This window comes from Trachemys scripta, chromosome 19 (assembly GCF_013100865.1).
Source record: "Trachemys scripta elegans isolate TJP31775 chromosome 19, CAS_Tse_1.0, whole genome shotgun sequence".
In the NCBI taxonomy this organism is placed as follows: Eukaryota; Metazoa; Chordata; order Testudines; family Emydidae; genus Trachemys; species Trachemys scripta.
This window is the reverse complement of record NC_048316.1, coordinates 4,680,299-4,752,193: the sequence shown is the minus strand read 5'-3', so window position 1 is coordinate 4,752,193 and position 71,895 is coordinate 4,680,299. Positions and strand designations below refer to the sequence as shown.

The 71,895-nt window shown below is 44.8% G+C and overlaps 2 protein-coding genes across 3 annotated transcripts in view; both read right to left on the bottom strand.

Moving 5' to 3' along the window:
• MMEL1 (membrane metalloendopeptidase like 1) overlaps positions 1-15,461 on the bottom strand; it is a 62,120-nt gene extending 46,659 nt beyond the window's left edge. The window contains exons 1-2 of one of the 2 annotated variants that reach the window (XM_034753166.1): positions 15,344-15,461; positions 4,586-4,749 (exon numbers count right to left, since the gene is read on the bottom strand). In XM_034753166.1, coding sequence (XP_034609057.1) covers positions 4,586-4,739 — 154 coding nt within the window. In that variant the 5' untranslated portion in view covers positions 4,740-4,749; positions 15,344-15,461. Of the gene's footprint in view, positions 1-4,585; positions 4,750-4,883; positions 5,550-15,343 lie in introns of those variants that run through there. The other variant, XM_034753165.1, reaches the window with a different exon arrangement.
• Positions 15,462-26,726: 11,265 nt separating this feature from the next.
• TTC34 (tetratricopeptide repeat domain 34) lies at positions 26,727-68,581 on the bottom strand. The gene is made up of 7 exons (XM_034753033.1): positions 66,939-68,581; positions 65,183-65,408; positions 60,133-60,325; positions 51,476-51,642; positions 39,388-39,658; positions 38,161-38,375; positions 26,727-27,763 (listed from the first exon to the last, which is right to left on the bottom strand). Exons 1-7 carry the CDS (start codon positions 68,540-68,542, stop codon positions 27,242-27,244), a joined length of 3,198 nt encoding a protein of 1,065 aa, XP_034608924.1. The 5' UTR covers positions 68,543-68,581; the 3' UTR covers positions 26,727-27,241.
• Between the last annotated feature and the right edge of the window lie 3,314 nt (positions 68,582-71,895).

The following is a 71,895-nucleotide window of genomic DNA, read 5'->3' as shown; positions in this document are numbered from 1 at the left end:
CGAGTGCATAAGTAAATGTTTGGTTTGGTGGCTGCAGTGGAGTTTTTTTTGCTTTTTCTCATAGAGACAGAAAACAAAAACATTTCATTTGGGTTGAACGAAACGTCATTTTGAAAAGACGCTTCAAAGCGAAATGTCGTTTCCAATCAACGTTTCTGAAACAGTTCAACACTTCCGAATTTTTTTTTTCAGCTGAAACTATTTGACCCGAATTTGTGAATAGTTTCAGTGCCTCGAAAAATGCATTTTTTAGTCAAATTTACTGAACAAAGGCCACCCAGCTCTAGCTGTGACTCCCTTAGCCCCACTGGTGAGCAGTAAGTCCGTGCCTGAGTAGCTCTGGGTAGTTCCATCAAAAAGCCAACTCAAGTGACCAAATTTCAACAGAGCAACACTGGTTTATACCGACTGAGGATCTGGCCCAAAGGGAGAGAGGGAAGTTCAGTGTCACTGGGGTAAAAGCTATTATAGATTCAAAGGTCTGTTGTTTACTGGAGACATGTCAAAGTTCAGTAGGAACCTGACCCAAAGCCCAGTGGAGTCAATGAAAAGAATCCCATTGTCTTAGGTGAGCTTTCGAGCAGGCCCTGGACTGGGCTTCACGCTTAACATAGTCAGTAACGAACCATAGGAACTTATAAATGGGTCTTTAGACTTGTTTAGCACAAGCGTGTCAGCACAGCATGATGATTGTGCTGAGCAGTGGGTCGTTGGAAATTTTCGGAATGCAGGCATGCTTTGCGCTTCATTCCCTCTTTGAGCTTTCTTTTCAGAAGATGAGAACCCAGCAAATGACACAGTCATATGTTCAAAGCCTACTTGGGCTTTGTGCTGTGGCTTTTTTGGTTTTGATTTTTTTCTTTGGCCTGAGTGTTCTCCCTCCCCCCTTTCTTCAGGGACTACAGATGGCTGAGGATAGAAATTTACGGAGATATCCCATCTCCTAGAACTGGAAGGGACCTTGAAAGGTCATAGAGTCCAACCCCCTGCCTTCACTAGCAGGACCAAGTACTGATTTTGCCCCAGATCCCCAAGTGGCCCCCTCAAGGATTAAACTGACAACCCTGGATTTAGCAGGCCAATGCTCAAACCACTGACCTATCCCTACCCCAAGAGGATGGCACCTCTTAAAGCAATTAGATCCACAGTTGTTGTTTGGCAGGCACCAGTGACACTCACCTATCAGCATCTTAACTGGATTTGTTTCCCACACAGTTCTCATCCGCAGAAGTGTTGTCAACACTGCAGATTGGCGGTGCAGCTCTTAAAGCTGAGCACTTTACTTGCAACACATAATTTATCCACTGAAGTTAGCTTCTTTTCTGCTGAGAATATCTGTCCCAGATGTCCATTTCCTCTCTTTGTACACGCCACTCAATTTATTATTATTATTATTTGCAAGTTTTGCTTTGCTATTTGCAAATATTTAAAAATCGATAGTTTGATTGTAGGCTGCTCTAAGCAACGGTTGGCTATTCTATATACATGGTGCGTTGGTCAGTTGTGATTGGTCAAACAAGTCCCATTGGGATTATTTCTGGAACCTTATTGGATGACTTTGCAAGCACTTATGACACAAATACCTGTGCGTACAAATCTAAAATTCGTTTTCCATGGATATGTGTGCCTATGTTTTTGAAATTATTTCTCCATGGCAAATTCAGGTGGATAAAACTTGGGCCCTTTGCAATTCACCTGTCTGCAGACAGTGCTGGATCACTCTGTTTTAAATGGGAGTTAAGTGATGCAACTTACCAGGCTTTGACAAGAGAATATCACTTAAGAAGCAAACACAAGCTATCTTTGGGCCTGGCTGATGGAAATGAATTTATAAATTTCAAGCAAGAATTAGCAGATGCTGAATATTCATCCACCTTCTGTCATTCTAGACCTGACCCTCCTCTCATTTGGATTGGTTTTACATCCATGTAACTCCGCTTCCTCCACATTCACTCCAGTATGAAAGGTGAAGAACATGGCTCGCTCTCATGATTTCATTGTGGAGCTTGTGATAGTGTTTTTGTTAAAGCCCCAGCACCTGGAGGCACATGATTGGCTGAGAATCTCAGCTTTCATTAAAAACAAAAAAACAAAATTAAGTTTCTAAGCTTTATGGGGAAGGGACTGTCCTTTAGTTCTGTTTGTACAGCACCTAGCACAATAGGGTGCTCGTCTGTGGCTAGGGCTCCTAGGTGCTACTACACTACAATGAATAAATAAAACAATAATAATAATAATGTTAACCCTTAGGGTTGTGGAGAAAATCTTGCAAATATTACCTGCGAGAACCCTAAAGGCTCTGAAACCAGCACGCAAATTTTTCCAAACGGTTGGCAATAGTGGGAGAATTTCATTTAAATAGCATTCATCAGTGTTTTTATAAAGGTTGACTATGGCTTGACATACTCTATTATGGTAGGATCAGTGCTAAGGTGCTTTTGGGACCAAAGCCTGTGTGATGCAGGGCTGGAATTTTTGGGGTTGTGCTAATAACTCTCAGGCTATTTGGGAAATGTCCCTGAGGCTGATCCTTTGGGAAGGTAATGAATGGGGGAAATCATGTAAAGGACTCTGGCATATTCAGATCAAAAGTACATCCCTTCACCTTTGTCTTCCTCCCTGTCTACCCTCCTCCCAAGATCATTCAGCAGTTGTCTCTTTCCTTTGCTTTTGGACTTATTTAGACCTGACATTGGGGATATAAAAGGCTTCTTTAGAGGTCAAAAATCCCTCAGATCTCTTAGGAAAAGATTCGTCAGCACTGGTCCAAAACAGTGTTGTCACACGGCTGTGTAAGCTGCAATGTTTTGCAACATGACTATGGAACAATGAGAGGAAAAAGGACGTACGAGCCTATTAATGTTCAGCTGGCTAAATAGCATTTTCTGTAAGAAGCATTTCCAGGGAAGTGTCATTTTGATGAAGACTGTATTTGGCTGTAGCTGCGAATCTGTGTACCCACCCAGCTTTTAATTAGAAATCCAGGACCCCGTTCCCATTTCCAACCTTAACACTCATGTGTAATTAAAATAAAATAAATAAACACAACGCAAAAGTTCTTGCTCCCATCCTGAACATTCCGTCCAAATGGCATTTCCCCGTTGCTGTGTTACTGGGAGTTACAACGCTGGAGCCCAGATCTGAGCAACGCCTGCTGCCCTCTTGTTAACGTATATTCTAGGAGAGATTTACCAACCCAGACTGCTCTGCATTTGGTGAAAGCCTTTCCAGTGACCCTTGTGAGGGGGCCAAAGATTTCTCCAGCTGCAAGCTGTCCAGGTTGTCCCTCTCCGCTGAGTTTTTACTTCATTTGAACCTGGAACAGAGGAGCCCCACAGGCAAAGCAAACTGCCAAACAGATCTGGCAAACCCTTTATGGAGCCAAGCATCCGAATCCTGCTCCAACTCAGTATTTAAAGACACTAGAGCCTCCACTTGAAATGGAATTTCAGTTCTCAAGAGCACACGAAGCCTGTGTTATTTTTTCTCACATCTCCAGGGGTAACAGATTAAATATGAGAAACTTTCTGCTGAGCGTGATGAGTGTCAAACGCTCAGGGGTTTTGTCCGGAATTGTAACAAATGCTGATAACATTCATTTGCTAGTGGCAGAAGAGTACAAGCAACAACAAAAGGAGCCTTTTACATGAATTGCTATTTGGAAACAGGCAGTGTTGGAGTACTTATGAGTGCCTTAGAAAGCAATTCGCTGCAGGTAGGCAATGCAGATACAATATATAGAGAAGAAACCCTGCCTTGCTTTAGTGTTGACATTAGAATTCATTTATTTCATTCTCAAGTATCTCAACAAAGCTTTGAAATCAAGAGGTATTCAGGGAAGTGACAAACAGGATGCAGGTGCTGCTACAAATCCTGCCTGCATTGCTTAAAGGAACACTTAAGAAAAATTGTTTTACAATTGAGGTGCCAGTGAAAAACATGTTATTATGGGGACACTTTCCATTTAATACATGTAGGCAACATGCACCCTGGCAAAATGTTCACATGGAAGTCACTGAACTGCATCTCACCTACATTTCAAATGGCCCTGTGTGCCCTTATTTATGTTACTTCTCTTTGCTAGCGTTTTTCAAAGCAGCTTTTACACTGAAATAAACAACGCCCCAGGTGGCTCTGGTAGGCAGCTGTTGCTTTCAAACTTCTGCCTAAAAGGAATTTAGACTCTCAGGCTTCTACAAATACACAAAAATACCAAGTGTTAGAATTTACGCACACGCTTCCTCCAGAAACACACACACAGAGCGTGTCGCATACACGTTTTGCCCAGTGAAGACTGTGACATATTTTGTTTTGATCTTTGTCAAATCAAATTTGCTAGATTTTGGATTCAATCCGAATGATCGAAGCCACTTGCATCGCATAGTCATACAGAAAAGCAGGTGTCTGAAGATAAACATCTCTGTTAATGAGCCCACAGCAAGGCAGAGAGAATGAAAACAGTCTCCCAGACAGAGGTGCTTGCACCTTCTCGCCCATTTTTTGATTTAGTGCTGCAGAAAAGACTCTTATGGGTGTATTAATGAAGAAGGGGCTGGGAGAAGGGAGAGAGCGGCAGGTTTCTTACCTCTACTGTTGGCATACAGGATCACCAGGGCGACCACCGCACAGGTCATGAGCAGCAGCAGGACAGACAGACCGATGATCACAAAGCTCCAGGATTTCTTCCCAGATTTTGTCGATTTTTCCACAATATCCATTTGACTTTCTGATTTCCCCATTATTGTAACTCTGAAACAGGAGGGGTGAAGGAGGATCAGAAATTAATAGCACCAGGCAACTTACCAGGTTGGCAAAATCCATGACTGCTCAGCCAAGAGGGGACAGGGAAGGGCAGGGAGGGAAATCAAACACTTAATGATTACATGTACTTATCCATTTGATTGTCCACAGATTTCCCAACTTCATTCTCCATCTCCAGCGCCTACAGAACTGACTGCGCTCAGTGTGTGTGGGTGGGGGCTTCCCTCCACAGCCCCAGTTCTCCTGGTGGGGCAGTGTCCTAAGAAGCCCTCCCTGGGAGGTGTAAGAAGAGTCTCATGATCAATTTGGTCAACTCCCTTGCCCCCAAAGGGGAAGGCGAGTGAGTGACTCGCCCCTCCACGCCTTCGACCAGTGTCTTGCTGCTCTCAGGACCTTCTCAAAGAACTTTCCCCCCGGGGGGAGTCAGGTAGCACTGCTAGGCTCTGCTAAAAGAAGCTGAATCCAAAAGAGATGCCTCCAGGTGCCAGTGCCTCTGCTGGGCTGGCTTTTTCCCTCGCAGAGCAGAGAGCTTTGGAATTCAAAACCACCCCAGAATATGTGCCAGCCTGCTGGTTTGTGAGGGCTTCCGACCTCCAGCTCCTCAGTCTTCCCAGATCCATTCCCAAACTTCTGAGCTCAGCCGTGTGCTGCTCCGAGCTTCCAGCAAATGACCCTGAGCAGCAGGGGGAGGAGGGTTTGCGTTGCAGAGAAAAATTGAAGGCTGTGCACTGAACAGTGCATGCAAGCAGCCAGAGATACAGTGTCTGCTGCAGACTCTGCTAAGTTTCTTCTTGCTGTCTAGGGATCGGCTTGCCTTTTCCTCCGCAGCTGGGTTTATTTATAAGCATAGGTGCTGGAACTAGGGGTGCTGTGGGGGCTGCCGCACCCCCGGGCTTAAAGGGGTTTCCATTATACACAGGGTTTACAGTTTGGTTCAACGGCTCTCAGCACCCCCACTATACACATTGTGCCAGCACCCCTGTACTGAAGTGCAGAGAATTCCTCACTCGTGCTGCCTTTGGAAGGATGGAGGGGTGGCAGAGGGAAGAAGGAGGGCTAAGAAGAGAGCAGGTTGGGCATGTGGTTTCCCCTCCGTTTTTTAAATTGGCAACTATAATGTCTAGAGCTGACATTGGGACGGTGTAAAGGGGGGGCGGGGGGCGTTGGTGTTTTCTGTAGGCTGATTTGCTTGTGCAGGCAAGGATGCGCTGCGGATCATTGCCACGGTTAATACTATGCTAATCTTGGGATTGTTGCCCCTTTTGACCCTAGGGGCTAGCCAATATTGGGCTCTTGCCAATTGTTTCCGTTAGAAGGAGAAATTGAGGATGGAGTCAGATATTGCTTTGCTGCAATCCTCTTCATTTACAAAGGATGCACAAAGTCCCGTTTCCCTCAACACAGCAGGAATGAAACCGGAGGCAGTGTCCTTGTTCAATATTTCAAGCCCCTTTTTCCAGCACTCTGCCCCCAAAAGCATTCTCTTTGCCTTCTCTCAGGCCAGGGTCATGCTACAAGTGCTTCTGTGGCTGTCCTTGGCTTCCTGCTGTCTTCTCTGATTGCTTCAGTGGTGTTTCTTAGCTGCTTCCCCGTCTCTCTTTTTCAGACAGACAGACAGATACGCACACACACAGGGCTGTTTGGAAACCCAACCCACTTCCGGATCCTGGATGTCTATGTGTGTGAGGACAACTTATGGAGGGAAACCAAGCTGAAGCAATGAGTTTTGGAGGTAGTTCTCAAGAAGTGGTCTTGTATTTCTTGTGGCAGCAGTTCCATAGTCTAGCTCTAGTGAAACGCTTGTCTCCCTCACACGCAAGCTTTCCCTGCATGGTCAACGGTTTCATTGTTCCAGCAGAACATAACTGGCAGGGCAGGTCTCTCTACTAAGGCACCATTACCATAGACTTAAAGAAATCATTACACGGATGGAAGTTAGGTGCTTAAATATCTTTAAAAATCTGTCTTTAAGTGACTTGTCCAAAGTCATACAGGAAGTCTCTGGCAGAGCAGGGAATTGAACCTAGCTCTCTCGTGTCTCGCTGACGGCGTCTTTCTTCAGGGTCCCAGATGGCAACAGGCTTTGAATATTGGGGCAAAAACCCAGACTGGACCCTGCATCAAGGGCAAGCCAGTGCAGAGACTGGAGTCCAGGTGACCTGAGTTGGGACATTTTCAGGGGTGTCTGCTGTCACCCCTGGAGGCGATGAGTTGCAATCCCATCAACATCATCCCCTTTGGAATTGTGTTTTTAATTGGAAACAAACCCACAGTCATCAGTTTAAAACCCTCCCCGCGTCAATAGCTTTTGTTAATTCTAAATCCACTTTCAAGTGTGTTGCTGCTGCTGCCAGTGAGTGCGTCTTGAACCTGGGCAAAAGATTCAGGGTCAAGGAGCTGATTTACAATACAATTTCATAGCTTTATGGTGATTTTTTCCTTACCATTTTACAGTGCAGACAGCATGCTAACGAGGCTGCAGGCACCCGTAGTAAGATCATATGCTCAGCAGAGTGTAAGCCCATGAATAGTCCCATTGAAGTCACTGGGCTGATCTAGTTTAGGGCCAGATTGCGATCTCTTTGCTCGTTCTGAACGGTCCCTTATCAATGGTATCACCTAGGTAGTACAGTACTAGTCAACTTAAGGGGCAGAATCTGACCCTTCCCATCCTCTAGTGCCACCCCTTCCTGTAGTTTCTGGGTGTCTTCCACGCTAAATAGATTGGCACTGCCAAAACCACCCACTTGTTTCAAATTAATCACGTGCTCAAGTCCTTTGCTGGATCAGGGCCCAGGGAGTAGCTCTGCAGAAGGCAGGTAGTCAGGCTGGTCCGGCCACAATGGCCACACTTACAAAGTTTTTGCCATGGTGACAGTTGTTCACGGTCCCGTCCCCCTCCCCTCCCTCCGTTACAGCTTTCAAATGGCTAAATGTGCTCAGCGTATCCACAATTCTCTGACTGAGTGACAAGTGTCAAGTTACCACCAAAGCAGCTAGTGAAACGTGGGGGCCGAGAAGAAGAGCTATTGAAGATGAAAGAAAATTATCCTGGAGGCCTTCGGGATATTTTTAATTGATCCTTAAGAGAAGGGGTCAATGGACATTTTGCTGGAGAGAGTCTTGGATCAGAATGATAGGATGTGACCCATAGGCCCCAATCCTATAAGGTGCTGAGTGTCTTTAACTCTTATTGGCTTCATTGGGAGTCAAGGCCCTGATCAAGTATGGTGCCGTGTAGTCATGCACAGAGCAGCTCTCACTTGAATGCGGGACATTCTCCCACCATTCTACAGATGGAAGTTTTTTGGTCCAAGCTGTACATAGAAACATAGGGGTTACTTTGTGGGTCTATAAATATGACCCCTTTTTTAGAATTATCTTGTAGAAACTTGTAGACCTAGCCCCATAGTGTGACTATCTAGTCAGATCTTAGTAGCTAAAGAGGCCATTCTTGGTCAGTCCCTGGATAGGGAACATCTACAGTACAAGCTTGCAAGTGTCTTAGTGAACTATATAACGTTACCTGCCTGTCTGCAGTATCTCCTATAAAGAAATGTAGGCAATATCAAACTACCCTTACTTCTTTTCTCAAACCAATCTGGCTGTTGACTTAATGGCAACCACTGTGTGTGCTGATTCTGTCCTAAGGGTACTTTTCAAGAAAAACTTAGTTTTCATACTTATTTTTCATTTCTGCATGTGCATTTATATTAGTTAACCTTGTTTAAGGTTCATTGTATGACAAAACAAATGTTGAGGGTTATTTAAATTAGGGCTGTAATAAAAAAAAATAAATGCATGAAGAGTATGTGTATAAAATTTGTGGATGACACCGAGCTGGGAGGGGTTGAAAGCACTTTGGAGGACAGGATTAGAATTAAAAATGACTTTGACAAATTAGAGAATTGGTCTGAGATCAACAAAATCAAATTTAATAAGACAAGTGCAAAGTACTTCACTTAGGAAGGAAAAATCAAACGCACAACTACAAAATGGGCGGTACCTGGCTAGATGGTCCTACTGCTGAAAAAGATCCAGGGGTCAAAGTGGATCACAAATTAAATATGAGTGAACAATGTGATAAGATTGCAAAAAAAAAAAAAAAGAAGGTAATATTCTGGGGTGAATTAACAGGTGTCTTGTATGTAGGTCCCGGGAAGTAGTTGTCCCCCTCTAGTTGCTTTACTGAAGCCTCAGCTGCAACCCCGCGTCCAATTCTGGGCACCGGGTTAGGAAAAATGTGGATAAATTGGAGAGCGTCCAGAGGAGAGCACCACGAACGATGAAGGGGTTAGAAAACCTGACCTATGAGGACAGGTTAAAGAAACTGGACATGTTTAGTCTTGAGAGAAGACGATTGGAGGATGAGAGGCCGGATAACAGTCTTCAAATCTGTTAAGCGCTGTTATAAAGAGGATGGGGATCAATTGTTCTCCATGGCCCATGACAGTAGGATAAGAAATAATGGGTTTAATTTGCAGCAAGGGAGATTTAGGAAAAACTTTCTAACTCTAAGGATAGTTAGGCTCTGGAACAGGCTTCCCAGCGAGGTCATGGAATGCCTATCATTAGAGAACAGGCTGGACAAACCCCTGTCAGGGGTGGTCTGGGTTTACTTAGTCCCGTCTCAGTACAGGGGGCTGGACCTGATGACCTCTCGAGGTCCCTTCCAGCCTGACATTTCTCAGAGTCTGACAGATCTATGGCAAATGAGTGAACAACCCACCAAAGACCCTTTCTGCGGACACAGCCATTTGAACAGAACAGTGTATGCAGAGAACAGGTAAGAACCACAGAAGGGATAGAGCTAAAATATATCTTACCCAATAAAATGAGTCATCATTCTTAATTCATCAGCGAAAGAACCTGTAATTTGACTGAAGCAATTACAGATAATACAGGCAGCAAATGGCTAAACTAATACTGATGATCCTTAAGAAGACTCTGTACCTTTAGATTCAAGCTGGTTTATGAGAAGAAATTCAGTAGGAATGAAAACAAAAATATGATTTCCCCCCACTGCTTTACACATCTATGGACAAATTCTCCCCTATACACGGGCACACAGAACTATGGTTAATCAATGGCAGTTGGAGCATATATCCGAGAGCAGAATTAGGCTCTTAATAAACATATATTATGTGTGAGAGAGAACTTAAATATATGTATCTTCAATAGCTCTACACACACACACACATATATTTAAGACTTGCACTAGTAAGAACGGACCTTATTATGGTTATTTGCACCTTTTGATTAGGACAGAATACAGCTCAGTTTGCCTTAGGAGTTTGACTTGATGTTAGTGATGAGATGAATCAAGGAAGACTTAATTAACAGGTACAGAGGTGTCAATATGGTGTGCCTATGGTGCGCCCTGATTTTGATTTAAGACAGCCTGTCTCTTGATTTTTATTAGTTGTTTCTATTCACGATGGGGAATCTGATAACCAAGATATTCAATTGTTTTCTTTAAAAAAAAAAAAAAAGAGAGAGAGATAGAGCAAGCATCCTTTTTCTTCTATATCAGGAGAGGACTCAGAAACTGTAAAGGACACTTTTGCAGAATCATTAATTCTGTTGATCTTGAGCAACATCTGTGTGGTTATTAGCACAGGGTAATCAGTCATTCTGACAGTTCTCCAACAGGGCCACGATGTCCCTGTTCTGTTCATTGCTTCTGAAGGAAAGGACTTATTTTGGTCTCTGACAATGCATCAATATCACCAGGTGGCCTTTATGGCAAAGAGGATATGATGATGCCACCTGTGAGCATTTTAAAAGTCACCAGGAATAGCAAGCCAAGAGTAGCACTTAGCTTTTATACAGCATCCATAGATCTCAAAGCACTTGATGAAAGAAGGCAAGTATCCTTCTCCCATTTTTACAGATGGGGAAATTGAGGCACGGAGACCTGATGCAACTTGTCCAAGGTTACAGAGAAGGTCATTGGTGGAGCCTATACTAGAACTCTGGTCATCTGACTCCTAGTCTAGTTCACTATCTGCAATTGAACCTGTAAAATCAAATAACTGTTTAAAAGTTGTTACGGAAAAATTCTGTCAGATTTTTCTTTTCTAGAAATTGTCATGCCGGTTAAAGTTTTCACCGACTGGAAATGGTATTTTTTGTCCTATTCTATAAATTATTTCCAGGGCTATTTCAGTGGAAAGGCATGTGAAATGACCAGGGGTTTGTAGCCTGCATGGTGCTGCTTTGAAAGAATGCGTTTCTCTTTGCTTTCTTCATGACTACAAGGAGCTTTGTAATCATGTGTTAGATGAAGAAATCTGGAGCTCTACAGAGCACACAATGAAAAGATTACAGTTCACAATACAGCCACCTACTATGGTAGGTTTTAAATGACTGTACCCGGAGAAGGTGGGGTAGGCATATCTAGTCTCATCTCTGGACTACTGCCTCCTCTGGAGTCATTTTCACCAAGACACCAGACAACTGGTCTCCTTGGTCCCAGAAGACCCCGAATGCAGCAGACCCATGGAAATCTAAATGCAGAGGATGGGTCACACTGTGGCATGCGGGGCATTCTTGTGGAGCACCATGGAACATTGTTCCACCGAGGCGCCTGTAGCAGGCTCACAGCGGGTTACTGAGTGTGGGGAAGGGGCATTGCCTTTTGTCTGTTCAGCAAGCAACAGGCATGTCTAGAGGGCTGTATAAAGTAAATAGTGGTGATGAGCACCACAGAAATGCTATGTGTGCATAATAGCTAGCTTTACACCCCACTGCCAAGCACTAGCAGATGTCGGGAGTGCTAGTGTAACACCGACAGACGCCAGTGGGCAGGATCGAACCTGGAACCTCTAGAGCTAAATGCATGAGCCTCTAAAAGCCACCTGCCCCTTAGCAAAGGCTGTAGCAGACTCATTAATCTCTATGTGGTCTGGGTGCCACTACATGGGACAGAGCACCACACCCAGGAGGGTTACACTAGCACAAGGCAAGGGTTAGGTCTCATCTGGACTGCACACAAATCCTAGGTTTTACCAGAGATGCCGACTTTGATTTCCCGTGGGGTGTTCGACCCCTGCTCTGCCCCAGAACCCGCCCCCACTATACCCCTTCCCCCAAGGCCCCACACCTGCCCCACCTCTTCCTGCCCCCGCTCCATTCTGCCCCTCCCCCAGCGTGGCCCACCCTCACTCCACTTCTTCCTGCTCCACTCTTCCCCCTTCCCCCAGCACCTCCTGCCCACCGCTGAACAGCTGATCCTCGGTGGGTGGGAGGTGCTGGGGAGAGGGGGAGGAGCCAATTGGCGGGGCCCATAGGCAGATGGGGAGGTGCTGGGGGGAGGAACTGATTGGCGGGGCCTGCCGGTGGGTGCTGAACACCCACTATTTTTTTCTGTGGGTGCTCCAGCTCCGGAGCACCCATGGAGTCGGTGCCTATGGGTTTTCCACTGGCTCTTGGCACAGGGTTAGCATGGATAGCAGCCGTGTAAGCGTGTCCCTCACTGTGCTGTACCAAATGCACCTCAGCCCTGTTGCTCCCTATGGAATGCTAAGGGGCAAACAGCTACTACTTGTAAAGTTTAAAACCCAGCTTCCTAAACCTAGCAGATGGGGCATAGCATTGACACATTTCAAAGACAGCATCTGTCTGGTGTGGAGCAGGTGTTGTCCCTTGTCTTCGGAAACAGCGGCTCTGTCCCTCTAAGCCAGACCGCGTCTGCAAAGTAACAGATCCACATTCAGAGAAACCATGAGACAGAGAAAACTGAATACCTCTGATTTCCAGTGTCTTGCGCCCCGGCTGTCCTCCGTGAGCTCGAGGCGCTGGTGAAAGGGTGATGTTAGAACTCTGAACTCTTCATCGACAGCCTTTAGAGTGATGTGTGAATAGATCAGCGCTTGGATGGGCTGCTGGTTTGGTCAGCACTGGAGCAGGATGGGAGTGGTGAGACCCTTTGCAGAGCTCTAGGGCTATTTTTCTAATGTTAGCAACCCCTGGCATATCGTGGCACACATCTCATCGCTGGAGACTCTGAAGATGTGGAGATGCCCCGATGGGCGCTGGGTTTGACAAGTCTCCCTGTGGCACTGCACAGTCAGCAAAAAGCCTTGGGCATTGTGATGCACTCTGTGAGGGTTCTGTGCAGTCACTCATCTATCCCACCAGACTCTGAGATCTGCCTTTGTTATCTTGTCCCTGTTTCCTGCTGTTCTGGGCAATAGCAGCAGGGAAAGAGGGTGTCTCTGGCTTGTTGGTACTGGTGAGCAAATGTCCATGCACCTCAATGGAACACATCAAGTAAGATGGATGAGGCACAACAGTCCTCTCCTCTCTCATGGTAACTTGGTTTGGCCCTCTCGGTAATGGGTGAAGATCCTGGCAAGCTCACCACTGATTGGAGAGCAATCTGCACCCAAAGTAGTCCTAAACTCTGGGAAAGTTTGGATCCGGACCTGCAGGCAAACTACCCGGCTGCCTCTTATCCCGATGACGGGCTGAACAAACACATGAATGGGAGTGTCCGACTCCTGGTTTCTGAATACTTGCGATGGCACTAGCGGAGATATTATGTGACCTTGCAGTCCCCTTACTGCTGGTAAGTTCCCAGAACAACGATGCATGCAGCCAGGAACCACAAAATGGAAGTGTGTACAGCGGCAGCTGTCTCCCTGGGGCTAGCGTTGCAATTATCAAACACTTTCTCTCTCTCTCTCTCTCCCTTCCCCAGACATACCCCTCACTCAGCATCCCACTAACGCTGGCATCCATGGCTCATAACAATCCTGTGCAGACCAAAGGCCTTTCTTGTTAGAATGCAGAAAATGAGGGGGATTATCAAAAAAGCTCTCATGATCGGTACACAGGCCTTCACTCCCCTTTGCCACCTACCTACCTTTCCTCGCTTCCCTCTAATTTAGTCAATTTAGACAGGTACTGTTTAGTGAGGGCCAGATTCTGTTGCTCTTAGTCACTTTAAACCACTTTCTCAACAAAGAAGTCCAATGCACTGGGAAGCTGCAAGATTTTAATGGGACTTCTTGTGGAGTACAATGCTACTTACCATGTGTCAGGGTACTGGAATCTGCAAAGTCCTCAAATTAAACATACAGAAATGAAATAAAGTGTTTTATCTTTCTTCTTTTTAAGCCCTTCCTTCAATAAAGGCCAACACAGTGGTACATGATCCCGTGTCCATTTTGACCTGTGAGATTTTAATGATCGACCTGTACCTTGAGCTCAGGGTGAGGTCCAAGTAAGAATTTAAATTAATAAATTGACATGCAAAGCATATTCTTACGTTATCTTGCATCACAGTTTTGCTTTTCATTATGTATTTCTGCTTCCACTGCTTTTGATTTTATTATTGAGTGACACAAAGTTTTATGCTTTAGGACTAGGCAGGTCAGTGGAGTGGCACTTATTATGTGTCAAGTCTTCGTTCTTTCCTTTAAAGCCACTGCTGTTCAGCACATACAGTCTGGCAACTGCATCAACCCCAATCCAGGTAGAAATATTTAACGAGAAACATATCTGAAACCGTCTGGAGAGGAAATATTTGCATTTTCTGCTTTTATTGCTGATTAGAAAGGACATGTCAGCAGGGGTGAAAACCTATCCCAAACAGATGTTTTAAAAATGATTCTGTTAAATACACAGTTGCATTTGGTGCAATAAAAGCTACAAATCTGCAAGGATAAATATTTCTGTTATGACTTGGGTCCCTTTGCATCAACGGCACAAATGTTGACGTATTCTGCCTATTTGCATCTGAAATATTGTAAAAAGGGAAGTTCAGTAACATCAGCTAAGCCAAGATCTATCTAATGAACATCTAAAAGTGCTATATTTACTACACACAGACATCAGTTTTGCTTAGGAATAGAAATGGCAGATAATATTCCAAAATTGTCTAATGTTAGTACATTTCACGTTTAGAATCCCAGGGCTGTTTAGTTCCCTCAGCTCCACCTACCTGTTTTCTGAAACAGAGAACAAATGTTTATCTTTAAGCAACTATACTCCGAAAGGAGCTTCTGTACACTAACCTGCATCCATATCGATGGTAAGGGACTAGCTGGAATGCAGAAGAAAGCACAAAGCTTTACTGTAATGTTAACAGAAGTACCATGATAATGAGGAACCCAGTAACACCAAAACTGGGAAACTCCAACGCAATATTTTGATTTCTACTTTTTGACTCATTGTCTAGAAAATGCAGTGCTATAAAGGATGACTCACTGTGCGCATAATAACAGGTTTGCCTTTGAGCAGCAGTGTAACTTAACAAGACTTAACTGGCACTTTTAAAAATCTTGCTCAAAGATTCCCCCAGTTGGCTACCAGATGCGTGTAGTGTAAGCGAACCCCAGCAGACACATTTCCCAAACCAGAACAGAATCAGGAAAACCTCCAAGCTCAGATGCTGCCTTGCAACTCTTCTCCATATCGAGATAATTGATCTCTTGTAAATCATTAGAACAAAAACTCCAGGCACTTGCAATGTTAGATGTATAATGCATGCTATTATTTTTTGCCATTGATTTCCAAATGCATGCAGTCTGAATAAGTAGAACTAAGAAACAGGTGAAATGAGAAGTTTTCTTACCTCTGTCTTGTGAAGATTGTTTTTCTCAGCTGCAGAAAGCAGGTAGTGACTGTGGTTTCTGAGATGTAATTGGGATGTTTACATTTTCTGGCAGTGGGAAAGGAAAGCTTATTATCAGCACTGATCTCTTCAACAAGCTTGTCTCAAGAAATGGTTTTACAAAGTACTGAGGCTACTTCTCCCTCCCTCTTTCCCTCATGTACATTCACTCTCACACACAGGTGGCTTAGAATGCCCAATGAATTAAACTCTCTGCTAGGTGATTACAGAACATTAGAATGAAAATTTAACTCTTTCTGCTGTGTTGGAAACCACTCCATTTTGTATGCAGGAGGGGAAAAGCCTTGAAGTACTGTAATTTATGAGACATGTCTGCCAGTCAATGTCAAAGCTGATTTTCCAGCATTTACAGATGTCTGTCCTATAATGATAATTAGTTTTTAAGAAAGCTATAATTCATAACGATATATTTAATCTCTTCCCAAGATCTTTTCATATATCTAGTCCAGATAGACTTCTGCTCCATAAAGGGAATGTCTTGTTTTCCATCATTTAATTTCAATACACAGTGATGCATATAAAATATATTTGTGATGGTGCAAAGTTCTTAAATTAAATATATAGAAATGAAGTAAAGTATAAATATATTTTACGAAGTATGATCACGTGTGGAGACTGAGTAAAATGCATCTTGTTTTAATTTGGTTGTGTTACGTTTCTACGCGTATGAACCAGTATGTATTCCCACACAGTTCATATCAGTATAAAGATACACGTTGAGTTATACTGTGTAGATAGCTTTACATTTTGGCAAATGACTATTATAGCCGTCACTTTGTAGTGATTGCAAATGCCCAAGTTATAAAATAGTTTCCAATATTGTTCTAGCCCCTGCAATAGAGTGCTGGTCCTGGGGACCATGTAGGTGTCTCTGCCCCTTGTTCAATGCTCACGTCCTTTAAGATTGAGGGGACTGAGTTATGACAGTAGGCTGAATAGCATTCCCCACTAAATGGGTAGGAAATAGCTCTCAAACCAGTAAAGAGGTTCAAACTGGTGGAAAGACTGTGAGCCTAACCTTAGTAATGTTATATGGAATCATGTAGATTTTCTCTAAAGCACATGTGTATTTTGTTGAATTAATCACAGAAGCCACATGCAGACACCCATACTTAGTGTACTTTACTCAACAAGTAGTCCTATTAGTTTTAATGAGGCTGTTCAAGGAGTGAGGTCCTGATGCATCAAAGCAGGTAAGCACAGGCTTCCGTTTGTGTGTCCTTAAGTCTATCCCTGTTCAGCAAAGCACTTAGGGCCCAATTCCAGGAAGTATTCACAGCTAGGACTGCACTTAAGCACAGATGTAAAGTGCTTAAGTGCTTTGCTCTATCAATGCCTAAAGTATTACTGAATGTGAGAAAAGAGATGAAAATCTGGCCCAGAGCAAGTATCTTAAAAATGTCTAGTTCTCCTGCATTTTATACGCTGTTATATTTTACAGTGCAGCAAATCTGATGGCTGAATGGCCAGATTGATGTTCTTCATAGCTGCTCCTGCACTTCATGTTACCATGCCTTTGAAGTGATAGCATCCACACCTCCTTATATCTACTGGGTCCACAATGGTCCAGAAAGAATTTTAAATACTTTTTCATGCTGCATGTGGTGGTCAGCTGCAAAAGGCTAGGAAATATTGGTAGAGCAGGAATGAGACAAGGGCAGCAACTAATCACATCTTTCGTATTTGTCACCAGTCAGTGTCTAGATTGTCCAGCCATCTCACAGCTGCATCCTTGAGGGTAGCAATGTGTTGCAGTTCACCCTCCAATCTTCTAATGATGCGTCCTTCCACCCTACCCGCGGTGCTCCGGCCGGCTGGGGAGAGCAGGGCCCCAGCTGGGCTCGCCGCCCTCCCCGCGGTGCTCCGGCCGGCCGGGGAGAGCGGGGCCCCGGCTGGGCTCTCCGCCCTCCTCCTGGCGCTCTGGCCGGTCGGGGAGAGCGGGGCCACAGCCGGGCTCACCGCCCTCCCCTGCCGCGCTCCCCACCGGGGGGGGGCGGGAGGCTTTTTTGCCTAGGGCGGCAAAAAAGCCAGAGCCGGCCCTGGATACTGAGGCAAGATCCTGCAGGGAATCAGAGTTCAAATCAGATTTTAAGGCCGGGAGGAGCTATTAAGTTAATCTAGTCTGACTTTTTGCACAACACAGATCATAAAATCTCACACAATGATTGTTGCATCAAGCCCAGCGCCTCTGCTTGAGCTAGCGTGGAAGTTTTAGTCTGACTTGCAGTCTGGATTTAAAGACTTCAAGTGATGGAGAATCCCCCACATGCTGAGGCAAGTTGTTCCATTGAACAACCTTCACTGTTAAACATTTTGGACGTTATTTCTAGTCTTAATTTATGTAACTGCTTCATCCACCCACTCAATATATTATGCATTTTTCTGCTTGATTAAAGATCCTTGTACTATCAGACATCTTCTTGCCATGTTTGTATTTGCGTTCAAGGAACTTCACAATCAATCCTATTGATCATCTATCATTCGCTCTCGAGCTATTGCTACTGACCTCTGATCAGCCGAAGGGTTCCACTATCCATCGCCCCCTTGTTACATTTGCAACCAAACACCAGCGTGTTTTCTCTCATGCTGCCCCTCACACTTGGGAGGAGTTTCCGAGAAACCTCCCCAAATCAATGCATTGGCCTCCTTCAAATCCTTCCTCAATACTCCCCTCTGTCATGATGCTTACAGAAAACTTAAGAGTGGTTAGGCTGCTGATGTGTTGAGACTACTGCCCATCATGCTGACCAATATTGTCTCATTGTTTTCTCATACTCCCCTGTCTGTCTGTCTATGTGTAGCCACCTGTTGTCTCTTGTTTTATTCTTAGATTGTAATCCCCTTGGGGCAGGTATCATGTTTTTGTTCTGTGTTTGTATAGTACCTAGCATAATGGGGTCCCATGACGAGGCACTATGGTAATATAAATAATAATTGTGTGTAACTTTCTTCAGGTGAATAGTCCCATTGACTCCAGTACATAAGTGTTTGCAGGTTTGAGGCCTGAGTTTGGAAAGTGCCCGGCACACTTTTGTGTACTGAGTTATAATAACAATAGTGCTATCCACTCAGGAATTCCTAGCTCCCAGTCTTGTGCTCAGACCACTAGATTCTACCTCTCTTGATCTTGGGCGATTAGTGGGCAGTTTTCTGGTGTAATTAACACTAATGCTTAGGCTTTGTCTACATTAGCACTTTTGTCGGCAAAACTTTTGTCGGTGGGGGTGTGAAAAAAACCACCTCTGACCGACATAACTTTCATCGACATAAGTGCTGGTGTGCACAGCGCTATGTTGGTGGGAGAGCTTGTCTCTTTCACCACCAGAAATTGGTCCAATAAAAGATATTACCTCTCACCCAGTCTCTCACAAATCTTTTGGTCTATTGTGAACTGTAGAGGGTCAGTTCCCTGGCATTTCCTCTGCATCTCTACTTGATGTGTGTTTATACTGCAGTTCATCAGAGATGTTTATTAGGAGGCTTAATTGGATTCCATTAGCAGACATTTAACCCAGTCCAAAGCAGCTGAGAATGTAATCAATTAAAGCATCCAAACTCATTAATGATGTGGACACAGGATAATTTTTGTAGGTAGCTAATTACCCCCTTCGTTATGTAGAATTCATTGCCCAAGAATGGCAAGAAGATGCATGAAAAGAAAAGAAATATCAGTGCAAAAATACACGTTGTAACCCCCTCAACAAGGCAGCGAAGAAGCAAATGGCGATGTAGGAAAGCTTAATTTGCTGTTAAAACTCGGTAACGTAAAAACCAACCCTGCACTTTTGCCCAAGATGCAGATGGAACCCAAACATAGTTTTAACTTCATAAGATTTTAACGTCATTTTTAGAAAAGATGTGGAGTATAGTAATAGAAGTCCAGAGTGTTTGAATGATACATAATATCAGATGTCAGAGGCTTCTGTACATTCAAAGATATTTCAGGAGGAACGGATCTTCTGAAAAATGTCACCAGACCTTTTTCATGCAAACAGTGGCTTGACTCATTCTGTTGAAAATGTTGCCCGCTGGCTCACTGCAGACTACCTGCACAGAACTTCCCAGTGAAGCAATTCATCCATATAAGTAAGAATGCACTGGGAGCAGTGTCGATGTGATAAGAGTATGTCCCAAGGGGCACAACAAGATACACAACGGTAATGGAAAAGGGTCATTAACAGTCTTCTGCGTGTGCCCTGCTTCACACAACGCTGACTCTCACTCTCCATTGCTGGATTTTCCACTTAGTTACTTTGGGGCAGGTCAGGATTGGGGCCAGTAATCCTATTCTCACATTCCACACTTCCTATTCCCTTTACATGCTTTGGGGCAAATCCTATGCTAGTTTATACCCCCTGCACCTCTACTGACTTCCTTGGCGTCACATGTGGCGCGTATGACCACAGAATCTGTAGGCTCGATAGGTCCATTGCAACGTGCTTTCAGAAGCCATGACCAAAACCTTTTACATGTGGCTGCTCAAAGATAAACCAGAGCATTTTGCGGCCCCAATCCTGCACTGACCTTTGGAGCAGATCCCTCAGGCTTAGCTTCCCCTGGCCCAAAGATGAAGGGGTGGGGGCGATGCATGACCACCGAGACTCATAGGGAGAGGATCTCCAAAATGATGCATTCAGGAGACTTACAGTATGGTGGGATCCCTTCCTTTTGTGTAAATAGCTCTTTAATTTTCGATTAATAAAAATGAGGGCACACTAAATTCATGCGGCGCCTCAGTCATTTTGGGACTAAAGACGGGTCTGTCTATCCAATGAGGCACGTGAGGGGAATGGGACCCTGAACATTGATGGTGCCCCACTGGGGCTTGCAGGATCAGGCCTTATTTAGGAACCTACCTTTAGGCACCCACGTTTGAAAAGGTTGGTCTATGTAATAAATAAATAGAAAGTCAATGGTAGAGTCATGCGTTGAACCCAAGTCTTCTGACTCCCAGCAACGTGCTCCAACCGCTAGCCAACATTGCTGTCAGGACTTTCCAAGTTGCCGGGCTGTTTCAGTCAGCTGCGTAGTCATGCATTTGTCTTGTGCCCTCACAGCAGACCGGCTGTCAAGTAAACAACTGGTCATGTGCATGGGGTCCTAGCAATGCCCAGCAAGGGGGATCACTGGGTTATGCAATGTGTCTGCGATGCAAATGCAGCACTGCAGTGTTGGGGAGGTTTTGTGTGGCCTCCCACAATAATAATAAAAAAAAGCTCATTTATGGAAATTACAGCAGGAGTAGGATTGGAAGGGGGGATCCTTTCCGTTTCAGTAGGCTGCTTCTGGGAGGTTGGAGCGCTGTGCATTTTAAATAACAAGCCATTTTATTTAAGGTGTTGCTGAGTAAAGGCTTAGTGAACCAGCAGATTCCAGCATGGACTGGTTTAGGGGAAATGTGATTAAAAAGCCGAGACTCCAAAGGCAGCCTGTAATGGCAATGATAATTTCATGTAACACATTACAGTAATAAGGACAGTGGCTCCTCAGAACCGTGGCAAATTGGAAATTGCTTGATGCGGAAGCGATGCAGTGATAATTCAGAGACGGTAGTAAAACAAATGGGTTTTAGATTAGCTGTCATTAAGCAAAACAGCTGTCTCCAAGTGTCAAATACTGTCCTGCCTTTCCCCCATGCAAACCCCCGATGTCAGGGAACGACTGCAAAGGCTTTGCAGGTGTGTAAGCCAGGGCAAAATTTTGCCCGGTGATCTGAATCTGAAAAGCACAGTGGATCAGAGTGAAAGTTTGGTCAGCTGGGAATGTATCCGTTTCCAGCATGTGTCGGATGAAAAGCTTATGCTGGCTGATATCTATTTCTGGTCGGTACCTGGCAGTGCAGAAGCGAGAGCAAGTGAAAAATAATGGAGAGGAGAAGACTTGACAGGAACCCCCCCCCACCATTTTTTTTAAACTCAAAGAAGTTTGGCGTTTGGCTTTGATTAAGTTCTGGGCAAAGGCTCTGACGGAATATTGAATCCAAACCAGCTCACCGTCTTTGCAAACCTCTTTCTTTGCCTCCTGGGCTGCAATACTTAAGGTCAGGAACCTGTATCTATTCCACTGTATTTGGGCTATCACTGTTTGTGACTGCTTTCTCCTTTATATTCTTATGAAAAGCACGGAATAAATACTTCATAAAGCTAGGGCTGCCAAGTGATCCTGTTTCATAGAGACATTTCAAGTCATTATTTTGAAGCTTTCCTTCATTATTCATTACCTGGTGACAATGCAGGGCCAGGTGTTCTCCGCTCTTCAGCTTGGTTCCTTCCCCATGCAGAGAGCTGATGAATTGCAATTGCTACATCTTCATCAGCTTACCACTGAGGCTGCATAACCGCATTAAGGGAGCCGAGGCAATAAAAAAGGGAGGAATAGAAGGTAGACTCTTGTCTGCAGCTACAGTTAAATATAGACACTGATTCTATAGACACAGCCTTTTGGGTAAATGCAGCTTTAAGGTGGATTGAGAATTAACTGGTGTTCATCAACTCTACATGGACCAGATTCTCTTCTTGGTTACACCAGTGTAAATCCAGATAATTGCAGATATATCAAGTGCAGCAGCCCTGGATTGACACCAGTGTGAGACGGAATATGGCCTAAAGTATTTAGAATCAGAGACCTATCAGAAAGTACAGAGGGCGGGCATTACAGCCACCTAATGACATCCTGCTCCCAGCCACACACAGGGGATGAATTGGCCCAGATGTCTCTTTTTATCAATACCTCTGAAAATCACAGTTCCTCCTTAAGGGAACACACAGAACCAACCTGCCACGCATTTTCCATCCAGGTGTTTGAGGAGAAGCAGAAATGATTTCCTATTAGAAAATACTATAGGTGGAAAATGACTCAGTAGGGTAGTTGCAGGCCTGATGTGGGATATCTGGGTGAGCCTTGAAGCGAGAAGAGGATATTTCATGCTCAGTGCTACTGCAGGGCCATTCCTGGTTCATAAGGACTGCTGGCTGGGTAACGGGATTGGAAGGAAATAAGGACAAATTCTTGTTCCCCAGAGAGAGCAGGAGGGAATCCTAAGACTTTGTTTTGGACTGCGCATGGAGACCCAGAGAAAACCTCAAAACAGAGGGCTTGATGTATAAACTACACGGCCCTCCTCTGTCTCCCTCCAAATAGAAATGCAGAATGTCGTGATTTGAGCACACATTCCTGCATGTGTCTGCTCTGTTGCAGTTCCATTCTCCAAGCGCTCTGGGGCTAGATTGTGCAGCCCTTACACCTGGTGGGGGGAGTGCTCCCTCTGAAGCCAATAGAAATATTCCATGGCACCAATGGGAATTGCAGTGCGCCCCACGGACTTATCACCATGCCTAAGAAGGGCTGCTCCAATGAAGGCCAATGGAGACTGGATTCTCAATACAGACTTTCTCCCAACAGGTTGAACTGATAAAGAGATTTTTGAACAAATATATATTAGTAAATCCAAGTCTAGTGGCAAATATCTAATAGCGGAATGGTGTGTGTGTGGGGGGGAGAGAACCAGAATCACGGACTGCAGAGTCGCTGGAATGAAGAGAGTCACAGCTGACTTGCTTGCTCGCCAGAGTTCCAGGAATTGGGGAATTAAAGTGGGTCATGATGAGTGTGAAATTCCAGTAAGCATGTAAAATGTGATGACGTTGCTAATCAAGCCCTCTCACTGTGACTAATATAAAAGTTCTATTTGACATTCTAATAAATTATTTGGGAAAAAGAGGCCATAACCGAGGAATAAAGAGCAAATCAAAAACTGGGGCACAGGCAGAAATAAGAGCTTTGATCACAATAGTTTAATGGGTTTGGAAAGAGGGGAGAGGAGATAAAAGAAACAAATAAAAATGCTGATGAGATTGGTTAAGACCTGCTGAGAGAAGCAGTCATTAATCTGGACCATGACTAATAGAATAAGAAGTTCTTACGTGACTTTATGGTGCTTGAAGAAATGGGAGTTGTAGGGACCTGAAGACAAATTCTCCTGGAAGTAGCTCCATAGCAGGCAGTGGAGTTACAGCAGGGTTGAATTTGGCCCCTTTGTTTAAGGGAACACTCCAGGGTAATAGGGAAGTTCTTCTAATCATGGCACCTAATTACAAAGAAGAGTAAATTGTTAACAACAAACAAAACTAGTCTCCTAGAAAGAGGCAACGTGGAGTGGTGTGTGGTGCCTTGAACCAAGAGACCTGCATTCTATTCCTGGTTGTGCGTGACACTGAGCAAGTCACTTCGCCTCTGACTGTTTTCTCTTCCACCCTTTGTCTCTCTCGTCTAGATAGGGCTTGATCCTGCACCCTTAATGTCAATGTCAAAACTTCCGTGGTGCAGGACCAGACCTTCAGACAGTATGCTTTTGGGGTTAAAGGCTGTCTCTTAACACACATTTTGTACAGCATCGAGCACAATGGGGTCCTCATCTCAACTGGGGCCTCTCTACATGCTACCAAGATACTGATAATTAAAGGAAGGAAGCTACAATCTTGGTTAATTACTGCAATCCCCCCCCAAATATTAAATGAATATGCTTTGACTGTGTGTGCACCCCTTTTATGCTGTATATATTACCCCTTTTGAGCCAAGACCACAGTTTGGGGCCCTGTAGGTTGCTTCCATTAGAAGGAGAAATCTATGATGGAGCCAGCCATTTCCTTTGTTGCAATCTTGTTTATTTATAAAGATTCTACGTGAAGTCCTGTTTCCCTGAACACAGTAGGAATGAAGCAGCAGGAGACAGTTCCTTTCTTTGGAGTTCCAAGTTTGCCTCGCCACTGGCTTGTGTGTAATGAGTTGGTGTGTCTTAGCCTTGTTTCTAGTGGACCACGTGCCCGCATCCCGTTACAACTGCTACTCATTATCCCCTTTCTGGGCACTCTCACAGTATTGCCATCCCCACATGTTCCCAAATCATGAGTTGGGCTTCAAAAACATTCATGAGAATGGCTTAAAATCATGAGTTTGTTTTAAATAATGCATTTTTAACAACAGTTTTGAAACTTTTTAATCAGGCGAAGTTACAATAAAACATTGACATCCTACATCAGACGTTACTTAGTTGGAATCAGGTTAATATTCAAAGAACCTGGCTAAAGCTTCTGGTTTGCTATTTGCCTTCTGGCGTTTGAGCCTTTAGGCTCTGCTGAGGCCCCATTTTCATGCTTCTCAGCTGCCTTGAGGGTGAGATATTTACATCAAAAATGCAAGCTGAGATTCACATGGCACTGGGAGCTGGAGCTTTAAGGGAAAACACCAATTATTGTGAGGTTTGTAACAAATTGTGAGGGTTGGCAACACACTGCCCTCAGCAGAGGGACCAAGGGCTGAACGAGCTGTCCAGGTCTTTCCGCCAACCACTCCCAAGAGGTGTGGAGCCTGAGTCTCATACAGGTTTTACACTGGAATTAATCCTGATATACACCAGTGATAATTGAGAGAAAAAAATCTGACCTGTGGACTCTCAGAATGAAGTTAATACAGACTAGGGAAACTTGGGTACCTGTGTATTGCTTCTGGAGAGGCCTCCAGGCCTTCATTCTTTAGGGATATCTATGTGGCACCTTCACCAACATTAAATTGTCTTTACAAGCAGCAAATTGCAAGCAACAGGGAACACATGCAGCGTCATTGGACAGCAGCCCCGCAAATGCCACGAAAGGTGCAAACTTGCTAAAGAGAGAAGCGATCGGCTGACTAACACCACTTGTTCAGCACAGAAACAGCAATTAAGAGAGGACACGCTAACAGGAAAACTGATGTCAGGAGGCTGTGATGTGACTCATTAGTTCAGTGAATCCAAACAACAACAACAAACCAATTCCCCCCAAATACTCCCCAAAATGACGTGCTGTAAACCTCTTAATGGTGGTTTTGCTGCAGAAGAAGAATCAGTATTCTCTGCAAGCCAGGCTATTCCTTTCAGCTTGCAAGTGTAGCCACCATTAGTCTAAAAAATATAATTTCATGCTTGGGAAGAAGCTGTTCTATGGCTTTTTGATGCCAATCAGGAGGTATAATTACTTACCAGTGTCTCCAGCAGTAAATTCATAGGAAACTTTCTTGACCTTGAAAATGAAAAGAAACCCAAACTGACCCTCCCTGTGCTCTGAAGGTAGAAAAAATAGTTATGTCAAAAGGTTACAGTCACGTTCACTGGCTGCTGGGTTGGTTCCATGGGAGTCGGATGCAGTTTTATTCTGAAATATTGTCATTCCGTAAACAATGTAAATTCATCACAAAAGGGTGAATTTGTTCTGATCCCCTTCTAATCAAAATCAAAATAGGAAAGCAACTGTCATGTTTTCCAGGATGGCTTTGAAGTTTGTTTACAACAGCAGATTTTTATTCTCCCTGCCCCCCCCCAATTATATTGTCCCATTTCATGGACTCATTGGTATTGGAGAAGGAAGAGGCCACCTGGAGTCACTGGTTACACCAGTGCAAAGTGAATATAAAGCACTGCTATTCTGGGGCCCCGTGTGTCATTGCTCTGTACTTTGTGCACTCACTCTAGATGCAAAGTGGATGCCGACCAGAAAGGTTTTTGTCTGGTCCATTCCCCACCAATGCACCATTCTCTGCACTGTGTTTTCTATTTGGTCCAGTGGAATTCCATCAGCCTGTTGGGTCTTGTCTCTTAGATTGCAAGCTCTTTGGTGCAGGGGCTGTCATTTGCTATACAATTGTACAGCCCCTAGCACAGCATGGCCCTGACCTGATTGCCCACCCCGATACAGACCAATAGCCTCAGGTTATCCTTATATAACATTTATATAGTGGTATTCGCCCTTCAGACGTTTGAATCCAGCCCTCGAGCTCCTGACAGGGAGCGGGATCCGGGCTTGCCCTGCTCCGCATGTGTCGTGGGTCCGTGCGGCTCCCGGCAGCAGTGGCATGTCGCCCCTACGGCTCCTACATGGAGGGGCAGCCAGAGGACTCCACACACTGCCCCCGCCCCAAGTGCTGCCCCCGCAGCTCCCATTGGCTGGGAACCATGACCATTCATGGCCTGTCATACAATTTCCATGCCCAGATGTGGCCTTTGGGCCAAAAAGTTTGCCCACCCCGGTCTGTATATTGAGCTCTTTCTATGATTGTCCTGTGAACCAATGAATAAGGTATATTGTTAAATTGCTTATTTTAAATCTTCCTTGTCTCTTTAGCCTACGAGCAATTGTCTCTAGAAAGCATTTGTGGTCTGCTCGGTAAAGGTGCTGAGCACTCTCAAACCCATATGTGGAGCTCCCCTTCTCTCAGGATTGGGTTATTGGCAAGACTGAATACCAATGATAAACATAAAATGCATCGCAAATGTCTTATTTGCTGCAACAGTCATAATGCTTCCATTTGACTTCCTCATTTGACATGTACAGCACAGGACCTCTTGAGACAGCTAAAGAATGTTAAAGGTAAAGAAAATAATAGCAGTTGATAGTATATTAATACAGTAATTATTCACAAACTTTGCACAGCCATTTAGAATTTCCCTTCAATCTGATAGAAGACTATGTGCTAGCCAGAATTAATTTTTAGACTATCTTAAATTTTAATAAACGTGTCAAAAATAATTGAAAAAGATACTGGATATTGAAGTTTGCACTCCTTGATCTTTCCTTTACTTGAATTTCTAGGTCAGTTTTGCTCTGTTTGTAACTTGCTGCACTGAATCCCTTGATTTTGCTGTACACAGTACAGAGTTCATATTGTGCCATGCAATGCAGTGTGCATATAAAAGATACTCAGAACATTAATTGGATGGTGCTGTATATGGTAAACTTCTAACCCTCTCCTTTGTTCTCACATAAACAAAAACCATAGCCAATGGATCCTTGGGCAAAACCGAACAGATTAATGAACGCTGCACCCGGAGGCCTCTCGTTTAATTCTTGTTTTTAGTTTCTTGAGTTCATTATTGTTTTTGTCAATTATCAGACCATAATCCACAGTTTTCCAGGCCTCTTCATAACGGGGAATTTCAAAATAATGTCGTGCAATTTGGTGAAATGTTTGGGCCAAAAATTTCCTACCGGGGCCATTAGTGATGCTGCACAAGGCCAGTGACTGGTCTAGTTGCAATGCCCGAATGTACTGTTGAACTGCGGCTTCTGTGTCTGCAAGTGATAAGAGTATCTGCCCCTTTGAGCAGTGGTCCTCCACTTGAGCTCTCAGGCCATGAGACTCGTGTTTCTGGATCACCTTGTCCACGTCCTTTAAAGCCTGTCCATATTCCTTCAGGTGCATTAGGCAGGCAGCACGTTGCCGAAGGTAGCGCGGATTATTGTTGCTTGTTAAGATAGCCAGTGAGTAATAATTTAGAGCCGTCTCATAGTGATGGTCCTTAATCAATGCATTTCCTTCCTGGGCAGCTACCTACAGACAGAGAAAGTGCTGGTAATTATTCCTTTAAAAATGAGCCAGACAAGTAGTATTTCAGCTACTGTACACATCCATCCATCTGTTTAGTCTTTGTACGCTGTGTTGTTTCCTCTCTCTAATACGTTTATGGTTGAAGTTCTGTTTACTGCCTTTGATAGAGTCTGTTCTACACATGAATTAGTCTCTGCACGAAGGCTTTTCTCCTGAGCACTTTCAGTGCTGACCCATCTCTCCGTTCCATGGATACTATCCCTAACTTTAAGCATGTGAGTATTCCCAATGACTGCAGTGAGATTACTCATAGGCTTAATTTAGGCATCTTGCTGAATCAGGGCTTTAGAGTCCGCTAGCTTCTTTGGTAGCTTGGTCCATCACAGTCCTTTGAGCCATATCGCCTCCGTAAGGCCCTGATTCACAAAAGTATTTAAGCACATGCTTAACTACATCCCTATTCATCTAAGCACTCAAGCCGGTCTTAAAGGCAAACACCAGATGCACATGGGCTGGGAGAGAACATGGGTAAAATCATTCAAATATCAGCGTGAAAGTCCCAATCACATTCAAATGTAAACTTGAAAGGAATTGTGGTCTTGGCAGCCATTCCCCCATCAGCTGCCTGCTCAACACAACCATGGGCCCGGACGTCACTCTGCAGGACCCTGCCTCTGCTCCCCTCTTCAGGGCCCCTTAATAACTCAGTCCAGAGGGAAGTTAAACATTCCTCTCCTGGGGTCCTGTTTCTTTGGTCCTTCCACACTGACCTTCCCGGCCCCAACTCCGGTGGGAGTCCTGAGCCCTTCTTCCCAGAGCTGGGTCCTTATCAACAGTCAGTCCCAGGCTCTGACTTCCCAACTCCGCTGAGGTCAGTAGCTTCCCTGCAGGAGCCTTCCTGAACACCCCCTCTTCCCCCATTTTCCTGCTGCCCTTTATAGGGGAATCGCTTAATCCTCCATCAGGCCCCATCAAGGTGAAGCACAGGTGGGCTGAAGCTCTTCCTTCTGTGATGAGGTGTTGGCTGGCCGCTGGCCTCCAGCCCTAAAGGGGAAGCCACCTCGTTACCCCCTAAAACAATCCTCTACAGAGTGTGTGTTACTAAAGAGGTTAAATGATGCATTATTTTCATCCAGGTTGTCAAAGAGCTTTGCTTTTCTGTGCCTTGTTTACCCAGCTGTAAAGCAGGAACAACACTGACCAGTGTCACATGGTATAGGGGTTTGTTCATATTTGTAAAGGTGCTTAATGTCTTTCCTACAAAACTAGACCAGACAAAGCAATAGAAAGTCCCTCATGCAAAAGTCCTATAAAATATGATGGAAAAGGACCACATTAGATTTATAGAAATTGTTGCAAACCATAGGACTGAACAGAGCGTGGTAATTTATCCGTGGTTTTTTGACTGCTTTTATAGAATCGACAACAGGGGACATTTTTGTGTGTGTTAAAGTCTATAGGGTGCTGGGGGGAAAAAAAAACTACAGAAAAGTCGTAATTTTTCATTACACGGGGGACTTTCTCATACCGGCTAGATTAGACCTCAGAGGTCTTCTCGATCTCTAACTTCAAAGATTCTATAGAAAGACTAATGAATAATACGTAAAAATGGACCCAGACTTGCAGTTCTTGATCATTAGAGAAAGTTATTAAAAATGTCAGGATACGTCCATAGTGGAACCCCTCCCATCTGAGACAGCAAGTCTCAGAGCCCAGCTCTGCTGATGCAGGCTCATCTGGCTTGTGCTACGCGGCTAAAATTAACGGTGTAGACGTTCCCGCTTGGGCTGTGGAACTGGCCAGGGGGGTGGGTCTCGGAGCCCAGGCTCCAACCCGACCGGGAACATCTACACTGGTACTTTTGGTGAGCCCGAGTCAGTTCGCCCCGGCTCTGAGACTTACTGCCACCGGGTTTTTTTTTTTTTGCAGTGTAGACACACCTTCAGTTTTGTTCGCTAGAGGTGTCATGCATGATTTTCAAGAATTCTAACAGGTTGTGTCCGTGTAATCTTTCCAGGAAAGTATCTTAATTCTCTTCATTCTCGGATGAGCTTTTGGCGGTTACTGTGAGCTGTTTGTCACCCTCGGCTGACAACAATAATTACCTAGTTGATATTTTCTCACTTTCCTGGAGTCTCTGTCTATAGTAGCAGCACACAGGGTCAGTAAACCTCTTGTGAGGGCTGTCCCGTGGGAGTTCTGAAAAGGTTAGCCTGGGATTCAGTGAATTTCACAGACTGTATTCCAAACATCTGCTGATAAACCTATGTTTTGATTTGGGAAAGAGCATGCACTTACTTACTTTGGTTTTTGCTAAAATTTCCAATGGCATTTGATAACTAAGAAGCCTATTACTGGAAAAGTGTCTGGAAATGTAGTCTTGTATCTCTAACGCTATTATTAGTTCAAATCCAATCTGGCCTGGTCATAGGCATTGACTTTCTAATGTGCCGGGGGGTGCTCCCCCCAGCTCTGCCCCAGGCCCCATCCCCGCTCCACCCTTTACCCCAAGATCCCCCCTGCCCGGTCTCTTCTTGCCCCATTCTGCCCCCTCCCCTGAGCACGCCCCGTCCTTGCTCCTCCTCCCTCCCCCCAGCGCCTCCTGCACGTCATGGAACAGCCGATGGCAGTGGGCAGGATGTGCTGGGGGAGAGGGAGAGGCGCTGATGGGGGGGCTGCTGGTGGGTGTTCAGCACCCACCATTTTTTTTCTGTGGGAGCTCCCTCGGAGTCAGCGCCTGTGGGCCTAGTCATGACCACAAACTGTTACCTAAGATATATTGAGAGACATCTTTCCAATGGCGAAATGATGAGCTACATGCCTGTATATCTGTTTGGTTGTGGAAGCAGTGAGGGTCATGCAAGCTTGGTATTGTGCAGTTTTGCAAGTTTCCTCCAGGGACAAGAACGCTGCTACCCAAAAGAATCAGGGTCTAATGGGTATGACCCTGTACTAACAAAATCCATAGGCACTTTGCCATTGACTTCAATGAATGCAGAATCAGGCCCTATTTTGGGGATGTGTACTTTTGCTATTTCTTTCTCAGTGGGTTCCTTCTGAAGTCCAGTTTCCTCTTTTTAAACTGCTATGCGCAGAAACGAAACCCCGTTAATGGAGGAAACAAACCACGAATCGCAGACAGAGCTATCTCTTGATGGAAACAATTGGCTCCTCTCTGTTTAAAGTGCGGTTCTGCTCTGAAAGATGACTGTCTAGAAATTACTCCCTTTTAGTCCATTGCTCTGTGCCTTAGCTGTAGACAGAGTTGTATGCTCTCAGATTAGGGATAATAAAAAAATGTGCTACTTTTTACTTCTGGTCACACTGCAGAGCCAGCCCAGCAGTAGAACGAGCTGAATTATGATCTGATTCACACACCCTCAACAGGTGGAGGCCCAACTGGAAGGCCAAATTCTAGCTTCTTTCACACATTGAAGATAATGGGGCTGCACAGATTCAACTGGGGATAAAATCCGATTGGCAGAATCTTTGTCACGAGTGACGATGCATGAAGCAGAAAGACCCTTGACTCTTAGCTCCTCAGTTGCATTTTAAGTCTGGTGGTGAGAAACCCCTTCAACACACCGAACGAAGGGTCACTGAGAGATGATTAACATGCAAGCTCATCACGCCACATTTACCTCGTCACTTTTGGGACAGCTCCAACAAGACAGAGAGCAAACAGATCTGCTGAGAACTGTTTGGATTTTGCTGTTTTCATCTGCTTTCGGATGGTTTGCATAAAATTATTTAAGTAGTTCCCATGCATTATGTCCCTGTCACAGTTTCAGGGCAACTGTGCCTGTACTCCTCCTCCATGGTCCATCAAGGGCACTCCCTTTAGGCATCCAGCTCTCAGCAGCACCACACTTAGGTGGACGCCAATGTCACACTCCATCCTGACCAGGGATTTTAAGTCTACACAGCTGCCTGTCTTGCACTCTGTTATCCCCAGCAAGCCAGTCTTCCTGAAAAGGCCAGCACCTGCACTTTGCTTTCTCTCCCAGGGCAATGGCCAGTGCGTCATCCGCAATTACAAGTTATCACACAACTCCTTCTAAGCAAGCACATTTATTATGAAGGTAAAAGCATTATAGAGAAAACATATAAAAGAAAATAAAGAACCTACATGCATGCTAAAAACCTTAACAGAGGTCACCCACCAGCTCCAACCTGGAGTTATGGTAGATTTTAGTCCTTCAAAACCCACAACTGGGTTTTCCTGGTGGTTACCAATTAATCCATCTTAAATCCAGAACCAGAACAAAGACTGGACAGATCCAGCCATTTCTTTATACAGCTCAGGCTTTTGACTTTGGCTTTCTCTAACAGGCAATCAGCAGACAATGACCCTCTCTACAGAGCATAGGTTCAAACATCTGGGTTTTTGCATAACTGGAGTTGGGGAATTTGCATTCACCTTTCCCCGGAGATTTCCCAGGAAATCCACTTAACACGTATTGTCCCCAAAGTCCACAACTTGTTAGGCACATTTTCAGTATAGTCTTTGGAACTTAATACAATAAGATCTTGCAAGGATATTGCAGGAAACCGCCATATCTGTCAGAGTACCAATTCTGCTGGCTCATTGTTTTCATTCAGCTATACCTGAAGCAAAACGTGACAAATAATTCTGAAGAAACCATGATAAGAACACAAAGGGGGAAATCTCCATGTAAACACCCATGTCTTTGTAGCAAAGATGGATCTAGACTGAGAGAGAAAGATTCGGGTTTCAGGGAAAACTGGCCATCTGATGGTTTTGCTCACCATTTTTCTTGAATGCAAGTTAGCTATGAGCCCTTGTCAAAAGGAAAAAAAAACAACAACAAACAAAAAAAACCCCCACAATCCAACAACACGACTCAAAAGGCTGAAAGAGCCACATAATTTTTTAGGTTCAGAAAGATCAATAAGGAAAGTTCCATCAGAACTATGTGCCTCTAATGCATTTCTCATTATTGCTAATACTAATAAATGAAGCAGTGCTTTTACATGCTGTAGCAGAGGGAATACTTAAGTTATAAACAACACGATCACAAACGTAAGTCTTAGGCAAGGCTCGGCTAAGAGCATTTAAGCCCTGGATGGCTGGTTTCATTAGTGTCATCATGAATTGAAGCAGATGTTTTAGCCTGTGTCAAAAAGCTGGCAGTTGGGGAAAGCATGTAGCCTTCTCAAGTGCTACTGGTGAGCAAACCTTCCAAACAGTGGAAGATTTCAAAAGTTATGTCACAGCGTTTCTTGATATGATATAATTATTTCTTCAATGACCCATTTGTTTTCAGACTGGCCCAAGGTTGGCTGGCCTTGAACATTCCAAACACATGTGGTCCCTCTGGGTGAGGTTGCTTCCTGATGAGTTTCTCTGAAATTTCTATCAGTGGCTCCATCTGCAGAATCTTTCGGTGGGAGATGGATGTGCTCAGCTGGTCACAAGACTGGGCCCTCTTTTAGCCTGATGCAGGAAAGACTTTAGCCCATATTTAACTGTATGCACCTGCTTAAATCCCATTGGTTTAAAGGTGCTTAAAATTAAGCTTAAGTGCTTTCCTGAACTGAGGTGTTAGGGGAAAAGGAGGTAACAAATGCTGGCCTTCCTTATTCTCTTCCAGCAGCTTTAAGCATTGTTTTCATTACTTGGTGTGAATTCTAGTGCTAGTGGAAGGCTTTTGACTAACAGCTGTGGAAAACGGAGTCCTCTACTCCAATGGATCTTTAACTAGGGTCGCTGCTTGTTCAGGGAAAGCCCCTGGTGGGCCAGGCTGGTTTGTTTACCTGCCGCGTCTGAAGGTTCGGCCGATCGCAGCTCCCATTGGCCGTGGTTCGCCGCTCCAGGCCAATGGGGGCTGCGGGAAGGGCAGCCAGCACATCCCTCAGCCTGCGCCACTTCCTGCCCCCCCATTGGCCTGGAGCGGTGAACTGCGGCCAGTGGGAGCCGCGATCGGCTGAACCTGTGGACGCGGCAGGTAAACAAACTGGCCTGGCCTGCCAGGGGCTTTCCCTACACAAGCGGCAGCCCTAGTTTGAGAACCTCTGCTCTACTCATCCATAGTATAGATACGGCATAAGCAAGCTTGCCTCCCACCAAACATTTACCCACTTCTAGGGTAGATTTTTTTTTGTGCACCCAAAAATTCCTTTCTATGGAAAGGGCAAGGACAGGGCCTATTAGGAAAGCTTATTTAGGACTTCAGTAGTCTACAAGCCCTGTACCGGCTCTCTGAATTTCACCACCAGTGCATGGCTTTTTTTGAGGACACTGCCAGTTGTGATGGTGATTTTTATGTCACACTGTGACATGGCTCAACCGGGAACTGGGTTGAAACCCCACCGCCTCATTTCACACAGGTTACTGCATGGGCACTATATGGGCATAACTTCCAATCATTGCCAGCCGGAGCTGGATTAAAACTGGTTATGACTCAATGAACCTACTTAAAAGATGCGTCAACATCCGTGGTCAAATCTGAGTGCCTATAAATACTCCTTTTCCTGATATGGAGCAACTCTCTGCTCCTAATGGTCTAGGCAGAACTCAAGGCCAGTCATTCCTACATTGAGAATGTGGAATTCTATTATGACCAGGCTCATCAACACAGAGACTCACATGTCTGCACCTAGAAATGCATGACTCAGGGCCAGATCTTCAGCTGCGGTAAATCAGTGGCACTCCATTGACTTCAATGGATCTGGCCCTAAAGGTGCCAGGTGGTTTATCCGAAAACATGTCAGACCTCTGTTTGTCTATACAATGTAAAGGTCACCAAATGTAACATATTTAGAGCTGTTTTGAAAGCAACTATCCAATATATTGGGATTTTCTTAGCTGCCAGATTTTAACAGGAGGTCAAGATAGAACCAGGAACCAAAACCCCCGCAGCTTTATGTCAGGAGCGTCCTAACACGACAGAATTTTCCCCCTGAGTGCTAGATCACATTGCCCTAAAAAACACAGGGCATTTCTTTGAAATACATGTTTGTACAGTTAAAAGACAACGCTTCACCCTTTTAAGGATAAATATTTTCTCAATGACAGAGAAAACCACCTGTGCACATTTCTGTTGCTGTCTTGAAGACCTTTTCCTGTTGGCTCCAATCTTTATTGATTAACTTTGCATTGAACTTCGTCGAGCAGGAATCAAGTTAAGCTCAATACAGCAGAGGCAGCTCCGATTGTTAAGTGAGTTTCTGCTTTGACTCCTCCGACAGAAAGCAGGTATCCCTGACATTGCTGGATTAAACAAGCTGGTTGGTGGGAAATTATGAATTACTCCCCTCAACCAAACTCACAGGAAGAGTTTGTGAGAACTAAATTATACTCTTCTGTTTCCACTACTGGAATAAACATGGTGATCATGCTCTTGCAAGCTGCCGTGTCTCTAGTTTATTATAACGGAATGGCAGAGGGCCCATTTGAATGTACAGTACCGATAAAACACACTCATTAGCAGCCCAGTTTGTACAGCTGCTTCTGAACAAAGACACTTATAAAGCAACTACAGAAAGGGTGTGCAGGAAACACCATGGACAGCAGGCTTAACTTTGCTTTACAGCAAGTTGCTTTGCAGTCAAGAAACATCTTTCTTTTTTCCCATCACCAACCTGACCTCGACTGTTTAAATGTTTGCATCAGGAAAAATTAGGGTGAGAGCAGACTGCCAACTCAACTCTGTATGCAGATAAGCTTCTGTCCTCTTTCAGATTGTTGTTAAGGCCTTTGGCTGAGATTTTCAAAGCAGTTTGGGGCTTTGAATTTCAACAGGACGTATGTGTCTAAATCCCCTAGATTGCTTTGAAAACCAAACCAAAACCTCTGTTTTTCCCAATGACTAGCACTGCTCTTAAAGCCAGATCTGAGTTTTCCTGCATGCAATAGTGTGTGGAATGGGTCAGCATGCTGCCTAACACTGAGGGCCAGTTTCAGATGTTGCTGGAATCACACCAGCTCACAATGGGGCTCCATTGGGCTCTGGACGTATTACTGTGGGGATGCAGTTGCAAATAGCTCAGGGTTAAAACCAACAGCTGGTAACCAGCAATAAATTTTTAACCTCTGACATCAGAAATTGCAGGGTCGGACAGAGCAAGCTCCTTTTCTCTGACCTTCTGGAGTCAAATAAATCTTTCAGTCTCTTAGGCCCAAAGGACCTTTCCGCTATTTTCAGACTCCTCAGCACCGGTATTCCTTGACTGTAAATACTCTCTGTAGTGGGAGGGTTTTATTCTTTGTAATTACTTTGCTTATTACGTTTTTAATAAGGGCTTCTTGCTAAGTGTCAGGAGATCTCTTTTCGCCACCCTTTCTCATGCAGACAGCTTTTAATTTGTTTTAACTTCTTGGACCAGACTCCAGGATAATGACAACATATTTCTACAGCCTCCTTTGTCCCCAAACACTTTAGAATCAATGTGTGCAATAATACTTTTCTTTCTGAGTAGTTAGAGCTGAGGAGTCCTGACCCCGACTCCCCCAGTCCCTGCTCTATTTCCAGCTCTGCTACTGAGTCCCTGGGTTACCTTGGGGTGACTCACTGAATAGTTCTATGTCTCAGTTTCCCAGTTTATAAACCGAAGGTAACAATGGAACCAACCCCACCAGGGGTTTAATTAGGATTAACTGATTCATCTCTGTAAAGCACATTGAGGTCCTCTTTTACTTATTTTAGCACAAAGTCTGTCCAATTGTTTCTGTGCTTTTACCAAGAACTTCCTTTCACACACGGGTATTTAAATTACCATGTGTGCCCAACAAGGGTTTACAGGTAAAACACCTGGAAAACAGCGCAGTGGGGATTTCAATCACTGAACCATCCGGGGGTGCTTAGTTCACAAGTTTCATTCTGGGCTAATCACTAATAAAAAAATAATTGCAGCAAGTTGAAATCAAGACGAGTGTTCTGTGAAAAGACCTCCAGGTGGCTGAGGTCCAAATGTGCACCCAGTTCCACCGTGCGTGAGATTACAGACAAAATATTCAGAGAGTCTAGTTTTATTTTTAATACTCCTATCAACTTGCTGCTTTGAACCCAGCCCAACTGCCTCCTCTCTGGCAGAGGAGAGGAATATTTCAGATTCAATCAGCCACTGGCAAAGGTTTTGTTCCGGACCCATTGCCAAAGCTGCCCACAAAAGGCAGAAAAAAGCTGGCTCTCCTGCTTCTGAAGATTTCATTATCTGTCGCACCACTGAGTGCCCCAAAAGTCAGGCTGGTTTAAACTGTGCAAAAAGTAGATTTTTCTTATCAGCAACTTGAAGGAACTCCTGTGCTTTCAAAGCAGTGAGCAGGGATATAGCCACGAGACTCCCATACAGACAGAGTGACCTGGTCACTTGGGCAATTCAGCTGTAAACCTTATCTTCACTGAGAGGCACCTTCTCTTGGGTCTCCACAGAAACACTTGATTGCACCTTTATCTTCTTTATATTGTTGATGGTTGCAAATTACTTCTAATATCTCCTAGCTCTTCCCCCAGCAGAGTGAACTTTGTATATTATCCAGAGGAGAGAGGCTTTTTTCACGGTAATGGAGCGTATCTAGGGACTGGTAAATTAATACTTGTTTACTTATGTCCTCCTGCTGGTTCACTAAAATACATACAAAGTACTCCTCTCAAGATGCATTTAGAGTATCAGCATGTTCCTTGTTTTATAACCCAGGAGAAAGCATAACAATATAGCTTCCCACCAGAGCGCACACAAACCACAATCCATAAATTGAATAAAAGGAAGCAAACTGATTCTGATTAGGAAGGAGCATTCTCAGAACACAGAGATTCTGGGTAATTGGAATGGCAGATGCTCAAGTGAATATTAGCGCTGCTCACCATCAGACTGACCTTCTCCTGGTTTATCACTTTTCAGAATAAGTGATGCCTTGATGCATGCAATACCTTGGGCAATGGTCTTGTAAAATTTCTATTTATTGGTCCGTTTCACCCTCCCACCCATATGGCCCTTGTCACCATAGCATTTGAACTAAATAGGTTTAGGGTTGGTCAACACTTGGAGTGGAGACTACCAAGGAATTCCCATGAATGGTGCAGGAGGTGGTGCTGGTGACTTAGTACAGACTGAATCAGGATCACTGATTATACTCAAGCAATAAAAACAGTCATTGGGTTCAAACTGAGACTCAATCTCCCTCCAGAATCAAGAAGAAGGAGGAGGAGGAAGGCAACTATTCATTCCTCCGTTATTTAACCCCCTCTCACTCCTCGGCAAGCTTGGAGTTCTGCAAATCACAGGGCCCGGTGCTAACTAACCAAAAAAAGTCCATATGTTACCCACCCTGCTGAGCCTAATTTTGTCTCTTTCCCAAGCTACTAGCTGTCGGCACAAGGCTCCCAAAGTGGATCTGTTTATTGTGGCTTTAGAGGAGGCATCAAAGAAAGATGTACCTGCGAGAGGGTCTGTCGTTGCTTCGCGTCTAAAAAGTTCAAGAGGAATCCCAGCTCCCCGGGGCCTTTCTCCGCTAAAGTGCTCAAGGAGCGAGCAGCAGGCAGCATGTTGCTCCTCTTCAGTTGCAGCACTGCAAGTCGAGCGTTGGCAGATGTGTCGGCTATCGCCTGGCCAAACGACTCCTGAAGGTGTAGAAGGGCGTCCTCGGACCTCCCTGTTGGTCAATACCAATAAAGTGACTAATTAACATAAACCCAGCCCAGAAAGATACACCCAGGAAACCTACAACAATTATATCAGTGTTACAGCCAAATCACTCTGTTGTTCTAAGCTGGCACCGAGGGTTTTGATTTTCACCTTCTACTTGCAATAATCAACTTTTAGACTATGGCAACAGATGCTAAGCATTTGGAGTTCTTTTGTAAGTGAATTGGTTACTATGGAACAACTAACTGAGAATCTGTAACCACGTCTGATTGTCTTGGGTCTTCTAAACATTTCCTTTGTTTTCATCAGTATAAAAAAAATGTGACTTTCTCAACCAGTTCCCTGTGACTCACTATGCTGTGACTATGATCACGCCATCTCTAGCCTGTTAAGTTTTGGGACTGGAAGGGACCAGGTCTCATCTATGTTCAGCACTGAGCACCACACTGGCACTAGTCAGATGCTACATAATCCCTCCTTTCAGTGCAAAACTCAACTCAGTTTTAACTATGGAGCTGCCCCCCAGCCTGTTCAGTAGTTAGGTTGGGAGGTCTCAAAAGAAGGGCCCTGTCTGAAGTGTAGCTGGTGATGGCTTCTGGGTCGGCACTGGTGATGACCTTGCATGGGGATAATAGGCACCTTTCCCATTCCAGTGCTCTCTTGGAAGAGATATAACATGGAGGTCATGCCCACTGAAGATTTCATAGCCTTTTCCCAAGAGGTGGGGTGTTAGCCTGAATGTCCATCCCATTCTAGTTTGAGTTCTCACCTTCTGCCTCCTTACATTCACCTGCAGTTCCAGGTGACGTTTCTCTCCTAAACGGTTGTATAGTGTGGCTGTGAAACACTTGCTGCCTTCTATCCCAGGAATCTCGACATTCCCACAGTAGGCAAAGTGATTCCCGCATGCAGCATATGTAAAGTACTTTGGGGGTACACGGTGATGCATAGTATCATGGTATCTATAACCGAACTCTTACAGTTAAAATGACCTGATGAACAGGAGGAAAAGAACTTACCACCTGCAATTAAGATGTCTGTATATAAGATGTGACATCTTGCTTCCTTGCTGTTAATTTTAATTAAAGATCCACCAATCACAATGAGATCCTTGAAAGTCTCTTCCTTTGGAAGGTCCTTATTGGCCACAAGTTCGGTTAACACAGTCCTGCAGTGGTCAAGTAGCCACTGAGTGATGAGCACTTGGGCTTCATGCTTTAAGGATAGGATCTCTGGGATTACCACTGCTGCATCCTCTTTGAGGGCTGAAGTCAAATCCTGCACTGCCTCCTACATGGAAAACAAGAGCTAATAATAAAATAATAATAATAACAACAATAATCATATAATAATGTGTTAATAATTGGCCCCTTTCTAGTGACTTCCATTCCCAAATCTGACACTGGCACACTGTGGGGTCTTGGGCAAGCTGCTTAGCCTTATTGTGTCTCAATTTCCCCATCTGCAATACTGGGATGATACTATTAATAACCTCACGGAGGGGTTCTCAGATTCAATGCATTACTGCTTGTAAAGTGCTTTGAGATCTTCAGATGTGAGGTGCAAGAGAAGGACAAAATGTTATTTCTGAGAAAAGAATAAGCTACGTAACCAGAGCCCTAATTTTGCAACCAAGAGATAGAAGGAATAGAAGTTCTTACCAGTGACCTGCTGAGCTGCTTCCTAAATGGAGCCATCAGCAGTGTGGCCTTTGGATATGTCTACACTACAACTGGGAGCGTCTCCCCCATCACTAGCATATGTCTATCTAGCACTAGCAAAGTTCAAGCTAGCATGCTAAAAATAGCAGTGTGGATGTTCCAGCTTGGAGTCTCAAGCCTAGGGGGTGACGGGGTAAATCTGCAGTGTAGACATACCCTTAGTGTCTGACATTCTGCTGTGCTCCAGGAGGCCTGATAGGGTGTGTGCATGGGAAAGAACCAGCTAAAATACCTCATCACGGCGTTCAATTCCATCCAATGGGTCAGCGCATTGATCCAATGGCAGTAAAGCCCATCAGCTTTAGAGATTTTCTTCACCTCACTCACACTTTGAGTAGACAAGGAGAGAGGAGGAAATACAGCATAACCGTGCGAGTCAGATGGAGTGTCTGATGACCCTGGATTCATTAGAATTCCAGTCCTGGTAGTTTCTCTCTCTCTCTCTGTCTCCCAAATCTCAGTCTGACTCCATCCAGACACTCCCCACCCCCACCGCTAGGAGAGAGATAGTAGAGGACAAGGGGAATGAGTAGCAAGTAGCTTATTCCTCTGGTAGGCTGGAAAGGATTGTTACTCCTCCGTGCAGTCCATTAGAAAAACACTGCTTGAAAAGTTTAATTAGATTGAACAAGAAAGATCATTACAGTTCACTTTTATGCTCCTTTAAAAAAAATGTCCAAAGCCAAAATGGTATTTAATTAAAGCTTTTTAAATTAGTTTGTAAACCAAAGAAACAAATGCCTTCCATTTCAATAAACCATTCAATAAGTAATCTGACTGGCAAAATTAAACCCTATTGCTTATTGTGATGTGCCTGCTATCTCGAAAAGCAGGCAAGCAAGCAATCATGGGACTATCATTAGGCAACCACTGGGGGCCTCTTATGTGGAATATTTTGCATTTAAAGGCCAATTTAATAATAACATTTTCTATATCAATTCTGTTTAATATTCATAAAGAGGTTTTTTGAAATCACCTTCATAACGGTCTCCTTTGGTAGGATCTGGGAGGGAGTATTTCTCCTCATCACCTCTACACTGTCCTTAATATATTCATGGAATCTGTCTGCAAACGTAACCTAGCTCTGTTAGTCCCAGGACAGAGAACATCTGGAGTGCTGCGTAACAGTACCGGTCCAGCCGTTGATCTGTGGGAATGCTGCATGGTGATTCATGCAAGGGACTTGGGAGCTAGGACACTTGGGTTCAAGTTTTGTCCATCACTCACTATCTAACATTGTTATCAAGTCATTTATTCGCTCTGTGCCTCAGTTTGCCCCTTTTGGTATACCAGTAATATCTGTCTACCCCAGAGGGTTGTTCTGAGGCTTACAAATGGTTTGTCTACGTTGAAATAAAAAACCTATGGCTCCGAGTCTCACACCTCAGGTCAGCTGACTTGGGTTTGTGGGGCTCAAGCCACAGGGCTATCCAATTGCAGTGCAGACGCTCGGGCTGGAGCCCAGGCTCTAGACCCTCCTCCCTTGCAGGGTCTCAGAGCCTGGGCTCCAGCCCAAGTCCAAACATCTACAATTCTATAGCCCTGCAGCTGAAGCCCCGTGAGCCTAAGTCAACTGATCTGGGCCAGCCGTAACAGTGCCACAGGTCTTTTAACTCAGTGTAGACGTACCTTTAATGTTTGCTAAGGGCTCTAGGAATGCAAAATATTGCTGCTCCTTCTTCTGCCACAGGAACTGACTGTGATCAGAGTCTAAGGCAGACAGCAAACTCAACTGCTGCTGACGCAGCTCCCTCTTCAAGATCCTGTCTACAGAACCTTGAATGATTAAAAACTAACAGCAACATAGCATGTCTTCCCAAGACTGAACATTTGCTCGCATGCTAAGACGACGAACTCGGAAGACCACGTGTAAGTACCTTCTTGTGATGCCTGCCATGACGGTATTACGCCTGCCACATGTGGAGCTAGTGCACGCCCCCGCTTTAACTAGATTCCTCCATGGCAATTGCACTGCACACAAAATGTGCCTGTCCTTATCTGTGGTGATTAATGGAGGAAGGCTGGGAATGATGTAGAAATGGACAGTTCCATTTGGCAAGCTTAGCCACCTGCCATACATCCTCTAGCACATGTTAATGAATGATTTCCGTGCCGTGTGTTCATATCTGGCATGTACACAAAAGGGCTCAGACCCAGAGCCTGGGAGAATCTTATACAGTATGGGTGAAATTCATTCCTGCATAGGAGGCTAGCACAAGTCCTAAACATCCGTTCAATTCATTAATTAAGTGGGGCATAGGTCTTGCGTAGGGCGTCTGCATAGGGGTGACTTTTACCCTTTGAAAATTTTCCTCTGTGCCTATCATTTTGCAAAGCTTTGCAAGCAGATGCTAAAGATCTCTGGTCTCGGCAGGTAAATAATGTTAGGCAAGCTGTTCTCTATGGCTGCAGGGTTGCCCTCTTATGAAACAGCTTGCAGGCTCAGAGCCTTAAAGTGTGGGCTCCTCAAGCGTGAGGCTTCCCTCCTTTTTTGTCTATCCAGCACTGAACATACACTCTGAGCTTTAATAATCGTAATAATATTTCTTGCCTAAATTGGAGATGAAATCCACTTGTTCCCCTGCCCCTGGCTTCCCTGACGTCCACACGAGCATTTTGCAAATTGGGTTTTAAAGGAGTTACAACAGTGCAGTGAAAATGCACATTTGCTGTTTTATACTCTGAACATTTGGGAAACGGCAGGCTTTTAACAAGCAGTTGAGATGACCACCCAATGGGCTATGAAACATCTTGCCGAAATTGAAAGCAGACCTTCCAAAGACCTTGGAGGGGAAAAGCAGACAGCACGTGGAGAACTGGAACAGATTGAGCACTAAGCAGTACTGCTCGCTAGACAGCAAGTCCAGGGCTTTGTTTCTGAAACTTTCTTATCTTAATGGCATCTTTTATTTTCTTTCTCTTTCCTCAGCCTCGAGCCCTTAACAAAATCAGTACATGCTGCATCAGGTCCGAGATTTTATCCCGCAAAGGATCAGATTAGGCAGCTGGTTTCTATTATTTCCCCCAAGCTCTCTTTTACACGGACAAGCACATTCCCTGTAACAAACAAACAGCAGTTCAGATTGCTGGATGCCTGTCTCTGTACAGCCACAGTTTGTACGGAAAGGGAGCATGATCTAGTGGTGTGAGCATGAGACTGAACATCAGGAGTTCTGGCATGGAGTCTCTTCCCCACTCTCCTGCTGACTTACTTTAGTGACCCTTGGGCAAATTACTTAACTTCTCTGTGGTTTGGTTTCCCCATCTGTAAAATGGGGATGATAAATACAGCCCTACCTCATGAAGGGGGTTGTGAGGGTTGATTAATTAACCTCTGTGGAACACCTTGAGCTCCTGGGATTAAATGCTTTATAAATGCAAAGCATCATTACTATTTAATATGGGTATTGGCGTTGGTCATGATATAATTTCTAAATACTTAGGCTGGGACATAATCTGGCCCTATCACAGCCATTCAGGAGAGTAAGGGGGGGGGGAGTAAAATGCCTCCCTAGATAGCCATGCTAGCACGCCCCATATCATGGCTGGGCCGTAGGGGATGAGGGGATAAAGGTGGGGCCGTCTTGATCTGTCTCTGAGCAGGTAGATGGGGAGGGGCTGAAGGTAGTTGGAAGGTTAGTTCCTTTGCCTCCATGTGCCCGGCAATGGAACGGGCGGGGCGTGGTGAGGAAGTCAGCTGCACCAGTAAAGCGGTGGTGCAAATGATTTCTCTGTGGGAGAAAAAGAGCATCAGGGAAGGAGCTGAGACTGCGTCACATTTACTTCCCAGAACTCCTCCTGGGGTGCTGCAGATGTGCACTGCCCCTTGCCCAAAGCTTTCAGCAAATGTGCAATCTCACCCTTCATAGCTACAGACCCCTGGGGTTACAGGGCCACAGCTGCAATAAAAATGCTAATGACGTGACTTTAAAATTTCTCACCAATAACCCCTTAGATTACTAACCACTGACATAATAGTTTAACACCCAATTCTACAGCACTTACTGATGTGCCCAGTTCTATTAACTTCTCAGTCTAGAACGATGCTTCTGAATATGAATCACAAGAAGTAAGCTTCATAAAGAGTCCGTAAATATTCATTTGAGGGCTGAAGGTCTGTTTAGTTCCTATTTGCATTTCACTCCTGTTGCACAATGAAATCAAAACTGCTCAATTTCACATTTGTTTACGAGCTTCTAGTCAGTTTCATTTTCTAGTTCCGGCACTCCGAGGGCAGTGCAATTTTTGGGTTGCAAGCTTACAAGGGAAGGCGTGAGCTATTCAAATATTTTCACTGACTTTTTGTTTTTTAAAAGAAGAAAACATTCTGGTTGGTACTCTTTGTTTAAAAAACCCCCCCAAAACCTCTTACATTTTATTGAAATGTTTGAGTAAGACTGAAAAAGGTATAGTCACAAGCCATCAACAGTGACAATATTTTTAAAATATTCATCTGGAAGAAGGTCCAGTTGTTATAAATGAGGCATCTTTCTTCCAATGGAAAAAACAAGAACAAATCAAGAGTCAATTCTTGACTTGATATGAATGCTTTGGATAAAAAGCAGGAGGATCTGTCTATATGAAAGTCTATGACGTTGGTCTACGTATCTGTTTTTTACTTGTTTACTCTCATCAGTTTAATGAACAAACCACAGATCATACAGCTTCAAGCACCTCCTCGTCTCATTCTATTAGTGTCTCTGCATAAGACACTGATCAGTTTCCATCTTTCCAGGAAGTGGCCCTGATCCTATAATGAATCCCATCTCCTGGGCTTCCTGTAACGTCCTTAACCACATTATAATGGTGGAGTTCCTTTGGACAGTTGAAATACTGCTATGAGTACAGGCTGTAATCGTTTGTATCTTTGAACTTGTATCTTTCTTTGTTAATACTCAGAAAAGAAGTGCAGATGTCTCCCAAAACACAATGAATAGATTTTCCGTAAAATTGAATCACAGAGATATATTGCATTTTGGTAGCAATTTGTCTCCAATAGCTGGCATTTGCCCAACGTATGGGCATGGTTTCTTGCCTGAGCATATCTCTTTCAATGAAAATTTGCATCAATAGTGTTACAGCTGGACCAAGCGGGGAAGGAGACAGACATAGACACAGAGAGAGCTAAGAGAAACACAACTTCCCACTGTCCTCCTTTATTGTTCTGACTGCAAAACACAGTTGCCAACTTTCACACGGGAAATAAGCACCCCGACTTTCACAATAAGCCAAAAATCAAGCTAATCCCATTTCAAAACAAGGCCAAAACAAGCCAATCCCTTAGAATCCCAACACTCTATGTGACTAGATCCCCCCAGTGTGCAGTTGGGGACTGTGGTGGCCCTGCTGTGCACCCCTGACTCTCTCTCCCCCTTGCCCCTGCTTGCCCCTTGCCCCTACTTGCCAGAGCCAATCAAAAAAAAAGAAGCAACAAGCTACAACAAGCCAAAAACTAGCCAACAAGCAACTCACAAGCCAATTAAACCAAAAACAAGCCCAATTTCTGCATTTTTCTGCAGGTTTGGCATGTCTGCTGCAAAACTGAAACGAACACAAAAATGAGTCTGTACACTCTGTGTGTGTGTGTGTGTGTGTGTTCAGACATTTAAAGGGACAGGACATCAGAAATGCGAGCTAAGTTTTGGACAGTCATATTTGACCAAAATAGCTGAATGATTAGTATAGATGAAGAGGGGTGGCACAAGGTCATGTAAATCCAGCATCAGTCCTCAGAATAGGACCGAAGAAAGTAGACATAAGTGGTGCAGAGGACTTGTTCTCACACCTTCTGCATAGGGGTGAATTTCACCCCACCAAAAGAAATTACTAAAGCAAATTCCACTGTAATAATTGCTCCAGTTCTTCAGAATTAAAAAACAAACAAAAACCCTTAAAATATCACATGGAGCTAATAGTATTGATATCAACCAATGTGGAACTACACAGCGACAGATTTACAGGCATGTCCTCAAACCTAGACATCCTTCCTCAGAGACCTTACCCTTTGTTGTCATCTTTTTAACATCATTCCTGGAGTCACCACTCCTTCAAGCAACAGCTCCCTAAATCACAGCACAGTATCTGAAAATCAGTACCGGTAGATGCCATCCAGCTATTTGTACCACTAATGGGTAACAGTGCTGACAGGGACGCTCTACACCAAGATGGTGGCATTTTTGTTATATATTTTGGAAGGTGATTGATTGGGTGAAATACCTAAAAATCCGTCTTTGGACACACATGCCACTTGTGCTCAAAATGAGACATTGCAGCCTGCTCGTAAGTGTTAAGAATGTTTGGTATGTTAGATCTCGACTCCGTGAAAACACAAACGTCTCTGAGCATATTGAATGTGGCAGAAGGAGGGTCACTGGATCAGCTTAGGTCAGCGTCTTGTTTTAATAACAGAGGGGCTATTGGCTAAAAAGGGATTTTAAGATTGTCAGGAGAAATCACATCTCTGCAATGTAAACCATCTTGGCTTGGCTGCTTCTGGTTACAACTTGTTTGCAAAGTCAAAGGATATTAAACCTGCTTCTAATGAATGTGCATACAATGTTCCCTATGTTCATTCACTTGGGAAAGGTTTTTGCATGGATTGATAACTGCAGTCCAAGCCAAAATAAACATGAACACTGTGGATCACTTTCAGGGGGCTTTATATCATGTAGTTCATCTCCCGACAGAGACATTTTTCACTTTTTACAAGATTTTGCTCTGACGTCAGGCAGGTGGTTCTGCTGCACAATACCCATGATTAGGGTGTTATTTACTTGTATGCAGAAAGGTGGCATGCTTACAAATAGAGGAATTGTTAAAGATTAGAAGTGGACAACAGAGAAATCACAAAAGAGTCAGGACATCTGGGTTCTATTTCCAGCTCTCCCATTGACTTGCTGCGCCACTTTAGGTGAATTAGTCAACATCTGTACAGTGCTTCAAACATTGCAGGTGGAGTTTCAAAAGCATTTATCATTGATCAAACTCCACTCCCACTGAAGTCAACTCCCATTAACCTCAGTGGGAGCAGAGTTAGGCCAATGCTGACTGCTTTTGAAAAATGCCACTCCTAAAGCACTATGCAAATGCTAGATACTACTAGATAGAGTGGGGAGGGGCAAGCATCTTTACTTTTTTTTCATTTCACCTCTCACACATAGGTTGCCTGCTGAATTTTGAATACTCCAATCCCCGAGTTGGAATATCTTTGATGGAGACAATCGTATAAATCATACAGCTACTGGAGGTGAGCGAATTCACAAATGCACCCCTGAATCTGAAATTTCCAAATTCCATCCGAATAGCCAGACATTGGCTCAGCTCTGTGTATGACCTGAGGCAAGTCACTTAGTCTCTCTGTGCCTCCTTTTAGAGATTTAGAAAAAATATGTCAATACTAATACTTGCCTAATTATTATTGTTATTATTAGAATTGCAGGATTACCTAGGGACCCCAATCATAAACCAGGACTCTATCGTGTTAAGCGTGGTACAAAAAGACAGTCACTATCTGCAAGAGGTTACAGTCTAAGCAAGGACCTCACGAGGATGTTGTGAAGCATTCTATAGAAAACATTGATGGAGCCAAACCAAGACCCCAGATCCAAATTCTCCTGGGAGGGAATTCATTAAGGATCCCATTTAGAGCCTACTGAAATCAAAGGAAAGACTCCCATGGGATTTGGACCACACTCTCAATACTTCACTACCAATATCTTGCTCAGCTCTAGTCAGACCCATCGGAGGGGTTTATATGAACTGAGTGTGGGGGAAGGATCTTGGCCCTTTCCCTAGTGAAGAGGTGTCCATATCCTAGCTGGCCCCCTTCAGGGCCAAGAATTGAATAGGCCATGGAGCCTGAGCTATCTTTGCACCACTAGAGGTGTTTTTTTTCCAACTGAAGACTAAGGAACACTGTTTAGGCAATATGTAGGGGGCTTACATGGATGCTGTCTAGGCCAATGCTGACCTGTGGCTAAATCAAGGATTTTAGTGTCTAGCTCACTCAGTCTGGCACTATTCAGCTAAGCACAAAACGTGACATAAAACCTGTGCTTTGTTTGACTACATAGACTCATAGACTCATAGACTTTAAGGTCAGAAGGGACCATTATGATCATCTGGTCTGACCCCCTGCATGCTGCAGGCCATAAAACCGTCCCTACTCCTTCCCTGGACTCTGCTGTTGAAGTCCCCCATCCTGTTTTTAGTGACTTCAATCGGCAGAAACCCTCCTGCTAGTGATCCCTGCCCCATGCTGCGGAGGAAGGTGAAAAACCTCCAGAGGCTCAGCCAATCTGCCCTGGAGGAAAATTCCTTCCCGACCCCAAATATGGCGATCAGTAAGACCCCTAGCATATAGGCAAGAGTCTCCAGCCTGACCCCTGTTAGCCATTTTACTATTTACCAACCATTGCTTGGTTTTCCTTAATTACTATGTTTTACCATTAAACCATTCCCTCCATAAACTTATCTAACTTAATCTTAAAACCAGACAGGTCCGTCGCCCCCACCGTTTCCCTCGGAAGGCCATTCCAATATTTCACCCTTCTAACGGTCAGAAACCTTCGTCTAATTTCAAGCCTGAACTTCCCCACGACCAGTTTATATCCATTCGTTCTCGTATCCACATTAGTACTAAGCTGGAATAATTCCTCTCCCTCCCTTGTATTAATCCCTCTAATATATTTAAAGATAGCAATCATATCCCCCCTCAGCCTTCGCTTTGTCAGACTAAACAACCCAAGCTCCTCTAAAAACATACATACATGGCAGCACATGGCTAGAAGTTCTACATGTTTTTCCCCTGCAGAGAGAGTTGCTGTTTCATCAGTGAGAGAGAGAGAGAGAGAGATGCCCTATGGACTCTCTATCAGGTCTCTGAGCCTCCTCTGGTATTTCATTCTGCAACCTAAAGGAAGGACTTCATGGGACAGTTGTGTGAGAACTATGTGGGTCTACACCATACTCAGCATGAAGGAAGCAGCACAGGGCGCATGCTTGGCACAACTGAACGCCTGCACTGGGCAAAGCTCACCTTGTGCAGAGGGTCAGCACAATGCCTATGACAACCACTCCGCTCCTTAAACTGGCACTTGAGTGAGCCTTACGTGGGGTCTGATGAACCTGGCACGATCGCTCTGATGTGTGGAATGGGTAGGAAAAAAGGCTTCTCAATGCCCTATCATACACAAATAATCACTTTCCATTCCCAAAACCCAGGATGTGCCCTGTACCAGGCTAACCACTTCTCTTGGATGGATGTCTAAAGGAGTGATCTGCCACCAGCCCTAAAGGGTTTGAGACTCAGATCAGAGTGTTGCTCAGATAGAATGCATCCGAAGAAGTGGGCTGTAGTCCACGAAAGCTTATGCTCTAATAAATTTGTTAGTCTCTAAGGTGCCACAAGTACTCCTGTTCTTCTTTTTTCAGATAGAATAATGTTCTTGATAAAGTGCTTCCCTGGCTATGAGACTCCGTGCACTGGAAGAGCAGTCACAGCATTCCAACAGCCAATACAAACACGATAAAACGCTGGAGGAAAATGAGGCAACTCCTCCATTGCAGAGAGTGAGGGAGAGGAGCTCTGCGGATGCCAAAATAATTGGATAAATAGACCGAGAAATATATTCCTGGTGGAGGCAGGAAAACGCATTTAGACCTAGTAATTCTAAGCACATAATTCAAGAAGGAGTTGCTGTCATGAAACAGTTTCTGTTCTGCTCCTCAGGTATAAATCCAGCGTTAAGCCACTCAGGCCAATGGAATTACTCTGGATTTACAGAGGAGTAAACGAGTGCAGAATTGGGCTCAGCAGGTGTAAACTGACATAGCTCCAATGAATTCAATGGAGTTGTGCCAGTTTATAACAGCCAAGGACCTGGCCCAGTACCTCCAATGTTGCTAAGTTCAGTGGTGCTTTGAGATCTACTGATGGAAAGTGCTATATAACAGCCGGGTATTATTAATACTGGCCCTGCAAGAGGCAGATGACGCAAGCAAAAGTCTGACATGTGCCACTTAGCTTGAGGGTAATGAATGAAGCCCTGAAGTGTGACATACCACAAATCATACATGGATGTGCTGTGTAGATGTAGCAATATTGGATATATTATGGTTTGGCATCTAGTGCTGCTATCCTCTTTTTTCCACTGGAACAGACAATGTAGCAACAAATGTCAGAGGGGCTTTTTTGTAGCATCGCATATGATTGCATGGTAGTGACGCAAATGAGGATGTGACTACGAGTTCTTCTTCCTGTCCTCTAGACACAGGCAATTGATTTATTAATGGAGGGGGAGGGATAGACATGCACACAGGAAGAGCAGGATACCGCTTTGAGCGATGGCTTTGATCTTGCATCACATGCTGCCTGACAGCAGCATGTTTCTGCTTTGGAGCCTAGGCAGTGAATGATCGGGGCAACACATCTACAGAAGTACCCTGGGCCACATTGGATCAGGCCTTTTGCATGCAGCAGAGCATTTGAATAATCTCAACGGGCGTCTGCACACACAGCCCACATATCTGACCATTTACAAGACATTTTTAGATCTTAAAATAATATTTCATCTTCTTGGCCGTGTTAAGTGCAGCCCACACATACACAGTGTGGCGCTCTGGCCCCTATAGATACTGGGCCACATGTAGAGGCGAATGAGCCTGCTATGATCTTGGCGCTAATATATCCGCCTCTTTCCGCTCACACAGGTGAGGCTTATGCGCAGATCCAGAGATGCTCCGTTCAAGCCCCATTGCTAACAACCCATCCAGGACATTGTGCAATACAGTGATTCTTACCTAGGGGTAGGTGCACCCCTGGGAGTACACAGCGGTCTTCCAGGGGGTACAGCCACTCATTTAGATATTGGCCTAGTTTTACAACAGGCTACATAAAAAGCATGAGCAAAGTCAGTACAAACTAAAATTCCCTACAGACAATGACTTGTTTATATTACTCTGTATCCTGTACACTAAAATGTCAGTACAATATTTATAGTCCAATGGATTTATTTTCTAATATGGTAAAAATTGGAAAGTAAGTAATTTTTCAGTAACAGTGTGGCTGTGAAACTTTTATATTTTGATGTCTGATTTTGAAAGCAAGTAGTTTTTAAGTGAGGTGAAACATGGGGGTACGCAAGACAGATCAGACTCCTGAAAGGGGTACAGTAGTCTGGAAAGATTGAGAGTCACTGGTGTAATATATACACGGACTTAGGCCCAGGCATCAATACATTTAGGGCCCAACCTTCACCCCACTTGAATTTGATGGCAGATTTCCCATTGATTTCAGTGGGGGCATGGTCAGACACATGGAGCCTGAGATAATTCTTGCAAATATTTTATATTTATTGGGCAACACGGGACATTAATCCAACAATACCTTTTGCTGGTTCAGGGCAAGGTAAATGAATCCCCTTCCGCTCAGGGCCTGTATGTTTCTAGGGTCCTCCTTCAGGATGGCATTAAAATCAAAAATAGCGGTTTTCTTCTGGCCAAGGCGTCCATAACATCGGGCCCTGGTGAGAAGGGATTCTTCAGCGTAGCCACCTGGGCAAGAGAGAAATGTGCAAATCAAACAGAAAGGATGATACAGCCATCTAGTAAGAGAGCTCCAAAACTGGGACTGTGGATGAAATCACACCCCAGGAAGCATGCTCTGCTCCACAAAAGCCCTATTTAGAGGACTTAGGTGGTACGTGGCCCTTTTGCACCCTCGTGTAGCAGGACGTAATGCCAGCCAGCTATTCAGCTCTGAGCCTGGGGTAGAATAGCAGGAGACTGCGTTGGGGCTCGGTCCCCAGTGGCTAGAAAGCTGAGGAAAATATTTAAGCAGAATGGTGATGAAGAAACCTATCCAAAAAATGCAAAATTCTCCCCAGTGCACAAGAACCTAAGCACCCCTTTCAAGCCCTCAGGATCTAATCCTACTTCCTACTGAACTCAATGGGAATTTTGCTGTTTGATTCAATATCCAGCTCTTAGCAGAGTGTTTAGTGGTTCAACAGTGCCTTTCACCTGCACGAGGGGAATTACATGGGACTGAAGTGGTGCTTAAGGTTGGGCTGGCTTCCCGCACCCAGGTGACTTTCACCCTTCAAGACTAAGTGTGTGAGGGGCACTAAAGAGATTATTTTGCACATGAAGCCCAGCAATATGATGGCTCCAATGTTCAGACTCGCATGCAGTGGTTTATTGGCACTCAGCTGCCAAATACCGATGCTGCAATCAGCATTTGCATCCTGTATTTCCTTGCGCTTTATCCTGTTGCTAAGTTTAGTTCTGCCCTCCTTATGCTGCGTGGCATCCGACTCTGCGACTAACACCATGGACTCAATAGATGGCTCCAAGTGAGCAGAGACTGCCTCTTGGACAAGTGAGACTTTACTCTTCTCTTTCCCAGTGATTGTTGCTCTTTGGAGTTTTTATCAAGTAACTGTCCAAGGTCTCTTGGATGTCTCCTCTGAAAGCATAATTGGTTCTTAATGCCTATTTGAACAGTGTAATTTGTTTTGATAATCTCCCCCCCCCCACACACAACCTGATGTGTCTGAAAAATGAAGGAAGGAAAATGGTAACTTCCCAAGTGAAATTTCTAAAATGATTCCACCCCAATGGACATATTCCTGACTTCCCTCCCACATTGCTGCACTTGCTACAGTTACGATAACCGCAGGGGACTTGAAACCTTGAAAACATCTGGGGCGGGAACTGCCCCGGCATGGAGAGACGCAGCTGTTTGGTTTCTGTCAACTGCAGCATTTTCAATCAGCTGTTCGCTGCACCCCTGCCATCCCTGCTGCACACAGATAACAATGATGCAGCCAGTTACACGGAAAAGCGATCACCTCTCTTGTGAGCTTGGCTGTTTGCATTTTCTATCTCTCCAACCTTCCATATGAAAATGGACCCTGTCACTGAGGATGAAAAGCCAGCATCAATAGCGTGGGCTAGATTGTGGCTTGGACTTACATATCAGTGACGTGGGGTAGGAGCCCCTTTACTTGCGGAAGCTACCCGGACCTAGGGCAGTAGATAGAAGGGGAGTGGTTGGGATGGGTGGGAAATGGGCAGAGCCCACTATGCTCTGGCTGGTACAGCGGGGTGGTATAGGCCAGCCATAAATTACTATCCCCTGGAAGCAGCAAGGACGCAGGCAGAGAATCGGGATTCAGTTGGGGATGTGCGTATAACCTCCATTCTAGCTGAGGTAAACAAAAGTGTTCACAGCCGTTCCACCACGCTAGAGATGGTGGCATGGTTCATATCCCTATGTTACATCATGATCCTAATACACGGCTGTGCAATCCCCAGAGCCATTTCCCCGTAGCCCCTCACCCAAGCTCTGATTGTCTCAGCTGCTAATCAAAGCTGCTTTCCCTTAGTGACAGCACTTTCACTAACGGCATGTTTCTTGCATTCCCCTACTCAATGCCTTGGCCAGGATTCGTACATCAACGGAATCCTCGTTCCCCAGCAGAGGTGGAGAAACCAGGCTTTGCACATCAGGCAACGAGAGAAAGAAGAATATAGAGTCTGAGGCAGAACTCCAGTTAAATACAGCAGTTGAAATCAACAAGCAGCCAAGGTGTGCACTACCCAGAGAATGGCTGTCTGGCCTTCGGAGGAATAGGTGTGCCCTAGCTCCTTAACTGTAACATTTGGGGGGAGGATCCTTATCTCACAGTTGTGAAAATTAATGAATGCTTGTGAGGTACCCAGATATTTAATTGATAAGGGCCATATAAGTACCTAGATGAATAGTTGCAGTAAACTTAGCCATTAACATTATGATTTATTTCACCTGTTCAGTAATAAAGGAAATTAAAAACTGCACAGCTTCAATGCTTTCCCTTAAAATGTTTACAGCATCTGCCTCTTGGACCTCAGTGTTATTTAACCAACAATTATATTTTACTCAGTAAAACAAAACAAAGACATTGGTGATCAAAGGATTTAAAAAATAATAATGTTTTAGCTTTTTAAAACATTTATTTTATTTGCTTTTAAAGCGTGTACATGGGGAAAATAAGCTTTCACCGAAGTTTTCCATAAGGATAGAGGATGATTTACTTCCACCTAGTGGAGATCCACATATGGAGTGCTGCAGGACAAGTTTTATTTAAAGTCTGAGGCATTCAATTTTAGTTAGATCAGTGCAAGCAGATCCCTGTGTCTGTGTGGATCCAATTACAGGACTGGGCCCTGAATTGGTAAATATGGACAAATTACTGATTTCTCCCTTCACCCAAAACCAACTTTATTTGCTTTGTAAAGGATTTTGAGATCCTTGAATGAAAAAGCAACATGCAAAGTATTTTTGTTCTAATTTGGCTTTAAACAACAATAGATGATGTTCATACAAAACCCTCTAGGCCGCCTCACAATTAATACAACTTGCAGTAACATAATGATGACCATCTGGCAATTTTAAATAATCATACACGGGTGACAAATGATCGCAGCCAGCCAACAAGAGAAAATCCCTTTCACCACCCCAGAGACATACCCTCAGCCTTCCCACAAAGCATGCCAAACAACTGGATTTTGCACGGTGTCCAGGAGGCCATTAAGCCTAGACTATATTGGACCAAGGTGGGGACAATTTATTGTTATGACTTAAAGGGCGGCCCCACAGGTGTAGATTTGTGCAGCTATTTTCATCTGTGTTATGTTTTAAAACAGATATATAACAATGAAAAGAATAATTGTATTTGAAGAAGTTCTGTAGAGGCAGCAATCCTTGTCCTTTTGGTGGTTAGTACATAACAAAAAGGCCTAGCTCTTACGTAGCACTTTTCACCCATAGAGCTTAAAGAGCTTTACAAAGGAAAGTAAAAATAACTGACACTGGGGCACAGAGAGGAAGTGACTTTCTCAAGGTCACCAAGCAAGCAATGGGACCCTTGTCTGCCTTTTCCAGTGCTCAGCCCACGAAGCCACACTGCACAACTCTGCATTTGCCAAGAACTGTTTGTGAAAGGATCTCAGAGTGCCACAAAAGTCTTATCTGAGCCTGACAGCACCTCTGACAGGTCTGCAGGTCCACCCATTGAAAGCCACTATACTAAAACCGACAGGTTAAAAATAACATGTACAGCAAGTCGGTGGCTGAGCTGGCATGGAACACAGGAATCCCACAACGGTAGTTTTGTTTTCGTTGATGCTGTCATCACACAGAATATTGAACTGCAGTAACATTCATTTCAAAGAGCAGCTGAGGCTGGAGACCAAGGTGGAAAATATTTACTAAATCATCCAAGTCCAACGCTCTCCATCTACCTGCCATTATCATAACATGTCAGTGTTTGAAACCTCCTATCAAAAAGCCAGAGCCAGCTAAAGACTCCTGGTGAATAAAATGAGATAGCACTATACAAATAAAGGAATATTTTACTTCTCAGATGAGCCTTCCCACATGAAATGCTTTGCCAATTAGTCTTGGGAGAATAATTTCAGCATGCTGTATGCTGGAGATAATCAATTTCTGAAAGTGTCTAAGAAGATATGGGAAAAGGCATCTCTAACAGTGATCTATGAAAATAGATAGTGGCTGCTTTGCGTAGAGCAGATGTGTAGCTGCAATTTGTGTTATAATCGAATACTTTGATTGCAGCAGTGCGCTACATTCCCAGTCAGAAACAGAGGCCCCAGTGTGCCAGACGATGCACAAACGCAGTCCCGTCTCCAAAGAGTTTACAAAGACAAAAAGCAAAAAGAACGTTGTGACAAAGCTGGAGAAGGAAGGCAGAGGGTACCACCAGTAAGATCATGCAGTTACATAGATCAGTCAGGGGCACCGATTGCTGGCGCTAGATAAAATAAACAAATCAATACATAGTGGATCTCCCCAGCTACCTGTCATTGCTTTCTGATTATGGGCAGGTGTCCCAGCAGAAGTGGGTCTCCTGAAGGGATTTGAGGGAAGAGCTTGTAATTAGCTACATATGAAATTTTCAGATGTGGCCCATGTTTTTTGTGGGCTTATTTGACACCCAGAGTCTCTGAAAAATTGGGGCACCAAGTCAGCAGCCACATTTGCAAATGTAACTGTTAGGAGAGAGGTGCAGTCAGTGGAAGTTCTGAAAACCCAGGCCCAAGATCTCTGAAGCTGGGCACCCAGAACTGAAACACTCAGAGTTAGTAGATCCTCTAGAAAATATAGGCCTAAGGGAAAGACTCACATTGACATCACTGAGCTTGGGATCAGGTCTTCAGTAACCTGCCTAAGGCCATACACACTGGGCAGACCTGGAAGCAGAATGCAGGTCTCCTGGGTTCCAGGCTTGGGGCCTTGTCTAATGGAGCACACTACCTTCCTCATACATTAAATACATAGACACTTTATTTTCTCTGTTTAATTTTTATTGCTTGCAATTTTAAAGGTAGGGGAGATTAAAAGGGTTTTAAGAAAAAAACGTTTTTGCTTGACAGAGATGATCACCCAAGAGACTCAGAACAGACAATAATCCCATTGCTTAATATGCCACTAGAAAGTGTTAAGATATCATGGTGCTGAGGGCGGTATAAGAACCTACATAGAAGAGAAGAGAACCCAATTGTCTTCTGGTACAAATGAAACCAGTGGCGCTGTGGTCATTCAACCAGCAGTAGGCTTAGAGTTTTTCCAACACTTGCTTTGTTGAACTTCCATCTTTGCATTCCGTTGGCCCTCACTTTGGTGGGTTGTTGGTCAGTTTCCATTTCATGTTATTTCATTTGATGGCCACTGTTTTAGTCAACATTTGCCAAATTGACAACTAGCAAGACCTGCTTTTCAGAGCAATGCGGAAGGCTCACAAAGGTGACAGCTGCTCTTTTGTGGCTGTATTTATTTATGTACCAAACCCTCTTAGGTTATTTGAGGTTCCCTCAGAAGAGGGATTGCTCAGCATTCCTTTTCTGCATCTTTGTCCTTGAAAATGTCTGCACGCAGTTAAGAGAAATCCCACAATTGCAGTTTGTTTGGTTTCTGCTGTGTGTCATGAAATTGCTTTGATCAGGCAGTTAGGGTTGAGTTTCCTAGGAAACCTGGAAAGCTTCTCTCCAGGAAGTTATAATGGTCCCCTCTCCTCCTTCACTCATTGGTGGGAACTGGACCTGGACCTGTCAGAGGAAACAGTGTGGTGCTGCAGCCAAGGAAATTAGAGGTGGTGTTGGTATTTGGCACCAAACCAAGAGGGAATGGCTTGAAAGCACCTCTCCATTATACCCTAGCAAAGAGCAGCGTTCCATTCTAGTGCACAGCAAAGGGAGACAATGTAGCTCCAAAGGGGCATGATATGGCAACTTAGCCAGTATGGCCAGGCCCCAGCTAGTTAGGAGGACACCTCTGAAGGCTTAGTAGGTATAACCTACAAGTGGCAGGACAATGGGAGAAAGAATACCCTGGATGAGAGGGGATACTGGGAGGCAGAAGCAGAGCCTTTTAGCAGTGAAAGGAGTTGGTTGGATCAGATGGGATGGAATCAGAAAATGTACACTACTCTGGTTTGGATAGTAACCCAGAGGGGTCTGTCCCACTGTCTCGCCATATAGTGCCATAGGTCAAGACGTGTGAATGTGTGATATTAGGATTCCCTTTCCTCTGATCCCCAAAAATCAATCATTTGGCTATGAAATGTACAATATATTCATCTGAAGGTTGCAGAGCATGAATCCCTCATTCATTCACACACCTCCTTCCTTTCAAAGCAATTTCGATAAGCATCTTCATGTACTAAGGATTGTCATCAATAACAGGGGTGTCCCCATATTGGATCCATTGTAATTTTTTTTTCCTTGGGAGGTCAGTGAGTGCAGCTTTTTGCACAGCTGCCTGGAGAGATGTGCCAGACGATGCCCATTTAGCAATTCCTTTTCAGTTACGAGACTTTCACCCTCAAGATATGCTCCAAACTTCCTCACCAAATGTTATTAATATTTGTGGGGCTGAAATGATCCGCGCCAATAAAAGACCATGTCCATTTCCTAACAAGCATCTGCACCAGCAAGTGGGAAGCTGATAAGCCAGAATGCACCGAGCTACCTCAAGGCAATTAGCAGTTTTCCTTTTCTTTTCATGAGCTCACTTCTTCTAGATGCTACTGTCATAACATTTGCTCTGAGTGAAAGTCAGATTTCCATAAGAATAGGGTTCTGCTTAGAATGTGCCAGAGACGTTTCCAAATTAGCTCAGCCCCTGTCTCTGGGGAAAGCTGAGATAATGTTTCACCTCTAATGCATACAGCCAGGTGTGTAACCTTTTAGCAAGGAATGCAACGCAAAGCAGCAGGGAAGCTCAGCAGTGGGTAAGCGGGATTTGGGTGGCATTTACAATATTTACCATACGTTAACACAGAGGAAACAGAACATATCCCATCAACATTACTAACATGGGAGGTTTCAGGGCACTAAATGGTTTAGCAAACTGAGAATGAGATGTGGAGCTTTCTCTGGCTACGTAGTCTGGTCCAGACTGGAACTAATCCAGCAGCCATTCCAAACCACTTGCCGTCTGTGTGAAACAAAGCCTGTGTGAAACAAGGCAGCGATCACGGGGAGAAGTTTCAAAAGTGATTTAGACACTAAGGACCTTATGTCAATAGGACTCCATTGTAAAATTTTCAAATGGGCTTAAATGACATAGGTCCCTAATCCCACCGGTGAAGTGGAGTCTGAAGTCCTGGGCTCCTCAGTGACATACTTTTGAAAATTTTACTCTGAACCAAAGTCAACAGATGACCACGGCCTCAAAACACCATTATAATCATTTATGAGAACAGCCAGAGTGAGTTAGAGCAATGGTCCATCTAGCCCACTATCCTGGCTTGTGATAGCAGATGGTATCAGATACTTCAGAAGAAAGGAACAGGTGATCCATCCCGTGTTGTCCAGTCCCAGCTTGTGGCAGTCAGAAGTTTAGTGACTCCCACAGCATGGGGTTGTGTCCCTGACCATCTTGGCTAATTGCCAGGGGATGTTGTGAAGGTCAAAAGTATAACTGGAGGATAGGTCCGTCAATGGCTATGAGTACCACAGGTTGACTGTGCGTTGAGTGAAGAAGTACTTCCTTATGTTTGGTTAAAACCTGGTGCCTATTAATTTCATTGGGTGACCCTTGAGTCTTGTGTTATGTGACAGGGTAACTAACACTTCCTTATTCACTTTCTCCGCACCTCTTATGATTTTATAGACCTCTGTCGTATCCTCCCCTTAATCGTCTCTTTTCTAAGCTGAACAGTCCCAGCCATTTTAATCGCTCCTCGAATTATTAATTACTTATTTTACAGCAGTGTCTAGAGGCCCCCATTGTGCTGGGTGCTGCACAAGGACACAGAGAAACTGTCCCCTTATAGAGCTAGCATTAGGTATAGACAAGATGTGGGAGGGGAAAGAGAGGTGAAGTGACTTACCCAAGGTCACGCAACAGGTCAGCAGCAGAGCTGAGAACAGAAACCAGATCTCCTGAGTCTTAATGTGCTGCCCTCTCCACTAAAGGATGATGCCTCCCTGCTGCTAGCCGTAGCTGGGTTCTGCAGGGGAATGTCCAGATGACCAGGATGACCAGCATGACTTTTCACAGAATCATAGACATGTAGGGCATTTCAAAAGTCATCAACTCCAGCCCCCTGTGCTGAGGCAGGACCAGGTAAACCTAGACCGTCCCGGACAGGAGTTTGTCCAGCCTGTTCTTAAAAACCTCCACAACCTCCTTTGGAAGCCTATTCCAGAGCTTTACTCCCCTAATATCTAACCTAAACCGCTGGGAACTAAATGGAGCCCAATCAACTCATTTCACACCAGCCACAAAGTAGTTGTTGGATGTTAAGGACTTTGGTCATTGTCTATCTGGGCCACTTCAAAGCCAGTAACTTGGAGGAGCGTGTTCATGGCATACAGAACCCTTCTCCTGAGCCACTTACACACCCCCCCACACCGTAAAGATTTTGTTTGCATTTTATCATCATATTTAGAGGGAAGCAGAAATATTGGATGAGGACCGACGTCTCTCCACACACTGGCCTACTTCCCACAGAAGTAAACCTCTCATAAGCCTACCTGATGCAATGATAGCAAAGGAAAGGTTGGCAATAGCTTCTTTGACGTAAGTATCTCCCTGTTTATTCTTCAGGATGGTCATAGCCCTGGAGTGGCAGTGAGTTTGCATCAGCTTCCGGTCTTCGTCTTTGAAAATATCCATGATCAGCAGGAGGCAGGAAGTGTCTCCGATTTGGATCACTTTCTTTAGCAACTTAAGAAGGACAGAGAAAAAGGGGAGGAGGGTTAAATTGACATACATGGAGATCAGAAAGGATCAGAGGCAGCTGGAGACTGTGGGCATAGACATAGGTAAACACTCCTGAGTCTGACAGTCTGGGATTGAACTAGAGCAGTATTTCTCAACCAGGGCTCACGATCCCCAGGGATGGGGGTGGCGTGGAGGGTCACAAAGTGTCAACATTTTTATTCCAATTCTAAAGCAAGGAAAAAAACATTTTCCAAATAACTTCAGTGCAGCCCAAACCTTCAAAGTATGTGAGGTCAAATACAGGAGTTGTAACTTCGCCCCTTTCACATCCACACAGGGGAGCGTGCCACCTTGCTCTCCTACCACCCCTCACCCTTCAAGGTCAAGTATTTCCTGTCAATCTCTTGAAACACACACACAAATGAATTCGATGGGCTTTGCATTGCTATAGTTAACACACTTTTTACTTTCCCCTTTATAATAAATGTAAAGGGGAGGGAAGACATGAAAACGTTTGACAGTCTCTTATGGAAAGTCAACCTGGAAAGGTTGACAAACACTGAGCGAGAGCCTATCATTTAGAAGGATCTCCAATCTCAAAGTAGACTCCACAGCATGAGGAAATAACCAGTTTGGCAATGCAATATTTGGGCGTTCAAATGCCACAGCATGTTATTTTCAGGATAATCTCATGTCCTAGAAGAACATAAGAACGGCCATGCTGGGTCAGACCAAAGGTCCATCTAGCCCAGTATCCTGTCTTCCGACAGCGGCCAATGCCAGGTGCCCCAGAGGGAATGAACAGAACAGGTAATCATCAAGTGATCCATCCCCTGTCGCCCATTCCCAGCTTCTGGCAAACAGAGCTGATGGACACCATCCCTGCCCATCCTGGCTAATAGCCATTGGTAGCCCCATCCTCTGTGAATTTATCGTGTTGTTTTTTGAGCCCTGTTATAGTCTTGGCCTTCACAACATCCTCTGGCAAGGAGTTCCACAGGTTGACTGTGCATTGTGTGAAAAAAATACTTCCTTTTCTTTGTTTTAAACCTGCTGCCTATTAATTTGGTGGCCCCTAGTTCTTGTGTTATGAGAAGGAGTAAATAACACTTCCTTATTTACTTTCTCCACACCAGTCATGATTTAACAGACCTCTATCATACCTCCCTTAGTCATCTTTTTTCCAAGCTGAAAAGTCCCAGTCTTTTTAATCTCTCTCTGTGAGCACTACTCTCTCTTGCTCTGGATGGGCCATGAAACATGGAAACAGCAGACATTTTGAAATAAAGGCAGGAAAAATGCTATCCAAAATTCCAAGCTTTGGAGTAGATTTGCTTTGAATTTGGGGAGAAAGCTTGGGTTGGTTCTTATTAGAAATGGTAAAGAAAAGGGAAAAGAATTGTGAAAAATTTCATAACATTCAAAGAGAGCTGAACTGTACCATAATGGCCCCCAAAGAGATTCAGTCTGGTGGAGAGACTGGGGGAAGAATCTCAGTTACTTATCTGGGCCACAAAAGCAAAAATCAAGGAGTTGATGAAAAGTCAGCAAAGAACCACCCCTGGTTAGTTCTTTTTACAGCCGAACTGACAATTAGGGTAAATGTGTAGGTCCAATTATCACAACAGAGGGACTCTTCCCTCTCATGTCCCCTATGGTGCTGAAGGCCACTGTGCTGCTATCTTTTGGATGATAACACATAAACCGATCATTAAAGATCCCATTTACAGTAGTCACAGGAAGAACAATGTTCTGGCTAAATTCCAACTCAGAAAAATCACATTCGGCTATGGTAAGTTCTCTGTGCACTTTCAGCCAGGTACTGTACTGACTGTTCAAAAAGTGGCTGTGCTCTGCTACACTTCGCCACAGGGGAATGCATTTTAGTGGTGGCTGACATGAACTTCATTTCATTCGCAAAGGGCTTTGGGATGGAAGGTTGCTGGGTAAAGGTCAGGTTATCTTTATTACCTCCTTTTAGAAAGCGTGCTTTCCATTGCACCAGAAAGGCAAGTCCACCACTTGGATAGGCATTTTTTTCATATAAAACACGGTACAAATAGAATAAAGAGGCATTGAAGTCAAAATGAACGTAGTGATTTCAGATGCTCCCTTCCCCCCACCCCTTAGGTGCCAATTCTGATGAGAAAAAGCTGACACTAGGCTCCATTCTTCACTGCCATATGCATACAGCTGGGCATGTGAAAAGCAGATGTCAAATCTCACCACTTGAGGATTGCACCTACCTTATACACTTCTGCAGTGATTGATACTTGCTGCAAAACAAGTGCAGGCGGAGTAGTGCAGGCATGTGAGCTGCCACATTACGGGGCAGGTGGCAGTGAGGGAAATCTGCTGCTGTGTTTCAGACACTGATCTTCGGGATTTTCTCAGTGTTCCTGATGGCTATCAAAGCTTGCAAGACTTGGAAAATTGTGGAAAGGGAAGAAAACCTTCCACAAGAAGTTTTATGCCATCAGTTTCAGAGTTCAAGTGTGATTCCATCATGGAATATGCCCCTTTGGGTAACGTGACCCGGCCAAAGAGTAAAGCAATGGATTTTCAACCACTGTTTTTGTGCACATCCAAAAGGGAAAAAAAAAATTGTGACTCCAAATAACAAGTACATTAAAAAGTTTGTTCAAAGTCAGGCTTTCCAAGGACTATATGTGAACTCCGATGAGTGGTATCATTCACTCAGAGCTCTCGCATTCTCAGCACATAGCACAGACGTTTTATACTCCACAGGGAAAAAATAACACATTTGGTTTGGTGGAATACTTTTCTCCTTCTCATCTGGAGGATTTATTACATAGTTTAAAAATACAACAGTGTCCTCTGCTGGCAAATTCCGGTCATTTAACTGTTTTAATCTTGGCAGTTATATCTGCTTAGCAGAAATAAAAATTCTTGAATCCCTTCCAATTTAACAAGCAATCTCCTTATGCCCACAAGCATTTGTCTCTTTTATCCAAGGACCCCAAAACACTTCTGCTAGTGATAATAGATTAAGCTGAATATTTTTCTTACTCTATTTATATTTTAGCGGCACCTGCAATATGCTAGGCTCCGCCTAGATCTGCAGGAAGACACACTTTCTGACCAGGGAGCTCCCATTCCAAAGTAGGCAAGTCTTATTAATTATTATCACATTTGGATCAAATGAAATGCGGAAGTTAAAGAACTTGTTCAAGTTCATGCAGCAAGTTTGTGTCCATGAATCCCAGGTGTCCTGACTCCAAGAGCTTTGCTGTAGCTACTAGATTCAGTGCCACTGCTAACTCTGTGTATCAGATCATGGTCACTGATTTCCTCCTCCATACGTATATGGGCCACTGATGCTCTCCCCCTGGGATGCCATACATTGTTAGGAAGTTACAATGAGTGGATGCGGTTTTACTGTGGCAAAATACTTCTTCCTAGAGTTTCCAAACTTGGTTTCAGTGGGAATTGTGTGTATGCAATGAACATGATAACCAGTCTGCAGGTGCTGAGAGGAAGATTCTGAATATCAACTTTCCTTGGAACTTGGGTGCTCTTTAAGACAAACTGTTGCCTAAAACCAGACAGGGGAAGGGACTCTGGTTCTCTTAGTAAGTACCAACCAGGGTCAGAGCTAGAAATGGAGTTCATTGTACCCCAGTCACTCGCCTTCCTGGTAGCTTTTCACCTGATGGGTCAAATATTAGGTTTCCTTGGTGGGGTTAGTGAGAGAATTAGATATTCTCAGATTTCAGGTGAACGTAGGATTTAAACTGCATTTCTCAATCAAGGATTTCCACCTGTGAGTAGAGTGAATCCACAGAGACTTGGTGGCAGACAGTAATTTTTTACCCATCCACTAGGGAATACATTTCATAAGATCATTGCTTTATTTGCAGGGCCATAAACACAGACATGTTCTCTGCTTTCGAGAGACATGAATCCGCTAGCCTGTGAGATCCTAAAATAAGGCAGCAATTTGCAGATCTTCTTGCTGCCTCATGTAGGCACCGGGAAAGAGTCACAGAGACCCATTAGCAAGACTAGGTAGCTGCAGAAGAAAGGCAATAGCCTATTTCCTTCCCTTTTAAGGGAAAATTACCAATCCCATCAATGATATTACCACCACGGCAGCACATTCAATCATGCTCTATCTAGTTAAAAGGCTCTGATGAAAGGTGTCATTAAATGCAATGTGATGAATGGGCTGCATTTGGTTGCGTCCTTGTACAGCCGGTGTTACAATGCAAGAGCTTCCCCTTCCAAGCCTGAGTTTGGATCATAAAAGTTCTGTTAGTGGCTGGGATACTTAAATCTAATTTTAGCTCTGAACTTCACCATGTCGCCAACCCTGAGTCTGCTGCTATGGAGTCTTGCTGCACACCAGAGATTTTAATTTAAGATGTGAGATGCACTTGACCAGGATTGTATTATTTTTGGTCACAATAAGGATGTTATCCCACATGTGCATGGCACTATTTGTGCCAAAGGCTCCACACTGCTGGGTGAAGGGATCTGTAAGTAGGTCCACTGTAACTATCCACAGGGAAGTGACAAAGCCCTGGGAATTCATCTGAAACTTTGCACTCCCCAGAATGAGAGCGGGTTGACAAGTTTTGAATTTGAAAATCTCCAGCAAGAAAAGGGACTCATTTTTCACGAAAATGGTCATGAAAGATGAACCCGTTTTCCAAGCAGCTCACCCCAGAACTTTGCCAATATCCCAGATCACGACGCACCAATTGTTCATTTCTCGCAAACACCACTCAGTGCGTACATACGGCATCCCTAACATCAGCCAACGAGAACTGTGGACTCCCCAGACATTTCACCCACAGGACTTTGTCTCGCCCGTGTTGCAAGCCAGATGTTTTTTACCTGAGTCCCATCATACAAGAAGCCTTTCTTCAGCTGCAGCAGCGCCAGCCTTGCTAGGATGGGAGACCTCTGGGGATTCCTAGAGAGGGCTACCAAGAGGATTCTGTGAGCTTCTTCCACCCGATCCAGCTGGTACAGGGCATCGGCACACAGGATCTGAGATGTTTCATCAGAAGGGTCCAGCTCCATCAAGAGAGAAGCCAGTTGGTGAACCCCGAAGGCGTCCCTGCATAAACAAAGGAAGAACTGATGGTAGTTCTGGTGAAGCTTCTCTATCGGTCAGACAGTGCTGCTGGCTCTGGATGAGCCCCGTACTAAAATGGCGGCCAAACTTCACTGCAGCAACGGAGAACTTCCTGTCGCTTAAACATTTGAGCCACATTGTAAACATTTCATCAAATGCCTATTTATAAATGAGCTTATAAGTACAGGTAAAAGCATGGCTCCAAAAGAAGGTACAGGTCCATGATGGGGACTCCTAGACACTATTCGATACAAATAATAAAAATAGTAGGTATAGAAAATCATGTATTATCTCAGTTGAAGAACTCTCTCCCGCTAAAAATTGCTATAAAACACTAACACATGTACATGGGAACAGCCTTGTTAGACAGCCTCCTGCTTTAAGAACACTGGAGTGGGACTTAGGAAATCTGGGTTTTAGTCCAGGCTCTGCCATTGGGTGACTACGTGGAAGTCATTGCCTTTCTGTGCCTCAGTTTCCCAATTTGTAAAATTGATAATGACACTGACCTGCTTTGTAAAGGGCTTTGAGATCTACCGAAGCAAAATGCTATATAGACTTAGCTATTATTAATAAGAGACTTCTCTTAAGTATCCCCAATTATATAGGCCAAACTGTGTGTCAGAGTGAGGTACTCCATTTGCCACCAAATTTTTAACCCATTTCTTTTCCAATCTTTAGAGCTGGTCAGAAAATTGTTGAGTATTTTCCAGGAAGAATATAGAAAGAAATGAAAAAAAATAGTGGTTTTGAAAATGTTTTACAGCAATTTTGTTTCTTTGGCTGAAAAACTGAAAACTGGACACAAATGTTTTTGGTTTTCAATTCATCTTTGAAAAAGTCGACAATTTATAAAGAAATAAAATTTTTCACAACCCCTTCCGCTTTCCCCCATCCCCCCCCCGCAAAAAGCCATTTTTCATTAAAAAAATCAACTGAAAAATACAACCAGCTCTGCTAATCTTATTTATAGCACTCTCCCTGGGAGAAAGTGGAGCAGAAGCTTAAATGGATTTAGACGCCTTAACTCTGCTTTGATTTGTTTTTCCCCTTAAGTGTTACAGTCATTAATTTAGCATTGGCCAATGGTACCAGACTGCCAGCCCTGGATAGGAACTTACTCTTTTATCCTCAAACCACGTGCAGCACAGATAGCAGAAAATCAAGCCTCCCCTGCAGTCATTCACCCCTGATCTGCTAGGACCTCTTTTAGAGCGCATAGGGGAGTTGTCTTCATGGCCCATTCAGTGCTTGAACTCTGCTGAGACTTCCAGTGAGGGGGCCTATTAGCACCAAAAATGACTGTTTTGGTGATGTGGATATCTACTCCATGAGAAACCAGAGTGAGATCCCTCCATCTCATTTCATCAAGGACACTGAGCCGCCCTTAGATGTTAATGGCTTTTTCCCACTACCAGTTTAGGCTGGGTTCCCACCAATCGGTGGCCTAGACATGAAAGGGTCTGTATCCCATTCCCATCCACCTGAACAATCAACCCGCCCAAGCCATACCCTTCTTTTGTCAGGAATCCATTCAGTCCTGCTCCTTTCTTTTGCCTGAAGGCTGAGCTGCCTTTTGGAGATGGCTTTTTCTGGAGTATCTTCTGCCCTTCTTCCTGGAGCACCTTCAGGAGCAGCCCTCTTTGGTTCCAGGGCACATAGGACTTGACAGTGAGAATGGTTTCGTCTAATCTCAGTCGACAGGCAGTGATATAATCCAGGGCCGTGAGGTAAGGACTGCCACCCAAAATCCGGATAAGTCCCCGCCCGCACAGGGCTTTCACACAACTGTTGGGGTGTGGGGAGTCATGCTCGATGACCTTCTGGAAGTCCGGCAGGGCTTGCTGACAGTCATTGGCGTGGAGGTAACAAAACCCTCGCAGGACCAGGAGGCTGTTGTAATAAGTATTCTGGTCAGACTCCAAGAGGTGGCTGCAGATCTTCAGAGCGCTGTTGACGTGCCTGCTCAGCAGCTGGCAATCTGCCAGCCGGACACTCAGCTCACGCCTGGACCCTGGGGCGATCTGAATGAGGAACTGGAGAGTGTGGATGACTGGGGAAAGCAGTTCTGTGCCAGCATCATCTCGGAGCTCAGGCCGAGTACGCACAGCTTCCCTGTAGGCCGCAAACTCTACATCCAGGACAGCTCTGGCCTGTTCTTTAATGCTCTCAGTGTCACAAGATGAGAAAAGCTCATCAAAGTGCTGCTTCGCTTGGCCAGGGCTTATCTTGAAGGCGTCTATCAAGTCCTGCATCATCTCCCGTGTCCGCCCACCCAAGGAGAAGTAAGCAGCAGCCCGGCCTAGGAGGACACCCAAAGCTCTCTCATCTCCGAGCTTGTTACCAGCAGATAAGGCCTCCATAGCCTTGCTGTAAACTGCCACACACTCCTCGAATTTATGTTTCTCATAGAGGTACGCGGCCTGTGCCTGGCATACCTGGATGCCATTCGGTGCCACGGCAACGAGGAAGTCATAACAGTCACCCAACTGGCCATCCAAGGCCCTGCTATTTGGGCCCGTCTCCCGGTGCACTGAGAGGTAATCAGAGAAGGTCTGGATCACCAGTGGCAGGTGTTCCCTCTGCCTGCTGCGTACATATGCCACCGTCTCAGCCCGGTGTGTCACGAAAGCTTGGATATAGTCCACAACTCCGTTCCCAGATTGCGTCCCCGACAGCACCCAGGCCAAAGCCCTCGTCAGCAGCAGCTCCACTGAGTATTTGGGATGAGTGCTGAGCAGGGCATTGCACCGGCTTACCACCTCTTCATAGCGCCCCTGCCTGAGCATGGCCTCCAGCTTGAATACAGAGGAAGCCAAGTTGTTGGGGCTTAGGGTGGATAGGAAGACTGCAGCTATTCCCACGTTGAGTGACACAATGGCCAAGTTGTTGCAGTGTATCCTGGGAATCTGACTTCTGCCTGTGCACCACGTCTCCAGGGTAGCTATCACTTTCTCCCAGGGCCCCTTCCCAAGGGACTTTACTTTCTGCACTGCCAGGAGTGCACTGCAGCTGAATGCAGCCATGTAGAAAGCTGTGGCTAGCGGCAGCTCATTCATAGCTAGGTGCTGGTCCCCTTCCTTGCAGAGCCGCGTGGCAAGCTCCTGAACTGACATTCTGAACACAGAGGCATTTACATCTTCAGCAAGTGTCGTTTCACACACAGCCCTGTCAGGTGCCTGTAGAACAGAAATTAGAGCAGTTAAAACTAAGCACATTGCTCATGGGTATCCATTGTTTTTTCTCAGCCATCAAATTGACAGACACAAACAAGGGCCTCAGATCTTTTGAAGGTCACAGAGTCGTAAAAAGAGCACCGGAAAGTATGCATGTATAACCAAAAAACGGTCCCTCCCCCAAGAGCTCACGATCTAAGGATCTTGGGTGGATACAAGAATCAGGGGGAGCACAGAATATGCTACCCAGATCTGCATGTGGAATAGAGAGGAGAAATTTGCCCTCAGTATTTAATGCTGAATTTTGTTGTTAAATTCCATTTGACAACATATATGAAATATTTTCAGTGTCAAATATTGGAGAGGAGAAATTTAAACATACTTGTGTAATAAACAAACCTACCATTACTCTGCTGCTGTCTTCCAACCATCTCCCTTCCCCATCAAGCACATCTTTCTCTATCCTCCAAACCAGAGAGGGCCATTCCCTCCCTTCCCCCAACTATGCTTTTGGACCCGTTGTATTAATTTAGATCAGTGTTTCCCAAACTTGGGACGCCGCTTGTGTAGGGAAAGCCCCTGGTGGGCCAGGCTGGTTTGTTTACCTCCCGCATCCGCAGGTCCGGCCTATCGTGGCTCCCACTGGCCGCGGTTTGCCGCTCCAGGCCAATGGGAGCTGCTGGAAGCAGTGGCCAGTACGTCCCTCGGCCCATGCCGCTTTCAGCAGCTCCCATTGGTCTGGAGCAGTGAACCGCGGCCACTGGGAGCTGCGATCAGCCGGACCTGCGGATGTGGCAGGTAAATGAACTGGCCCAGCCCGCCAGGGGCTTTCCCTGAACAAGCGGCGTCCCAAGTTTGGGAAACACTGATTTAGATGGAACATATGGGCCCAAAGAGTCAAAGGTGTTAACATAATCCAGTCACTGTCCAACATTAAACAGTTTTAAATGAAGTTTGAGGTTTGGTATGCAGAGACCTCAGCTTGGTAAACCCAGCATTACAAATCATTTAACCCTTTTATTAAAGATACAGAAAGCAAGGGAAAATAGTTAAAGCATTGGAAAGGTAAAGTATTAAGTAAGGCTTTCATTTTTAACAACATCGCATGTTCCCTTTCCCTTTTGCTGCAGAGAGTTTTTCGAAGGAGCCACCCTCCCCTTGTTTGACAGTCTATCAGATGGTATCAAAGATGGCAATCATAGGGGAAAAGAGAAGAAGTTAGCTGAGATGGGATGGAGCGGCTGTTATTGCTGCTGTTGTGAAGGTCCAATCCCGTTTCATAAGAAGATAAAACAAGACAAATGCTCACAAGAGTGGAAAGAAAAGAACAGCAAAGCTGGAAAATGCAGCTTCTGGCTTTGGTGTTGACCCACACTGCAGGAAAACCAGGCCCAGCACATAGTCTTATCAGCCACTCCGAGACCTGGCGAACAGCACCATGCCCACAGAGCAAGCCTTCGGGACATCAGTCTCATATCTCACCCCAGAGACCGCAATCTGCCCCAACGCCACATCAGAGAACTAGTTCGGGTCTAATTTCTGAATCCCCAGCTCTCAATAAAGTCATCATCCCTTATTGGCTTCCGTGAGAACAGAGGGTACACAGTACCTTTTACCTGACCAGCAAGCGCAAAGGTCTATAGCCAGCGTTGGGCCCACAGAAGATACCATTTGGGGCCCTGTACTTGGTGCCTTTTATAACTTGTTTATCCAAAACATTTGCTGCATTCTCCACACTGAATGTTTACAGTTTTTTTTTTTTTTAAAAAGAGGAAATAAAGTGGATGCTCAAAATGCCAGTTCTTTGGTGCTGGGGCTGTCTTTTCATTTTGTGTGCGTGCAGCGCCTAGCACAATGGGGGTTAATTTCCAAATGCCCTTCCCTGATTCAGGAGTTTGCTCTGTCCGACTCTGATCTGTGCTCCTCCCATCCCTTTGTCTGACCCCCTCCCTCCTCACCCCACCTGCACCATCAGACTGCCTCTGACAGCTGAACACTGGGAAAGAAACAACCCCCCCCGCACTGCTTTGCCTGCTGTTTGCTATTCCTCAGACATTGTTGCTTTTCTGGGCACTGGGGGAAAGCGGGGAAAGGGAGGAAGCAATTTCCAGCCTGTCTTTGTTTCTGAAGCTGGGGGGGTTGGGTGTGTGTGTGTGTGTGGGGGCAGACTATTGGCACAAGTAGCCAAGTCTGCGTGAATTCTACCTAGCTTTGGGATTGGAGGGGATGGGGGTCTCACATTCTCTCCTCCCACTATGAAAAGGTGGGAATCTACAAAGGTTAGACAGGGACCAAACCCAGAGCGGCTCACTCCCCAGCCAATGGGACAGAAGAGCAGAGGAAACAAAGGGGAGGGGGCTGGGGGAGAAGGGCACAAGCAGGGCCTGGGAACTCACGTCTGAACACGCTCGCTGCGGTGGAGGTGCAGGGTGATCTCGGAGATTCCTTGCGGCTGCACTCAGGAGAAGTGGCTGCCGCTGGGAGAGATGGGGTGAGAACTGGCTGGCTCGGTTCATCCTGCCACATGCCCTGTTACCCAGGAGACGGTAAACACTAACACAGGCTTCTGTTCCCGCAGGCAGGGGATGGCTGCACAGTGCAGGCACACAGTCCATGGCTGGAGCACTGGGGGGCTTGAAGCCTGAACTGCCAGATCTATCTATCTATCTATAGATCTATCTATCTATCTATCTATCTATCTATCTATCTATCTATCTATCTATCTATCCCCATACACCTCCTCTATCTAGCTATCTATCTAATGACCCTTGCGGTCTCTTCTATCCCTATGATTCTATCTCTCTGTCCTACTAGTCTCATGCAGTGTAGTTGTAGCCGGGTCGGTCCCAGGATATTAGAGAGATAAGGTGGATGAGGTAATATTGTTTATTGGACCAGCTTCTGTTGGTGAGAGACCAGTTTTTACCTCACCCACCTGGTCTCAGCTAGACATTGCTGTAGGGCTGAGGTAGCTACGACCTAGCTGCAGTTCCCCCCCAAAGGAGGTGCTTCGCTGTCATGGCAGAGGCTTGTCATTGTCTCCCTTCTGCTCCCCATGTGGAGTCGGGTGAGACAGTGATGAAGTGGTGCCCAAAGTCATTCACCAGGGCTTTGCTGAGCTCCCTGACATGGCAGCTCGCAATGTTGTGGAGGAGGAAGCGTCGGGCCACAATACAGCACCTTTCTGCTGAATATCGCAAGGCGCTCTGTAAATGTGGGTCATTCAAATCCCACAGGGAGTTGGCTTCTTAACTTTCTTGGGCTCCTATGAAGATGCCAGCCCCTGTCATTAT

What these genes read in the sequence shown, in the direction of transcription:
- TTC34 (XM_034753033.1), bottom strand. Translation starts at nt 68,542, where the DNA reads ATGTCAGTTCAGGAGCTTGCCACGCGGCTCTGCAAGGAAGGGGACCAG. An exon ending in CTTTGCTATCATTGCATCAG is followed by an intron (nt 51,643 to 60,132) that starts GTAGGCTTATGA and finishes TCTCTTGCCCAG; the next exon opens with GTGGCTACGCTGAAGAATCC. An exon ending in AACGACAGACCCTCTCGCAG is followed by an intron (nt 27,764 to 38,160) that starts GTACATCTTTCT and finishes CTCTGTCTGTAG; the next exon opens with GTAGCTGCCCAGGAAGGAAA.